This window comes from Coturnix japonica, chromosome 3 (assembly GCF_001577835.2).
Source record: "Coturnix japonica isolate 7356 chromosome 3, Coturnix japonica 2.1, whole genome shotgun sequence".
Classification (NCBI taxonomy): Eukaryota; Metazoa; Chordata; class Aves; order Galliformes; family Phasianidae; genus Coturnix; species Coturnix japonica.
This window is the reverse complement of record NC_029518.1, coordinates 72,352,465-72,411,225: the sequence shown is the minus strand read 5'-3', so window position 1 is coordinate 72,411,225 and position 58,761 is coordinate 72,352,465. Positions and strand designations below refer to the sequence as shown.

General features: G+C 41.1%; 1 protein-coding gene across 1 annotated transcript; it reads left to right on the top strand.

The window, feature by feature from the left end:
• Nucleotides 1–16,877: 16,877 nt before the first annotated feature.
• Nucleotides 16,878–56,093, top strand: SH3BGRL2 (SH3 domain binding glutamate rich protein like 2; the record flags this gene model as incomplete). Its single annotated transcript, XM_032443489.1, has 4 exons — nt 16,878–17,240; nt 36,540–36,725; nt 50,444–50,524; nt 51,394–56,093. Coding segments are annotated over 4 exons (639 nt in total), but the record flags the coding sequence as incomplete, so codon positions are not given.
• Between the last annotated feature and the right edge of the window lie 2,668 nt (nt 56,094–58,761).

The following is a 58,761-nucleotide window of genomic DNA, read 5'->3' as shown; positions in this document are numbered from 1 at the left end:
AGAGGGAAAGATTTAGGTTGGATGTTTGGGGGAAGTTCTTCACTAGAGAGTGGTGAGGCCTGGAACAGGCTTGCCCAGGGAGGTTGTGGATGCCCGTCCTTGGACGGTGTTACAAGACAGGTTGGACGGGGGCCCTGGGCAACCTGATCTAGTAAATGTGTATGTTTGGTGGCCCTGCCAGGCAGGGGGGTTGGAACTACATGATCCTTGAGGTCCCTTCCAACCCAGGTGATTCTGTGTGATTCTGTGATTCTGTGTTTGCAAAGGCACCAAAGCACTGGGGAGGTGTAGACCTGACACACAGCCTCCCAAACTCAATAGAGCTTTTGACTTCTTGACAGCAGAATCACAGCTGGCAGGCAAGCAAAAAGAAAACCACCAACAACTGGTCTTAATTTCCTAATGTTGATTATCTTCCTAATTGCACTTACTATTTTTGCTGTATTTGCATCGCTATTATGAAATTGATTTGAAATAAACAATAAAACCTACTCTGGATCATTTTTTCAGCTCAGCCCCCCGTGGCTTTGTATAGCTCACCCTTGTGCTAAACAGCTAAAGCGTATAATTCATCACAGAGACGCTGGCAGAGATTCATTCCTGTCCTTCAAAAAGATCCAGGGAAATGCGGAATAACAAAGACGGAATAATTTTATTGCTTGCAACTGGAGGAAATGTATTGCCTGTATCTGGCAGCAGGCCAGAGTCTGAAATGCTGTTGCTGCTGTAAATGGGATGAAAGAGATTCATAATCCATCTCCATGCCTACTCTAGCTAAGAAAATTATAAGCAGAGAAAGCAATTTAAAAAAATAAAAAGAAGGAGAAAAGGGGAAAAAGGGGGAAAAAACCAAGAAGAAATACAGAAGATTTTGTGTGTGTGTGTATTAATAATTCATAGTCTAATTATCACGACTAACCCCTTGGGCTTGGTTAACAACTAAGTAATCATTAGTTATTGAATGTAAATAATAAAGGAATTGAATTTGGGCATTATGTATCTTCAGTACCTGTACTGAATATAGGATTTTTGTTCAGAACGATCTAATCAGGCTTCTCCATCAGCTGCTCCAGCCAAAATAATGTTAACATTCCTAAATCAGCTGCCCAACTGGAGTGAACTCAGATATTGTGCAATATTGGCATAGGGATTAATCAATAGACGTTTTGAACCTGTTAATGTAAAACCTACAAATACTGTGTTCTCTACACTGCATTTGATACGGTACAGATATATGGTATGACATTTCGGATGCCCTTGGATGAGGCAAACATGTGAATCACCTGAGCAGAAAGTAATGTTTTGCAGTTTTCTTCTGTCTTTGTAAAGCCAGACTGATGCCATAACTGCCTGCTTGGATGGAGATGTTGTTGGAACAGAGTGTTTCATTCTGGAGCTAGAGAGGGAAGCAGAAGCATATGTTTTCCTATGCTTGAAAGCAAAAATGCCACTGCCTCACGGCTTAAGGGAGAGGAAGGCTGCTTTAAAGAGGGGGATGGAAACCTTCAGAAACTAAACCAGATCACAGTGTCACAATGTTTGATATTCCCAGAGGTATCAACAGTGGTGGAGCCCCTGTGATTATTGGAGCCCTTGCTCTTTTAATCATTGCATGTAAATATTGATGGGAAATCCCTGATGCACAGAAAAATGCTATTGATTTCAACTACACTGTGGGATGGCTGTGGCATACTGGGTGGGAGCTGTTATACTGACTGTATCTAATGTGGCAAATAAAACAGATTCCCTCAAGTACCAGAACAAAGATGATGTGTGAATTTGGAAGGGGAAAATCTTCTTGGTATTGCTTTGAAAGCCATAACTTGGCTGTGTACTGGGGACCTGATGATATACATGATACATGATGATTTAAACAAGGCAGCCAAAGAGGTATATGTAGATAGTATAGGTATTAGGAGGAAAACTTTTACTAAGAGGGCTGTGAGGCACTGGCCTGGACTGCCCAGAGAGCTGTGGGTGCCCCATCTATGCAAGTGCTTAAGGCCAGGTTGGATGGGAACTTGGGCAGCATGATTTAATTTGTGGCAGCCCTGCCCATGGCAGGGGGTTAGAACTGGGTCAGTTTAAAGGATGTATATAGGGTCCAGCTGAAGTTCTTTAACATATGCTGAAGTATTCTCCTGCATGAATGATACATGGTGTGTTAGTGCGTACGTCCCCCTGCTCTTAATTATCTGCAATCCTACCATCAAAATATTTCAAATACAAATAATTGTCAGTCTCTTTTGATGCTATTTTATAGCATGGTCTATTTTATTCATGGTCTCCTTATACTTCTTCATGCATTTGTCAAAATAAGCTGTGTCTTCATGGGAATCTGCCTGCTTTCCTTACTGTGTGCTCACCTATCCTGAGACACACAAAGCCGGAGAACTAATTCAGAACTTGTCTCCCATGCCCCAGACTCCAAGGTGACACAAAGTCTGTCCACTGTTTCTTTCCTCAAGTGCTCTTGAGTCATCTACTGAAAAGTCACCGCTCACCTTCTATGTTTTACTTGTACAATTCTTATAAAGGATTTCTATTGGTGTCAGTTCATGTCCTGTGACTGGTTGCAACCCCCTTCAACAGCGTTTTTTTGAGCGTTCTCAGCCTGCAATGGCATTAGAGCTGCTGCAGCATTCCTGACATCCCTTTTGTGTCCCTGACAGCCAACAGAGAATGGGCTCCTGTGAACTGAGCTGAACTTGAAGATGTATGAAAGAAGCACTTTCGGCGATGTTCATGGTGAATTATTTTTAACAATACAATTTCCCAAGCCTGTGAAATATTGAAATATTAACGAAAGAAATACAGTGCAATTAGAGAAACGTTTCTGTATGCTTCACAGCACTAGCTAGATATTTCATTCATCAACCGTTTTCTTTTAGTACACTTCCTTTTATTTTCAATTCACAACTTCCCTGTTGAGAAATATTAGGTGAAAGACAAAACTGGTTCATTGTAAGTTTTGGGAAGATAACTTACAATCTGAGGAACTAACATGTCTATGTAATAGAAGAAGGTAGTCCATTTCTTCTATAAGAAGCTGTCACTGCTCATGTTGCAGGTATTGGTCCCAAAATAAAGCCAAGCAAAGCATTTCTTTTTTTTGCTTGTGGGATAGCAGCAAACACTTTATAAGCCATTTAAATAAGAAAACAATCCTGGGAAGGTGGAATGGATGGTGAAAAAACAACTGGTGACTGTTGGACTGGAAAAAAAATGTGTGAAGGAGACATCCAAGAGGATTTCACACAGATTGTTCAGAATCTGGTAGTTTTATATTAAATGCTGCTTTTGTTCTTAGTTGGCTTTAGTAAAGCTTTTCTAGACAACCTCATTTTGAAGTACAAACGTGGTATTTGTGAATGTGTTTCTGCTGCTTTGTACAACCTACGGTTTCGTATTCACAAGATGCTTATTAGTCTTTGAGAAAAAAGAAATGAAAATGCAGAGACCAAATAATTTTGACGTGTTCTTTAATCAAAAGCAATGCATGTTGCTTCTGAACATTTGTCTCTTTTGACTTCAAATTTCCTTCCTATTGCTAGGATAGCAAATGAATTTTGTTCTGACACTGTAGAGTTTAGTGATACAAATTATCTTGTAGAAGAATAAGGTCAAATGGATCTTCCAAGCAACTAAAGAGAATGGCTGCTTTATCAAAACAATTTGGCCTCAGTGTTGAATGTGGCTGCTTTGAAGACTATTTTATTGTCAAAGTTACCCAAGCACAGTACTGGGACTGAGAAGAAAAAGAAAAGCTTTAAGAACATGCAAAATGTGAAGATATCTTGATTTTTTTTATGAGTGTCTGGTAGTCACAAGGGATTAACTCACACCACTTTGAACCATCTGACCGTATCAGCAACCTTGCATTAAATTTTAATGCAAAATGGAACATGTCCAATGAGCATGTAGAGTCTTTGGGTAAGTGGAAGGTGGGGATCTCTACCCTCTTTCATTTAGAGGATAAAACTGAAATTTGGGAAACCTGGGTGTACCTCTGAAATCTGGTTTGTTACAGGGTGTGAACAGGCAGATGACTTGTCCTCAAGATACCTCTCAAGCTGCCCACTGCTGTGAAGTTTGAGGTACTTCTTAGTGAACGCACGCCTTGGGGACTTTGGGCATCACTGGATTAGGGCAGCAGTTTGGAAGCATCATTCTTAACTTAATTACCTGAATTTGTTAAAATCCTATTTAGGGCAAATCTGAGCCTTTACAGCTTGAAACAAATTAAATATTGTGATGTTTGCATCAGCTTAGTGGAATTCTCTTTAGTGAGATTAAATACCAGTAAGCCAACAACATCATTTTCATATTTGCAGTAGCATATTTGTAGTAACTTTGGTGGGGCTGGATAATTAGACCTTAAGTATTCTGTTATTCATTCTGTGCCTCCATATTGTTTTTCAGGGATGATTTCTTTGATTAAAACTGCTTTGAGGATGGTATTTTCCCTTTTCATTTTTATAACTGAAACCATCAGTCCTCTTCTAAGACCTAGTAAATCATGTGATCACTCACTGTGCACTCAGAGTCAGCCACACTCACCTGCCCACACTGGTGGTTGAAGCTGTTGACCCAGGGAAATGGGACTGGTATCGTGCTAAATCACCACAGCAGTGTTTGCCTCATTGCGCTGTAAGAACAACCTGTAAGTCCTGGTTGACTAAGTGTCACTTGGTGAAAGAATGCTGATGAAACAAACTGGAGTAGTTCTCAAAGAAACAGGATACTGAAAGTAGCTAACCTTGTGGTTTTAACTGGATGGCAGCTCAAAGGTCGTATCCAGCTTCTGACAAGCACAGCTGCATACCTACACCAGGATGATCATTAGATACAAACATGATGAAGAGACTGGAGCTCAGGAGAGACTGAGGGTGCTGGAGCTGCTCAGCCTGGAGAAGGGGATCTTATCAATCTGTAAAGAGCTGATGGAGTAAAGGAAATGGAGCCAGGAGCTCAGCAGTGCCCAGTGACAGTGGGTGTACTTTGAAAAAGAAAAAGGAAATTCCACTTAAACAGAAAATGCATTCTACTGTGAAGGTGGCCTAACAAAGGATATTTGCCTGGGGAGGCTGTGGAGGCTCCATCCTTGGAGACACTTGAAACCTAATTGGATCCAGTACCACACAGCCTACTCTGCCTGAGCCTGCTTTAGCAAGGGGGTAGGACAAGATGATCTTCTGAGGTGCCTTCTTATGTTAGCCATGCTGTTTGACTCCATAGAGCAGAATGCATTTGATGTATGAGGAGTGCTGGGGCTGACAATTGCCTTCCTGTGATGTGGGTTGGCTGGCAATTAGCAATATTTTACTCCTTGCCATTCTGTGTGATAGAAGAGATCTATGGGTTGTTGTTAATCTTGTTTACAGGGGACAGGATGAGGTGCTTGTACAGAAGAGAAGCAAGCTTTGAAAAGAGTGCTCCTAAGAAGGTTCACTATAATTGGAATGCGTGCAGTGTTTGGACTAGGACTTTTCACCTAAACGCTGTTGATTAACTTGCTGGCCTTTCTTCTGATGGGGTTCCATGCTTTACTGCATTTCAGCACTCAGCCCTGTAACTAGAAATCTGATTATGTTTTTTCTTCTTAGGTGCATTACATTTGTGTTAAAATTTTCATTAGCAAACCAGACATTTTTTTATCTCAGCGAATGACTGATCAGCTTAGATAATAAAACGGTTGCCTTTGTTGTTTCCCACATTATCATGGAAATGTATGTGGTATCGCGAATTTTATGTGCAGTAATGCAGTGTTTCCACCAAGGTCACCGATAAATGTATTGAAAAGACTCATGCTAAAACAGTTCCCTCCAGGAACTAATAAAATATGCAGTCCCCAGGAATGAAAGCGCTTCACTTAGAGCATATTTTTGTGGCAGAGTAGTTAATAGCTTTAAAAAACTAAAATAACAGTATATGTTACATTTATTTTGTTTACAGCTATTTATTTATTTGTTTATGTATTTTAATTGTGAGATTCTGTCGTATGATTGGTAAAATCACTGTTTCAGCCGCTATCATCATGAGCAGTCTAACGCTTAGTCTCATTAAAGTGGTACCAAATTCATTTGACAATCTGATTTCCTGGGAAACTATATCAACTGATGCTAATAAATCCATAATCCGTTAATTCTTTCATTAGCATCCCACTTCTAATAGTTTGCTTGGTGCTGTTTGCTAGCTAAAGCTGCTTGTAAAGCTGCCTGTAGCTGCCCAAGCAATTATGTTTACTATATTAAGATACTGGTTCCATGTTAACTTTGCTGAGTGGCCTGCCAACAGAAGCGCAGAATTCCCACCCAGAATGCCTTGGTTGCAGTTTCCCAACCAGTTTTCCATTTCCTTAATGCCAAAGAAAACATTTCTGCTGAAGACATTGCCGATGGACGTGCTTCCCACACCAAGAAGGTGCAGCCCCTCCAACTCAAATGCCGGCACATGTCGTAGCAGCGGGAGCTTAAGCCTCCCATCCCCACTCATGCAGGTTGTGCACCTGGTGCTCCTGGTGTCTCTCAGGTCTCCCCACCGCGCTATTCCTCCTAGGGAGACCGAGAGATGGGAAAGAGAAGGCAGGCACAGCGAGCAGCAGTAGCGCACAGATGCTCTAGGTGGAGCTTCAGCACTGGCAGAACCCTCCCTCCTTTTCCTCTTCCTTCTCCTCCTCACGTTCTTGTAGTTTTCGTCTAATTCCACTTTAAATCTGGCTTTATTGCTGGGCTGTTTCCTTTGCGTTTTGCTTAATGAGGAAAAGCTTGTGTCCGGCATCATTTATCTTCCTTTAAAATTCATGTGCTAATGTAATGGCAGCCAGCCAGTAGGCATGGAACAGGTTTCTACAACAGTACTTCTCAGAGAAAGATCATAGAATCATAGAATCATTCGACTTGGAAGGGACCTTTAAAGGTCATCTTGTCCAAATTGCCTTCAACGAGCAGGGACGTCTACGGAAGATAGGTATAAAAGCCTCTAAATTATTCTGAGTACCTCAACCATCCATCTCACAAGTATGCCCTGACCTGTGCTAGCAGGGAACTTCATCTTGGCACAACACAAGAGGTCTCTGCAGGCAGCAGGAGAGCTGGCCCTGCATGACATTTGGGACGTGGGCTCTGCACCTGCAGCCCTGAACAACTGAACTGCACTGGGAGACTCTTAGTGGCACTGGTGGCTGCTGTGACTCAAGGCCAGAACCATGACAGAGAACTTCCTCACTATTCCTGATGGTGTTTCCAAGTCCTTTGTGGATATACTGCGGACAGGGCTGGTCCCTGCCGATAGGATCTGCTTTTACAGTGAATTTTGGCCCATACATTGCACTTCTTGGCTCAGCCATGGCTGGCCCTGTGGCTTTATATCCTGGTAGCTGCAGGGTCTGAGCTGGCCCCATGACCACCCCAGCCCTGTTCTACTGGCCTTTCAGGGGTTGCGGGGCTGAACTCAGCCATCAAAACCCTGCTGGCCCCACTGTCACCCTCAGGGGCAGAGTAACCATGTGGCAATGCATGTGGAGCAAATGCAAGCCAGAGGGTCATGGTGGAGAGCAGGTTGAACAGAAGTCAGTGATGGGACTGCCCTGAGAAGCTGTGGGATCTTTGTCCTTGGAGATATTCCAGTCTTTACTAGAAGCAGCCCTGGGCATCTCAATCCAGCTGGCCATACTTGAAACGTATATTTCCCTTCCAAATTGTTTTACTCTGTGAGTCTGTGATTGTAAAATCATGTGGCTGTTTCCAGACTGCCAGAGCTTCTTAACTATTGCTGTCTCCCATCACATGCATGGAGGTTATTCAGCAGAGTGCCAGATGACTAAGGGGAGAGCTATGTCACTAGCCATGGCCACATTTTCACAGTGAAGGAGGATGAGATGCTAGACTCTTGAATAGTTTAATATTCCTTGTATTAAGACTTTTAAAACAAAATGACAATAAAGTTTGCCCAATTTTCTGCATTCAGAAGAAAGTATTTACTTCATACATTCTTTTAAGCAGGTTTATTGAAAACCTTCGGGGAAAAAAAGAACATTTTCTGTACCTTCCAGGTTCACAGTGACATTCCTAGAGGGGGAATATAATCCAAAACAACTAAAAATGCCCTGAGATCAGGCTTTCTCTGTTTAATCTATTAGCCACTCAGCTGCATAATGTATTATCTGACACACAGTGATAATCAGCTTAGCTGTCCGCAATCATATTAAATACGTTCAGTACAGCCTAATTCTGCACTGTGAGGAGACACCCTGATGTCCATCTGGAACCCTTTTGAAATCAGTGCAGCTCTGCACAGGGGTGGACATACCACCATGAGCCTCATGGCTTTGGTAGAGAATATATTGTCCAGTTTTTTCTTTGTTTTAATCCCTTTCTTCAGCTCCTGTTCACGCACTTAAAAAATGCATCATTTGAGTGAGCTCATGCCCTAGAAAACACAAATATCCCCTTAGCAAATCATCCAGAAGTTTGTAGGTTATAATGGAAGTGCCTCGAAATATCTTGTTTAATGAGATCTGCTGGAAAAACACATTTCAGAAAGATTTCCCACCCCGTAATTTTCCATACGTTAAAAGCACCTTCATTTTAGTATTTTGTTACTAGTTCACTGGAATCTGACAATCACATCCACTCCCTGTAATCTCTCTTTAATGACTGGTAAAATTAACAGCACCGCGAATAATCAGATTTCTCTTCAGTCTGTTGAAAGCCTCAACACTTTACTCGACACTCACGATACACAGGTGAGGAAGCAGTCGCTTTCTGATACCTCTCTGAGGTCAAAGAGATCAAGACTCCATAAGGACGGATCTTCTAAGTCACCTCTCCACTGAGGCTCCATTACTGGAATGGATGTGTCAACTCATTTTGCTGTATGGGGAGTTCCACTTGCAGCTCAGAAATCAGAAGCTGAATTTTAATCAGTAGATATAAATAGGCTTTATATGGACAGTAAACGTGGTTGTCATCCTTAGGCAGTCACATTCAAGAAAACAGCGAAGTTATTTTAAAAAATCCAAAATATTTGGCTTTTACTTTTTCACTGTGAAATGGGGACAAACTGTGTTGAAAAGGAACAGCTAAGGCAAACATGTAACTCGAATGTAGCTTTATATATCAGCATCAATATCACCATCTGCTAATGCAATGAATACAAGTGCAGGTCTATCAGTACTGGTGGGTGATTCTGCTATAAGAATTGGTATGTGTTGCTTGCGATAAGAAAAGAAGAACAAGCAAAATGCTCTACGCTTTTGGCTTGACTTTCCATTCTATTCTTGTTTTTTCATATTTTTTAAGCACAATTGCAGTCTTCAGCTCATCAGCTTCAAAACAGCTTCTCCTTAACAATGTCACAACAGTGTTGTAATAAATGTCACAGAAGTCTCTCTGAAGGGGATTTCTTGTGCTCTGTCTGATGGCAAATTACATTTGCCACTGGAGCTGAAGTTCGTATGACCTCTAACAATACAGGTACCAGTGCTGAGAAAACTGAATAGACTTGTAACATTTCCACAGGGTTTAAATTTAACCTCGTTGCATGATTGGCTTACATTTCTAATCCGATATATAGGCTAAATATATCCTTTGAAGACAATTTCTTTCCATGCAAATAAACACTGCAGGCTAAAAATGAGTAAAAATGTAGATTAAGAATAATGTTAGATTTAATTATAGAGAAACTCATCTTGCTGGAATATTGACCTGAAATTGCACAAACAGAAGGCACCTGCAAGAGAGAGAAGGCAGAAGAGAAAGAAAGAAATGCAGAAATTAGAATGTTTGAATATATATTTATAGAGGAAGATTTTCAGAGGCTGTCAGTAATTTCTATCAGTGTTTTACCTTCAGAGGCATCACTGCTGGCTTTCAAACCTTTCATGTTTTATTACTGCATTTTAATCAGCATCTATAAATGGAGTCCCTGGATGATCCCCAGGAGCTATGAATCATTCATTATAACTAAAAAACTCTTCTCCTCCTCCCACTGAAACAAATAAATATTAAATATTTTCCAAAAAAAAATCAGGACAGCAAAACCTTTAGGAAAAAACATATATTTTGGGAAATGCTGTAAATCAATACTCCAAAAATCTACAGGGTCAGAGAAGGAACCAACAAGCAGGGAGCTGAGATTAAGACTGCATGGAGTTTGTTTTTGTTTTCTCAAGTCTCCTAAAGTCCTGGAGAATGTGAATATCATAAAACTTATTTTGTAGGCAGACATAATTTCAGTTTAATAAGCCCATGCTTGTATTTTGTCTATAATAGAGCTGCTCAGAGCTCCACAGCACTATAAACATATTAGTGAAAGACATAAATTTCCACGTGAAATGCAAAAAAGATTTTCTTCACTTAACAAAAGTTCCTACCACCGCTGGAATTCAGTGAGGTCTAAACATAGAAGAAACATTATAACCCAGATCACTTGGTTTTATTTATTATATCAAAAAGTATAAATAGCCCTTACTTCCTGGGGAAGTTCATGGCACTGTTTTTGATCAGCCTCGCAATAAATCTGCTCTGTATCCCTAAGGGATTCATTCCTAATACTCCAGCTTACAAGAGAAACAAAATCTTCAGGCATGGTACTCATTGAATACAAGTCCCGTAGAAATGAGTCTCAAGGGTACAACATCTAAATCAGCTTTCAGATAAGCAGATGAGACAGCCCAGGTTTGGAAGTGAGAGCAACACTGGTAAAATGAAGTATGAGCAAGGTGGAGGTGTCTGTAGGTGTGAAAACTGTGATTAACAATTATCTACTGCTTGTCATGCTTGATGGCTTCATCCCAGTAAATGGCAAAATGGAAAGATTCCCCCCCAAAATACTGAGATACTATCAGTTAAAAATGCCTTTGATAAAGTACTGCTGCTATACTCTAGGTTGGTTGCAGAACTCTGAACCACCACAGGCTTCTTGTCTCATAGGTTTGTAAGGCACTCATCAGTCATGCACTGAAGAAATCTGAAATCTGCTGTTTGAGTTCTATAAGGCCTTTGTTGGACCTTGTTGATCTCTGACTCAGTAGTGATCTAATGGATCCCTGACCCTTGCCTCCAATACAGCCTGTTTGGAAGTCCAAAAACTCTAAGAAAAGGTTTACTTCACACATTTTATTTATACTCCAGCGAGAAATGCTGCATCTGATTAGGATACCACCATATCCACAGTGGTGAGAAGAACATTCCTTAGACCTTCCCACATTGCAGACTTCAAGGTTAGAAAATGAATACCAAATCAAAGTTATATCTGGTATTTTACATGTAACTTCTACTTTATTTATTTATTTAAGACCATAGAGTATACTGGGCATCATAACTATTAACCCACTTAGGGTCTGAAATACCTTTGGTGATTTATGTGCCCACTTGTAGGTAAAAAAGAACTTTTTTTATACAACTAAGAAAACCATTTATAATGAGTCTTTTAAAGTGTCAGTCCCCTTTCAGGAGTTACTTAGAGGCAGCCTATGCTGACTGGTTAATGGCTAAAACAGGTCATGATTCCAACAGTTATGCTGTCTAAAACAAGCTTGTTTGAAAGCATTTGTCTTTTAAGCTTTAAGGTCTGGGATGTATTTCTGCCTGTTGTCCAACTCCCTTAATCATTTTCTCTCTTAAATTTTAGTCCAATCTTTAGCATTTTTACTTGTCCGGGGTCAGATTTTGCTCTCAGACTCATCACTGAAAGCACCTGAGAGCAAAATGTTGCTATTGAGTTTAGTAACATCACTGCTTGGCCATAGTTTTACAATTTATTTCTATCTGATAATCTGAAAGTGATTTTAGTTCAGTCAGTCCAGCTGCATTTAGAAAAAATGAGTTATGGCTTTGATGTTCTCACTTTTCCCATGTCATTACTGCTTCAATAGGCCTGACCCTGCTGGCTGCATGAGGAGTTTGTAGTTTAGTGAGACAGAAAGAGCATGTATCCTGACAAAGCCTGTGTGCTTTAATGAATCAAGCAAATAATGTTGCTCACACTGAGATTTATTCAGCTAACCTCTCATAACTTCTCATTTGGCTTGCTGTGTTTACTTTACAGTTTTCCAATGAAGACAAGTTGTGTTCCTTTCACCATCCTTTTCCAATTAATTAAAAAAGAGAAAAAAAGAGTTGAATTAGTTTTTGTTCTTGCTATCCAACTCATGCTCTGAATAGCCTGGAAGCTGTCCTAAGCTGTGCCTTCACTGACAAAAGTAATACATGCTCATTGTGTCGAGTGGCAGCTCTCCCACTGGAACAAGCATGGACACAAAGATGTCAATTTTCCTGTGAAGAAGAGCAGGTAAGGTCAAATGTGACTGGAGGTAACAGCACTGGTTTGGTAGATGTCTTGTGGGAAATGCTAGAAATGCCACTTCTCATTTTCACCACTTTAGATTTTAGAACTGAACAACGATTACAGGTTAATTATTCCTCTATGGAAAGTATTACTACCCATCCACTGAATCCCCAGCATATTTGTAGCAGCAGAAAATACATCTCAGATAGCTCAGAGACCAAACAACAGCTGCACTGGTGTTCTGATCTCGTAAAATGTGGTTCAAGATCAGGGCATGGATAGAGCAGTAAGGAAATGTAGAATATCACAAACATATGCTTTAAAGACACACAGATCTGGAAGGAATAAATAAATATTAGAAAATTCTGCAGGGTTACTTTACCAAAGGATCCCAAAGTATATCTGCTTTGACAGGTGGGTGCACAGTCAGATCAGTAGAGCCTGAGTTGAGATGAACAAGATGCACGGAAGGGCAATGATTTTTGTATGTAGCTTTTAAGAGCTGTATGTTTCTTGCTTGAATGCAGTGCACAAATAATCTTGATCCTTAAATTTACAAGGGCTGCTCTGAAAGTAATACGTCCTATTTCATTATGCTGGCCTAGAATGTCAGAGGTGGATGGTGGTTGTATGTTAATAGAATCATAGAATCATAGAATTACCCAGGTTGGAAAAGACTTTGGAGATCATCAAGTCCAACTGCAGCCTAACCAGTAATAACTCTAAAAACCCTCCACTAAATCATATCCCTGAGCACCACATCCAAATGGCGATTCAACCATCCCCCTGGGGAGCCTATTCCAGTACCTAACCACCCTTTCTGGTAGTAGACACTGAACCTTCTCACAGTTTTGTTGCCATGTGACAAATGGTAGCAGAGTTATCTTGTGACTGTGTTTAGTTCTGTTGATGTTATCTCTAAAATTTGCCTGTGGAAAAAGCTGTGAAGTGCTCTGAAAGTAGAACTCCAGCCACAGTCAAGGTTTTGGAAAGCAAGGCATCCTGTGTGAAACTGAATTTGCTTTTGGGAGAATTTGGTGTGATTTACAAAGCCTGTAAAGATATTTCTGCAGGGGACAGAGTAAACTTGGACTGCCTGACCTGTTGTGGAGTCAGAATAGTACATGCAATCCACCTCTGCAGACATTAATGCACCACTTAGAAACTGTACTCCGGAGATTTTTTTCTGTGATTAAATCAACCCTTTAAAAATCCAGTGATTTCTAGGAAATACATGTAGAATCTGGCTCCACACTGTCTTATCTTGCATATTTGGAGTTGTGTCTAACCACCAAAGTGCTGTTTCTCCCCTAATGGAACAGTCCTATACTCTTATTACCTTGGCCGTTTTGTGTCTCTTATAGCCTTTAAGCTACCTACCTTCTCTTTGGGTTGGCAGTGGGAGATCAGCTGAAGATACTCTGGATCCCTGTCACAGCTGGAGTGCTCTGTTTTCTCTAATATTTCCCTTCTCTTGCTGCTTACTGCCATGACGGGCACGTTTCTACCAAGGAAAATTATTCAGGATTATCAAAGATTTAATGACACTCTAAAGCAGATGTTCTTTTTTTCTTTCTCTCAATATTATCTGATAACCTGGATTTTCTTCTAAAATGTCCTAGGCAAAGAATCTGCCTTCTTATCCCTTTATTCTGGCCTAAATATAATGTTCAGTTTCTCCAGAATTTTTTTTCTGTGCCCGTTGCATCTTACTAAATAAATCATCTTTTGTCGTATTTTTCATACATCTGCAATCTTTGGTTTGTGTTTTCCTTGTTACCTTAGTAGCAGTAAAGTTCTGTATAATCTTCCATGAACATCTGGCATGACAATGAATCATTCTTACAATTAAAGTTTAGAAACAGCATCTCTCCACCATAAACTCAGGTTTTCAACTAGCCTTCAAATGCAGTGTGTGTGCGCCTCCTATGAACGTGGAAAATTGCTTATAAATCATTTTAATGTTGTTTTCATTTAGTAAAGTTTTTATACTTACCTAAAGGTTTGTACAACTTTGTCTTCAAGCCTTTAGAATTGCCTAATAGAAATGAAGTTAAAAATATGGCCTTAGGGCATTTACCATTGTCAGCTGTAGAATCCTCATGGTCAGCTTTAACCTATACATCTCTTGAAAGTGCAGAATGTCATGCAGCAAAATCTAATGGCTTTTACTCTCCACAAAATAGTAGTTCTCTGCTTAAGACCTATGTAAAGGAAGAGGCTGCTCTACAAGCTTAGGAATCTTTACCTTAGAAGTGAACTTTGAAGTTTTCCCTAACTTTCTGTGTTATTTCCATGGCAGAACTATCTTCTTAGCATATACGATCTATAATGAAACACTAACAAAAATGAAAATGAAAAATTGTCTGGATACTAGAAAATGACTTAGAAAAAATATGAGAATTATGTGAAAATTCACTGAAATACAAGAAAGATGTGGAGCTGTTGGGGCAGGTCTAGAGGAGGGCCATGGAGATGATCAGAGGGCTAGAGCATCTCTCTTATGAAGTAAGGTTGAGGGAGCTGGGCTTATTCAGCCTGGAGAAGAGATGGCTCCAGAGAAACCTCAGCGCTGCCTTTCAGTACTTAAAAGGAGCTTATAAAGAGGAGACAAACCAACTTTTTACACAGGCAGATAGTAACAGAACAAGGGGGAATTGTTTTCAAGGAGAAGAGGGAAGATTTAGATGAGATATTAGGAAGATTTTTTTTCTCTCAGGTGATGTGATGCTGGCAGAGGTTGTCCAGGGAAGCTGAGGATGCCCCAACCCTGCAGGTGGTCAAGGCCAGGTTGGATGTACCTTGGGAGTGTGGTCCAGTGTGTGGCAACCCATAGCAGAGCATCTGGAATGATATACACTTTAATATCCTTTCTAACTCAAGCCATTCTACAACTCTATGAAAATCTGTTCCAAATGACACTTTGATAAAGCCGATCCATTCATGGTGAGGTAGTGTGGAAGCAGGCAGGATGCCCCCTTCTCTGTCTTAGGTAGAGCCTATAAGTGTGGAATAAGGAAGATTTAAGTGTAGGCTAAGTGGGTCAAGTATGATGGATGGATGATCTTCATTAGCTCTGACACTTTAGCTCAACTTGGAATATAATACGTGGCCTTGAGTTTGACAGCTTAGATTCCATCTCTAGGGACCTACTGACCTGAGAGCCACAGGGAAAGAAGGGAGACTGCAGAACAATGAGAAGCATTTATTCTGGCTTGGTTGGCTGAGGATCAGCTTGGGGCATTTGAAATAGAGTGGTGGGTTTGGATTTTTCTAACAGGTGTTTGTTTTCCTTTTTCCATAGCTTTTGAGAATTTATGCAGCTCAGCCATAGACTCGAGTGCACTGAAATGAAAGTTGTTTGCTTTCTAGGTGGGAAAGAAGACTATAGTTTATCCAGTTCCCAACAAGCATTCTCATGAAAGTAATGCACAATTATAAACGATCATTTTCAATGGTGGCACCTGAATTCTTGTTACACAGCTGCTCCAGAGAACAGTGAGGCCAGTAGAAAGCTTTCCTAATGACATCTACAGGGCATAAATTAAGCTCAAAATGAGCAACTGAGTGTCCTGATTATTCTTTATTGCTCTTGATAGGCACATCCCACAAAATATGTCATATTTTGAAAAATGTATAGAAATATTAATAATATATGTATGTAAGTAATTTATATATATATAAATAAAATGTAAAGAAAGGTTTAGGAGCATAGCTGGCACTTGGAGTTGTTTGACTATGAAGAAAAAAGCCAAGTCATAGTCTGTGCTGAGCTCGGACAGTGGAAATTTACTGAGGCTGGTGACAGGGCAAAGGTCTGGAAGAGCTCCACCATAGGGGTAAAATGGTGGAAAGAGAGAGTTTAATCACAGGAAATGAGTAACCATCTGGCTGCATGTAGAGAATTAAGAGGATGAAGGTTACAACCATACTAAGGCATTTAAGTCTAGTAACTATGTAGGTCCGAGTCCTTAAATAAAACCCTCACAGACCCTAAAGCTTAGGAGTGCCTCAGGGTTTTCTCTGTCACTTACTGATGAACTGACTGATAAAGAGTGATTTGGGTTATCCTGTTGATTAACAACATCTGTTCTGTCCCTGCCAGTACGTGACACCCATCCGCCTACAGCAGTGCATGAAAAGAGAAGATGGTGTTTAACTCCTCTGGGATGTGCAGGAGTGCCCCATGTCCCACCACTCACCCTGACACGAGTGCAGTGCTGAGGTCTGCTCACAAAATCATAGAATCACAGAACGACCCGGGTTGGAAGGGACCTCAAGGATCATGTAGTTCCAACCCCCCTGCCTAGCACATAGCACATCTTTCTTCACCACTTCGCTGTTACAAATGGCAGACTGCAGAGCCAGACCTGGGCCTGCCAGGGCACTGCAGTGAGGGCAGGAGGATCAGGAGCAGCCAGCTGGGATGGCCTGACATGAGGTGGCCCACACAGCAAAGCTTTGTGGTGTAGCCGTCAGTGTAAACACTCTATACATTGGAGCTGACCCCTGCATCCACGTGGAGCCACACCAAGCGGGCAGGGCGCTGAGGCACGGCAGCCTTCATACACAGACCGTAGCACTGACCACTGCCGGGCGTTAGGGACTGGGTCAGCCCGTTTCCCCCTCACAGCCCAGCAAACACGGGGCGTTCCAGCAGCCCCGGAGAACTACATTGCCCGTCGGGCGCTGCGCTCCGCCCCTACCTTTCCCTCCTCCCTCCGTTATCGCCTCTGAGCGCCGAGCTGAGGTCTGCGGGCTGCGGGCCGGGGAGGCGCTGCCGGCCGGGGCTGCACGCGGGTGGGCGGCGGTGGAGCGGCGCGCCCGGTCCCAGGAGCGGCGGAGCGGTGTCCCCGCTGCCCGTCGCCTTGTCCCGTGGCCGCGGTGCGGCTCATGAGGTGAAGATGGTGATCCGCGTCTTCGTCGCCTCCTCCTCTGGCTCGGTGGCGGTGAGTGGGAGCGCGGCTCAGCCCGCGGGGCCGGGGCGGTGCGGGGGTCGGGCGGAGCTGTCCCAGCCGCGGCACCCGGCAGGTGCGGGCGGTCGGATGGGGAGCTGCGGGCAGGGAGCGCATCTCCGAGTGAGCAGCACTCTGCTTGACCGAAGCTCCGAGAGCTTTAATGATGTCCGTGACCGTATTTTCGTGTAAACTGACAGCTCTGGCTTCTGTGAAGGCAGTATGAATTGAAGCTTTCAATTAAATTCGTTTTCCAGTGAGAGCCATGGGAAGGACTCGGATGTAGGTGCTGTTCTCTGTGCCTCAGCAGTGAAGGCAGGAGTGTTTTTACATGTTTGCCCATCCGAAGGCTCAGTGTGCGCTCCCTTCCTTGTGCCTTTCGCTGTGTGCTGTTTGCTTTCGTTTCAGTGGCACCGTGACAGGTCTGTGTCCTGATATGTGTTGGCAGGAAAGGTTCTGAATGCTGAGTAACTGCATTACAGCTAATGACAACTCATTATCCATTTCAGTGACCAAACGAGTCAATACGGAGCGTTTTCAGAACTCCAAGTCATGCTTGTGAGGCACCAGTAGCAGGAACATCTCCTGTGTACATGTAGGTGGTCCAGCACTGCAAGCATTACTTTTATGCTCCTGTCTCAAACAACACTGCATGGTGTTATCATTTGATTTTGCTGGGGGTGGGGTCTGGGACACATAATTAACTCGCCCATATCTCCTGATCTGACCTCTCTGCAAATAGGTTATTCCTGGGAGTTTTTGGCTTTGCCCTCCCTTTCCACAACCTGCTAACAGGATGCATATGCTGTTGGTAGCAGCACTGTAGCCCATCTTTGAAAAGAAATGCACATCAGTGCTGACTTTTTTTCCCCTGTGTTTTACAACAGAACAACATATAATGACAGTTTGCATGTTGGTGATAATCAGCTTATTTTTGTATAGTCACAGTATGTCTGAGTGCAACCCAGAGAATAGGTAACGGAGGTCTGGAAGGTACTGTTAGCCAGGAGCAGAGCTGTGACATCTACTTTCTGTCTCTTCTGTTTTCCTTTTCATCATTGTTTCCACAACATCAGGAACCTTCACCATGGGTTAAGGTCCTGCTGTGCTCAGTGTTGCATCTCAAGGCCTTTATTTCTGTGGGTTTTGTGGCTGTGTCTATAGACTGTGGCTTGCTGACTGAGAAAAGTGACAAAGGAAAAGCTGTTATCAGTGGGTTGAGCAGGAAACCACACCTGGAGAAAGGGGCAGTTGCTGTATTTGTGCATCTTTAATCAGGGAAATTTTAAATATACTTTTATCCTCTAGAGCAAGCTTTCGGATTCCCTTGCTACTGCAGTGTGCTGTTGAACCAGGGATGTTTTTCTGTCCTTTTTCCTCTTCATGCCGGGCATAGGTCTGCTTTGAATGTATTTGCAAAAAGGGAGGGGTGAAGATGTTTATTTTAATAAAAGTAATATACAGCCATTTCCTCATGCTACTGGAGAAAGGGTTGATGTGAAGCAGTAAATATATTAACTCTTCTAGTCTTTTGAATACTCAGGTTGGATGTTACGTGTCAAACTGTGGTGTTTGTGAGAAATATACTGGTCCTGGAGTCAGCAAACACTCCTGTTAACATAAGTATGACCTTTCCTGGCAACTTTGATGTGTTTATTGATACAGTTGCTTGCTGCAGTTTGTTTTGAGCTAAAGGTAAACATAAGTGATAGATATACCTAGTTCTGAGAGTACAGTGCATGAAGTGGTTTGTGAGTGATTATGGAGAATGAGGAAGAGAAGTTATCAAAGTGGATGGGGAGAGACTGAGAACAGTGTGAACTTTTCCTCCCTTTGGTCATGGCCTTCTCCCTGCAGCATCTTCCTTGCATCTGAAAGTTGTTAGATCACTGAGAGGTTATTACTACTAGTATTGCTTTACAAGAAAACTTGTGAGTGTAAATTTGTTATGAGCTTGAAAGAACCCATGGTTCACAAAACCTAGTTATCTAGTTATTGTTTGAATGGAAACATTCCTGCTTTCTGAGGGCAGACTGTGGGTTTACGCTGTGTGGATGCTAAAGGAAGGTCCCTGGGTTCTCACTGTGGAGAGAGGCATGAGGCATTGTGTGTACGTGTACTCTTGTAAATAGCACCATGTTGTTTTAAGCATGCATTAGAAGGATCCAGCTGAATCACAGTGGGAAGCCTGTGCTTAGGCAGACAGGCATGTTTTTACAAGCTTTACCATCTTCTGCTTTTTCTGACCTGAATTTCTATTTGTTTCTAGACATCTGGGTCTCAAATTCCAGGCACACTGCAGGCTCTGGTGGCAGGCTTTGCTGCTCCTCTTTACTGAAAGTAATGAGTGTTATTTTGTGTTTTGGAGAAAAGCCACTTTAAAATTAGTCTTTACTTTTCTCTCCTAAAAGTGCTTCAATATTTTGAGGAAATAGTTTGTCCTTGTTTTTCACCAAATAACTCCGAGGTGACTGTAATTTAATCCACTTCACATTTTCCATTTACCAATAGAAATCCACAGTGCAGTATGTATTGACTCGGCTAAATGGTTTTCAGTGTTTTAAAGCTAGGTCCACCTTTGACAGGAAGCAAATTACTAAACTCTGCCTGGAATCCCTGCAGCTGTCTGGAAATACTAAACTGGAGGGGACTTCTTGCAGTCAGAGGACTGCAAGTTCAGGTAAAAAAGAGTGTTGTCGAAGAGCTTTCAATGGAGAAACCTCAAAAAACTGTCTCTCTTGTACTTTCTTCTCTCTAGTAATAATGTATTACCTTAGATCTTCCTTTAAGCTGAACATATATTGTAGGGGAGTTACCAGTATAGCAGAAGAGAGTAGAATCTACTCTGACTAGCTGCAAAACACTTTCCCATCAAAATATCTTCATGTTCTTGAGATGTGAAAAACAATTGAAATCAATTCTATTTAGTATACAAGAGCAAGCACTGCTCAGATATGTTCTTCATGAGAATATGTTTAAGGGAACAGCATGATACAATGAAAAAAATGGGCTTTAAAGAATGATAGAAGACTGAACTTTGATTCTAGTTATTAAAGAGAATTATGGAGATATATATATATATATATATATATATATATATAAACTAGGAAGGTTGATAAGTGTAGCTGTAGTTACTTTGTTTCTATAGTAAATATTAGTTTTATGAGATTACAACTCTCCTTTTGTTTAGGCATATTATGTAGATCAATGCATAAATGCAAACAAATTGGAGTTTTTGCTTTCTGGAATGATTTTAAACTACAGTATAAAGCATCAGAGTGCCAAAGCAATCACAGTCATATTTGGTTGGCTGGATAATGTAATTGGAGACAAATCAAAAGCTAACATTCTTAAAGTGAAGCTTATCTCCTACCGATAATAAGGACTTTCATCTCCACCCTTATTTGTACAGTCCTTGTAACTCCACATCTTTCATTATGCTTCACAGGAAGATTGTGCTTCTTGTTTAGTGGCATGCACTGTTAATGTAGAATATGTCACTTCTAGACTATTTACCATCTTATTGGCTTTGTTTTTGCCCCTCTGCATCCCCCAAAAATGCAAATGGATTTACTGGTTTCTGTCACTCTTGACCACACATTGCTGTGGCAGAGGGAGCCTGAGAGCTCATGACTGACTTCTGCCAGGTGGGGAGGTCAGTGCTGAATCATAGAATGGCCTGAGTTGAGAAGAACCACAATGACCATCTAGTTTCAACCCCCTGCTATGTGCAGGGTTACCAGCCAGCAGACCAGGCTGCCCAGAGCCACATCCAGCCTGGCCTTGAATGCCTCCAGGGATGTGGCATCCACAACCTCCTTGGGCAACCTGTTCCAGTGTGTCATCACCCTCTGTGTGAAAAACTCCCTGCTAATATCTAACCCAAACCTCCCCTGTCTCAGTTTAAAACCATCCCCCCTTGTCATATCACTGTCCACCCTCTTAAACAGCCATTTCTATTTATATGCTCCCTTCAAGTACTGGAAGGCCACAATGAGGTCCTCCTGGAGCCTTCTCTTCTCCAAGTTAAACAAGTACAGTTCCCTCGAGCTTTCCTCATAGGAGAAGTGCTCCAGCCCTCTTAGTGTCCCTTCAAGACCCTCACCAAGAGCTCCACATCCCTCCTGTAGTCGGGGCCCCAGGCTGCGATGCAGTACTGCAAGTGGGGCCTCACGAGAACCAAGCAGAGGGTGACAATCACCTCCCTCTCCCTGCTGGCCACTCCCCTTTTAATGCAGGCCAGAACACAGTTGGCCTTCCAGGCTGCAAGCACACACTGCTGGCTCATGTCCAGCTTCTCGTTCACCAGGACTGAAGGCTCTGTCTGGTCTTCACCTTAAGGACCTTCTGTGGATCTCTCTCAAGTCTGTATTCCAGAGAAGCCCAATTTCCAGGTGCATCCTCCTTCCCTATAATAGAGCACCAAGAACTTCCATACAGTGGTTCAGAGACCTGGAGGAATGTGTATAGCAGGGAGCCCAGCAAGAGCCCTGGACACAAGAATACACACGGAATTCAGACCCTTTGAATGTGGTATTCATTGCCCATCTGTTGCACCATTCTGTGGTGCTCCAGTGCTTTTCAAATATTTACCTTTCTTCTTGGCAGGTAGATTATGTCAGAAACAATGTTACCTCGTAGGAATTCTTGAGACTAACTACATATTAACATGGGCAGTGGGACTGTTAGTGACCTTTGTTTGCAATTGTAGCTGTAATGTAACTTCAAAGGAGGTATTGTTCTGGTGAGGTTTCCGAGGACTGGAGTGTGTGCTTTGGCTCTCCATATACTGATCTGCTTTGTATAGACATATGGTTAAATGCCTTTAACTGCTGTATAATGCCATTCTCGTCAAAGACTTAGCCCACTGTTTTAAATATATTCTAATTGTCAGGAAGAAAAGAAAAAGTATTACATAGTAACTTGCTTATTTTAAGAAGTTCCTCTCCCCTGCTCCCCTTCATTCATTTATTTTAATTCTTAATAGAGTATAGCAGTGTGAAAGTGATAGTGAGCTGTTCTCCTTAATCTTCTATCTGTACCATCAAAGCCTGGAAAAGCTTTCTTATAACTCTGGTCATAGTACCGGTGATCACAGGAGATTGCATACAGCAGAATATGGTTATGTTAATTAAGTTGAAGTAATTGAATTTACTAAAGTAATAACTAGCTTGTGTGCAGTTTAATGGTATGAATGACTTTTGGAATATTTTATATTCCACGTTGTTTTGGGAACTGAAAATCAATTGGTGCCCCCGACTCACCTGCCTGTTCTCCATAGAGCACAGCCCAAGGGGAGAGGCAGAGAATGAAGTACATGCCACTCTTCAGGTATCCTTGTTTTGTTATCTGGTGCTAAGGCACCAGCATATAAACTGCCACACTTACAACTGTCATCATCACATAATTCTCTGCCAGCACTGCTCCTGCAGAGTCAAGCTCCAAGAGAGGGACAGGCAGCTCTCATGCTGTGAACGCATTGGATCACTGTAACTGCTTGCTTCAGTGAAGCTGAACTGGAGCTCTTAGTACTGAATAACCTCATCTGGTGAATTCAGATTGAAGGCAGTGAGCTTTCCATGTGCAGTTTGCTACAGGCTCAGTGTTTTTCTTCTTGTTGCTACAAAGACCACTCAGCCAGGGGACTCTCAACTCAATTCTGCTACTTTTATACACTGCTGTTGGCTCCAGCTTTGATTTGCTCTAATACCATTTGCAAACAATGTAGTGTTCTCACTAGCAGAATGGAGACATGAACTTTGGGATGTAATCTTTTGTTTAAAATGAAAGAATTGGAGTGTTGGTGGTAAGGCTGTGTTGGGCTACTGAGGCTCTATCTATGTGCAAAGCATTGCGAGGGAGGGAGGGCTGGCTGCGTGATTTACAGGGCTCCTTCTGGAGGAGACCTTAATTTCCTGTAAAGTGCATGTTCTGGTGGACTAGAAACAAATAACTGCAATTCTTGTGAAAACACATATTTTCTGCATTCCTGAATACTTCCCTGCTTTTATTATTTAAAGATTTATAGGTAAACTTCAAGAGACGAGGAGGGCTTACTAGTAAAGATAAAAGTGTACAGCTGAAGTTAATAGTAGTACCAAAGATCAGAAAACAAATCTACACATGGCAAGAGGATAAATTTATTCAAAGTATCAAAGTATTCAAACCTTTCTTAGTACTTGTAACTACTTGTAGTTACTAAGAAAGTACTACTTAGCGTGTATATATATATATATATATATATATATATATATATGTATTAATGTATGCATTGAATATTCTGGTTCTTGTCAGAGGTAAATATGTGTATGCTATATATGCTCACTGTTATATAAATCCATTTCACTTGTTAAATGAATGCTATTGATTTAAATGAATATCAAAGCGGAAATCAATTCTAAGATGCATCCTGTCACTTGCCCTCTCTTAGATTCTCTCTTCTACTTTTTCAGTTTATTTATTTCAGATGGTTTGTACTCATATGAACCTGAAGAGCAATTAGGATTTGTGGAGAAATGATCAGCATTTCAGGACACTCTTTGCTGCAGACAGTCAAGACCTCTTTTGTCTTTAGCTAGCAGCCTGAGTCAAGTTGGAGGTATAGAGCTGTTACTAAGCTGGTAACCTAGGCTGTATCATTTTACCAGCAAATTCACTGCAGGGCAATGATTTCCTCAGCTGCAGCCTCCAGTGCTGGCTCCTAAGGGGATCTGTCTCAAATGAAATACTATGATCTTTGTTTTGCATGAGGTGTGTAAGTTTGATAAGAAAAGTAATGAGCGCAGAAATGTTGTAGCGCTCGGAAACTATCCCTAGTTAAAATCTACTGTGTGTGTCCAAAACCACCGTCAAGTTTCAGCAGGTCAGTGTTTTCTACCAGCTTAACATTTAGATAGTTAACATTTAGCAAGTCCCCGAAGCTGGCACATTTCATACTTGGTAAGATGAAGGGAAACGTAGAGATGGTGGTGCTGTTTTCTCCCTGTCAATGAAAGCAGTTTGCACTTGCTTTTGATTCTAACGTTTGGAAATGAAAATCAGATTAATTTCAGTGGGACTTATGAAGATGAGCAGTATGACCTGATTTTTCTCAAAATGCTGGCCAACTTCAAGTGCTTTGAGTGGAGGAGGGGATAACTGAGGTATAAGAGCAGCATGCGAACTCACTGAACATGGTATTCCTCCCAGAGAGAGGTACCATGTGTGCAAAGCTCTTTGTCTTTTGGACCAACATATTGGGGGTGAAATCTTTTGGGTTCTATTCTTGCAAGGCTATGGCAGTCCTTCCATTTGGAGGTGCTGCTCCAAGACCTATTCATCACCAGTCAGACTGGGTTGAGTATAAAACTTGTAGATCATAGAATCATAGAATTACTCAGGTTAGAAAAGACCTTGAAGATCATCAAGTCCAACCGCAGTCTAACCAGTACCCTAACTCTAAAGACCCTCTGCTAAATCATATCCCTGAGCACCACATCCAAATGTCTCTTAAACACAACCAGGGATGGCGATTCAACCACCTCCCTGGGGAGCCTATTCCAGAACCTAACCACCCTTTCTGTAAAGAAGTTCTTCCTAATATCCAACCTAAACTTGCCCTGGCACAACTTGAGGCCATTTTCCCTCGTCCTGTCACTTGTCACTAGTGAGAAGATGTCATACTTCTCAGGTGATTGGTGCTGTAGTGATGAGGAACTTTCCAAAAATGAGTTATCTCTATCTTCCTGTTAGTGGTGGAAGAGGGAAACAACTGGATTTTAGATCAGTGAACAAGCATGTTTCACTTGCATTTAATACTGTATGACACTGCGAAGTAATTGAGTTTGGCAGAGAAAAGAGTAGCTGTGTTGCTGGCTAATTTATGAAGAGAAACTCTTTGGAGGCACAGGTTGTTCAGTGACTCATGTTAATAATCAGTAACAGCATGCCCTTTTGTTTCTGCCCATCTCCCCTGGGTAGCACAGAGCTTGTCCTGGCAGTTAATAGTTCCAGGAATCCTCGGTACTTTAGTTATCCTGCGGTAAAAGAACAAATCTCCATCACTCCTGCTAAGAGAGTTTGGAGAACTGTAGGATGTTTCTCCTTTCAGTATGAGGAGTAGACTTGTAGAAGCTAATGCCTAAGAAAAACCTCTGCAAATCTATTGATCTACCTTTGGAGTATTTATGTAAGTGTGGATTTCTGCATGGAGACTAACTTATCTTGGTGTATATGTATGATAGATGCTAACTTAGTGAAATCTAAACACTGTTTTTTACGTCCACAGAAGAGTGAAAACAACAATGTTGCTGTGTCTCACGCTGGCTGCCCCAAAATGCACCAGTATCTGCCTGGGTACTGCCAAAAATTTATTTGAATGGGTAAACCTTGTAACATTGTAAATGGAAGTATGTCTGTTGTGTTAAATACAGTGCTAAAGCTGTGATGCTAACTCGGCTCTATTATTCTGAGTGTCTGGCCTGTGCTTAAGAGCTTTTCTTATGTAACTCATTCAGAAAATGAGACATCTTCAAGACGTCACATAAGTTACACAAGTTTAAGTATTCACCAACGTAATTGTCGTAGCTGACAGGGACAAATGGTGGCATAACTGTTTCCTTTCCTCTGGATGAGGAAATGAAATGAAAGGATATCTCAGGGTTCTGAAGAGCTCTGACAGGGCTGGCAGGGGCACTTTCAGACCTCACTGCTGTAACTTCAAGGTTGCTTTTTTTCCTGTTGTAAAGCCTCTGGAGAGACAAAAATGTCTCTTTGCTTGCAGCCCTGTGTGTCTGCCTTTGTGGCTGTTGAAAATGGGCTGGTAACAGTTGGAGCTGTGAAACTGAGCATCCGAGTACAAAGACATGTCCGGCTTTGCCACTGCTGCAGGGTGATAGCTGTTGGCAAGAGGGGAGCAGCAAGCTTCTGCTTGCAACAAAGCCATCAACAACCACAGCATCTGGCTTTCTGAACATCCTATTTTGTGGACTGTTCTGTCACAAACTCTGCTGGCAGAGTTTCTGTTGGAGTTTTTGTTTGTAAGCAGAGCTCTGAAACCGCAAACATGTACTATGTGTCAAATCCAAATCAAAGCACGTGATTGTGTATGTGTCCCTCACACATGATGATAAATTCTTCCTGCTTGCTTTTGTCTTTTCAAGCTTTTACAGAGAGACAAAGCTTTGTTTGCCTTTGCATGCCAGGACGTATAGCCCACTGGGATCCTTTTTACCAACCTTTTAACACAAATCCCTTGAATTAACCAGGTGGATCCCTCTGGGAGCAAGAGAACATGACAGCAAAAATATCTGCAATGTTTCATTGATGGAAGTTCCATCACAACACTCATGAATTAGTTTATTTCTTGATGTTTCCATACGCTGCCGAGTATGATATTTGGTATCATCTGTGCTCTCAAAATTTCTGAGTGAATATCTGGAACGCTTTCAAACTCAGTGCTTACAAATTAATAAAAGACTGGCTTCTTAATAGTTGAATTGGGTCTTTGCTTTTCAGATAAAGGCAAATGAGTTTTCATATGCCAATTTGAAAGAAAGCTTTCTTTGATCTGATAAACAGTGAAGTATTATCAACCAAAACCTGTTTTTCTGTAACTTTGGGGCTAGTGAAATTTTCACCCATCTGACCTAAACACACAATTATGCATGAAACATTTGATCTGGATCTGCATCTCCTATGGTCAGACAATCTTCTGAACCATCTCTGTCTGAGTGACCTGATATGTCCATATGGAAGCAGGGGCAGGAGCAGCATTTGAAGGAGTTAGATAGCATCAAATTGTTCAGGAGGAGCCTTGTAGGAAGCCAGCACTTGTTAGAAAGGAGAAGCAGAACTAGTCTCTGATCAGAGAAGGCAGCTGCCTAATGGCCCTGCTCTGCAGGAAGTCCTTCCTGCTCAGTGAGGCTGATTTGCCTGTGGCAAGGACTGGTTTCTAGCAAAGATGCCATGCATCAGGCCCTGTGGAATCTGAAACTATTTGGGTTGTACTGATTGATACCTTGTGTGGAGGAGACTCCAGCTGGCTTCACAGGCCTGCAGTGTACCTGCAGTTTGTGGGATAGCAATCAGGTGGCTGCTTTGCTGGGGGGATCAAGAAAGGGATCTGCAGGCATATAAAAGAGAAAGCGGTGTGTACATCCAGGAGCTGTAAGAAGATGTAAGCTATGTGGGCATAGTTGAGTTTGTTGATAGAGAAAAAGCACTGATGTTTGTTAATAAAGTTATAAGCCTCATTCTGCTCTCAGTTGAAGCAGAGGTAATTTTGTTATTGATCTGAATAATAGCAGTGGCAATCAGGTCTTGTTTAGAGACTGATATCAACAAAATCCATCATCCTAGCCTCACGAAAGCATATTTCTAGAACTTTTCTGTAATGCCACCCTATTTTATCTAAAACCTGACATTCATCTGGAGCCACTAATGTATTTTTTTGTTGCTATTCCGTATACTGCTGGGAAAACCTTTAAATATTCTTAAAAACTTCGCTCAACCAATTACAAATGACTGGTGCTGCTGTTGCTGCTGTCACTTCAAAGTGCATTATCAGGGGCATGTTTATCTAGCTGGCAATGGCGTGCCTGTGCTGTGCGGATAGTGTCTTTCAGAAGAGAAGGGTGGACATAGACAACTTCATTGCACAATCTTGTTTTTGACATTCTTGGGAGCATTTTGGGATCCTGATGTCTCTGATCTCTCAGGATCAGAAAGCAAATAAACGCAAGCATTGTCTTTCAGAGGGAAAGGCAAGATGTCTTTTCTAAGTGTTTGAGGTGAATTAGGCCCTCAAATGGACAGAGGATCGGTGTCTGTGTGAGAAAAGTGCAGATACAAGTTGGTATTGATGTGGGAGCAGGGTTCTCCATAAAACCCAGCATGTCCTTTTGGGCTAGACAGTACTTTAAACTGGTCTTGCAGCCTGCCTTAATGTCTCTTTGAAACTCTAGGAGACTGTGAGGATGCTTCTGTCTATGGCATCATGTGGCTCCACATTCTGAGACAACAGTGAGCTGATGAGCAACAGTGAGAGCTCCAGCTGGGTGCTGCACTGCAGGTCCTGAGTGGTGACATTCAGAGACCCCACCCTGACAAACAAAGCTAATTTAATTACTTGCTCCACCTTGGGTGCTGCTAGGTGCCTTTTTGTGTTCTAATAGATAAATATTCCTGCACCACTGGGTTTTGATGAGAAGGAAGAAATGTGACCTACTTTTTGTTCTTTTCCAAAGAGTTTGCTTTTATATCTCATCTGCAGTACATACAGAAAATACAGCTGGGAGTGCTTTCTTCATTGTTACAAAACAATGTGGCTGATAAATACATTGAACTTGTTGTGAACTGGTTCTGTGCTCTGCTGACTCACCATGTCACACACACATACACACACAAAAAAAAGGGGGGTGGGAGGGAAAGGCAATTGTTTGTTTTCATCTTAAAAGTCTGGGTGATAAACATATTACATAACAGGGAGAGTCTATGAATTTGTTAAGGGACTCTTTTGTGTTTTTTAAAGTAAAAACTTTAATTTTTCTTTGTAGAATTTGAGCATTACAACACTTGCATACCTTCCAAAACACGCTTATGAAATGGCTCTCTTCTGTTTTTTTTATCACTCTAAGCAACTACCAGATATTTAGTTCATTCTAAGAAAATAAACTAGACATAGCTATCATGCTTTATTTTCCACCAAAAAAAGATCATAATTCTACCAAGCAAACATGATTCACATTAAGTGACACCTCTAAGACTCTACAGATTTTCAGCCACAGCAGTATTGAACTTATGTATACCAAGCCTCTCCCTGCTGTACCAACTGGGGGAGACCCTGTGAGATTCAAAGATAGTTTTTCTGCTCTGCGCTATAAGGCTGAGAATTGAGTTTACAATAGTTCTAAACTTGGCAGTTCTCAACTACTTTACTAAACTAGGACTTTACTGGGAAGAAAGGATAACCTCCAGAATCTACCTACGGAAATCAAAAGAAATAAGCATGTGAATGAACATGATGTAATGTGAAGGTCAAAGAACAGCTTGCATTTTCTAAGGAGGCAAACTCTCCTATAGTTTGAGAGAGGTGAATGACTAAGGATTTCAGTTGTCATACTTGTGTTTATGCTTATGTGGCCTCAAGTTGTGCCAGGGCAAGTTTAGGTTGGATATTAGGAAGAACTTGTTTACAGAAAGGGTGGTTAGGTACTGGAATAGGCTCCCCAGGGAGGTGGTTGAATCGCCATCCCTGGTTGTGTTTAAGAGCCGTTTGGATGTGGTGCTCAGGGATATGATTTAGTGGAGGGTTTTTAGAGTTAGGGTACTGGTTAGGCTGCGGTTGGACTTGATGATCTTCAAGGTCTTTTCCAACCTGGGTAATTCTATGATTCTATGATTTTGAAAAGGAAGATGGATGTTTCTTGTTGGAAGAGTTTCTTTCACAGTGCTAAAAAACTTGCTATAAACATGCCAATTTGACAAAAGAGAACAAGTTTAATGTAGAATACTAAACAGGAGTTCTGAATTATTCTCTGGCATGTTTGCGAGATGTCTGTTGGAAGAATGCATGAAAATAGAACCTTCATTTTAACCAGTCTCTTGAATCACTGAAACATATGGTAAATCACGAACAAAAACATCTATCTCTTGAACAAAGTCAGCTGCCAGCCATGGTTTGGAGTGTTAGTATTTCGAAATGAGTTATTCTAGTCCTGCAGGATGGTTTCTTTTGGAAGACAGAGCTGAAAACATGCTTTATGAATCCCTAACATCTTGCAGGCTGCTCATAGATCCATAGAATCATTGAGATTGGAAAGGCTGCTAAGACCATCACCGTCTAACAGTCAGCCCATGCCTACTGTGCTCACTAACAACTGATGCTGTCTTCTGTTCTGTGCTGGCCACCAGGACCCCAGAGTCACTGGGACTTCCAAGGTCTGGCTCAGCTCCTGTTGCAAAGTCTCCAGGTCTTGCTTTGTATTAGCCAGCTTTGATTTCCACAATCAGTGGTATTTTCTGGTTTTACATTGATGGAGCAGAATACAAGTTCATGTCATTGACTGGAAGATAGATCCAGATGATGAGCAGTAATGAGCCAAGATTTGGGTCTCATAGCATCTAGTTTCGTCGTCTCTGTCACAGATTTACATGTATGTAGATTTTCAACACTACAGGAATACATTGCTCCTACTGTGAGAAGAAATGATAGAATCAATTATTTCATTCATGTACACCACTGATAGGTCTTGTTTCCTCAGAAGAAATCAAAAGAAGTAAACCCGAGACTGACTTGAAAGGCTTTCTCAGTTACATGCAGCTGAAAGTTACTCTGCATGGCGGTGCTGATAGTTGGTAATTCTGTAGAACCTTGTGGTGTCTGGATGAGGAGCTACAAGATATGGCTTAGTAGCTTGTAGTAGCAATGGTAATGGAAGGATGGTTGGACTGGATGATCTTGCAGGTCCTTTCCAACCTTGTGATTCTATGATTTTATGATTCTCTTTTTTTTCTTCTTGGTCTTTCCCCTTTCTGTCTGGTCTCTGTCTATCTCTGCTTCTCTACTGTGTGTGTTTTAAATAACAAACTTTCGCCTTCAACTTTCAGTAGAAACATGTCTATACAAAGCCAGGCTGGATGTGGCTCTGGGCAACCTGGTCTAGTACTTGGCAACCCTGCACATAAATGGGGGTTGAAACTAGATGATCATTGTGGTCCTTTTCAACCCAGGCTATTCTACAATTTAAATGCATTTTATCACAGTTCCACATCTAACAATATGAAGGTGAGGCTAGTAGTCTTAAAACCCAAACCTGGCTCAAACTGTAACTGCATTTTGGAAATGCTGGACTCTTGCAGAGGCAGCCTACTGTGTATTGCGCACAGGTGAAGGTGTGCAGATTGCCTGGCAAAGCAGCCTCTCAGCAGCTCCCAGGGATCTGCAGACTAATTTTGCATTAAGCTGAGCAGATTGCCCTCCCAGCTTCATAAGTATTTCATATGGTATGTCCTTAATTATGTCTCTGTATGCAAGCGGCTGATTGCTGCTAGTGTAGCCCTGGGCACTGCAGGCTGCATGTGGCTGCTGCTCAGGGGCTGCTCTATTTATTTTCAGGCTGAAATATTCTGGGGTCAATATTTAGGATTTTGAAATATGAATATATATAGCTTTTCTTCAGGGTGAAATGTTGTGCTGTGTGTGGGTCTGTTCTGAGGAGACTCCTCTATCATGTGTAATGCAGTAGCTGCTATGGCTGTTAGCCATTTATGTAAGTATTCCCACCAGCAAAGAATGCTGACTTACTTTTTTTTTTTCCCCCTGTCCTCCTCCATCAAGCCACAGTTGCTCTGCACCTTTTTCCCCAGGTATATGGTTGTGCTCTGTTTTCCTGTGCCAAGAACAATGAATTAATCATATGAATTTTTGTGTCGCAGCCCTGCCGTCTCTCTGCAATAAAAAATTGCCAGGGCCACTTGTGCTCTCCAGCCAGGCAGAGAGAGATGTTCAGCAGAAGGTCAGCTGCTACATGCTGCAAACATAGTGGAACTGAGAGTATCTGTGTGTTAGTCTGTCAGAGTGTGCAAGATGACGCTGGAAATTCTCAGTGCAACAATCCCTTTGGGTATACTTTTGTGACTTAAAAAGGCAAAGGCTCCAGATCTGGTGTTTTCAGCTATGGCAGGGAGCTGGGTTGTGTTAAAAAATGCTGCTTTTTCAGTTTATATTTCAGAGACATGTTGCTTGTTGTGCTTCTGCTGAGCCATATTCTTGGGGTGTGGTTTTGCTACTGATAAAGACTGAGCAGATGGTGGTATGGACCTGACTGCTTCTCTCTCCCTTGTCCAACTGGTTCCTGCATTACGCTGCTGCAGGGGAAGCTATAGGAGCTGCAGGATAGGAGGGAGCAATATTGCACCACCTCCGTGACAGCCAACAGTGAGATCTGCTTAGCTGTGTCATCGTGCTGCATACTGAAGGTGCCCCTGCCCAATGCATTGCATTCCAGTCTCAGCTGAGTCAGTGAGGGCACAGCATGGCTGCTGCAGCACTGGGGTAGGGGAGTGGATCAGGAGAGACTGATGGGCTTCAAGGAGAAGGAAAGGAGCAGCAGGACCACCTCTGTCTTGAGATACCCAGGTCTCAATGGACTTGCTTTAACTTTCAGACTTCCAAAGTGCGTTTGTGGTCTCCTGTCTAATTTTGCTGAATTTCTAGACCATTCTGGGCATGATTTGTGATGATAACATCCTCATTTTGTTATTCTGCTGTTAAGGGAAAAATAGGTATTTTGTTTTTACTGGATGTCACTGTTCAGGTTATCTGTGAGATAGTTAAGCATTGACTTGAGCTCATTTAAGTTGTATGGAAAACAGTAATCTTATGGTAGAAGAGTTTTTTCATTCTAACAGAAAAAAAAACATGGAAGTGGCTGAAATCTGCAGGTGAGGTGAATTCTGAATTGAAGCAGGCAGGAATTTTAAGCAAATGCAATCAATGAACTTTAAGAACAACTTAAAGAATGTGGTAGGTTCTCTGTCATTTGCAGTTCAGGAATGGAGCTTAGGGGAAAACAATTTACAAGAAACTTCCTGCTTCTAAGAGAAATTAATTCTTGGATGCTAAAGGTCAGACTGGATAATCCCAATGGTCTGGCCTGAGAATGCCTTTGAGGCATTTCTGCACAGCAGACTGTGGTGCAGTCTCCTGTACCTGCTTTACATCAGCACAAAGAAATAAAAGCTAGGGGAGAAGGCCCGTGTACATTAGCTGAGGTAGGCTTCCTTTGTAGACTGAGCTACTGAATTAGTGATTAACTGATTCCATCAGTTATGTATATAAGAACACACAGATGATTATTGCTGTTTTTTAATCCACCTAAGCAAACTGTTCTCCAATGCAGGGATAAATGGAGATGTCTTTGGGTGTTTCTTTCCTGCCTTGTGTTCCTGAATAGAAATGTAAATTGAAAGCAAGACTAAATCCATGAAAACAGTTCAGAAAACAATCATCCTGCTTAGAACACTGAAGACAGCTGCTGGATTATCATTGCAGACTTATAACTTAGAATTTTCTCCATCGTGATAGAGAGAGAGCATCATGCAAAGAGACACTGATTTTGTTTCACAATCAATGTTGCTGCTTAATAAAAAGAGATGATAGAGCCTGTTCCTGTTTGTACTTATGGATAATATTAATTTTATGACTACAAGGGAATTTAAAAAACAAATCTATGTTGAATTTTGCACTCTGAGATGTGGTGCATAGGATGCATATGGAAGCTGGAGTCTCATGGAATACAGAATGAAGTGTGGAGGAGTTTGAGATTTCACAGGGGGTGTTTATTTTGGTGGCTTATCTTTCAGCATCTTCTGCTACTTTAAGATGTATTAAAAGCAAAATGTTTTGGTGTTAAGGTGGACTGTTGTATAAGAATACAAATGCTTTCACAAATTGTTGTATAAATAGCCATAAGCTGAGGTTTTGTGATCGTGGTATTTCTGATTGTATGAACACTTTTTTCGCTTTAAGTTGCATTGAGCTCTGGAAAGCCAGGAAGAAGCAATATGCAAAGCTTAGTTGTATGAAGAGGACTAAAGCACACACCTAGACAGTTTGTTATATGAGGCTGCATTGATCTTCCCTGAGCTCTGGGCAGGAGCTCAGGTCCTCTGTGTAGGCTAGTGAGGAAGGAGGAATTACCATTGGCCTCTGGGGCGTGTTGGCCTGCTGAAGGCTTCGTACTGTTGAATGCTGGAGGCTTTTTTAGCTTGGAGTAATCACAAACAAGAACTACAGGCAGGATTGTGAGGCTGACGCATGCCTGGGGCACAGATCCAGTTGTATGGGAAGACAAAGATCCTGTGGTTTTCTTGGGGAACAATCAGCTGGCTTCTGTTGTGGCAGATACTCTGAGCATCAATCTTAAACAACAAGGCATAATTTAATAGGATTTCTGATGCTTTCTCTTGCTCCAGTTTACAAACTTCAATCAAATCACTTGGGGTAGGAGATGATGTTGCTTCTCTGCCTAAAATTTTTCAAGGCATTTTGTTTCAATTTATACAGCTGGCACATCCACAGCTGATAACTCCTGCAGATGTCGTGTGCAGAATTGCAAAGCCTCTGGCTCAAAAAACCCCCAACGATTTATTTCCCTTCAACATCTTAATTAGTTTTATAAAAATAAAAGGGAGAGATTAGGAAGTGTGTGATTGTGGGGGAAATCTTATGGTGTGAAGGGTAAAATGTGAGGTAACTGCTTAAAACTAAGCTGCAGTTTACTTTATAGTGTACTGGAAGACAGCAGATGAAATGGTAACATATACAGCAGAATGTGGCCTGGGTATGGAGAGCTTTGCCAAGGCTGATTTAGCCTCACAAACAGCTTATGGGAGTGATTTCCATGTCACAGTGTGCCAGGGATTGTCCCTACAACCTCCATGAGAAGTGCAGGTCCAAAAGCCTTGGTTAGGGCATGCTGTTGTGCACTGGGATTCTGCTATGTCAGCTGGACCAGCCTGTGGAGCTGATGGATTCCATAGGGGCAGAATTCAGGTTGGTTTAAGCAGTGCATCATTGCAAACAAATGACATCTCCACATGTTGCTTTAGGTGTCTAAATTCTTTTAAAATAAATGCTTCATAATCACAATTAAAATAAAATAAATTCTACTTTGGTCCCCTCTTGAAGCTTTGCTTCTACATTGGCCATAGATTTCCTTATCACAGTTAAGGATAAGGAGGGAGGCAATAGAAGCTGTGTTTTGGTGCCAGCAGTGATGACGATGCAGTAATTTACCTGTTGTTGATGCAGTATTACTTTCATACTAGTTTTGGAGCTGTCTCCTGTATGAAAAAGCAATTCTTTTTACCGTATGCCAAAAAACAAAAACAGCTTATGTAAGAAATGGAGAAAAAAACATCAACCAAAAAAAAACAAGTATAAACCCACTTAGAAAGGCAGTAATCATTTAAGACTTGGTTTATTGAGATGGCTACTCTCTTTGATCAAGTGAGCCATGATACCATCACTGTTACCTCCAAAAGCTGTGTGTTTTTGTGCTGCGTTTAGATGGATGCAGTGGGCAGTGTGACAAGAGCAGCTAGCATGTGCACTTTAAAAATCCTGATTTCCAAATAGTATTTGGGTCATATGATGCCCGCAGGCATGATTCATCCACCTGGGCTTTATGCCAATCACCAACTGTGTGGATACAACACTCCAGGAATACCGTAAAATTATTAAAGTGATGGTTTTTTTTCTTCAAATAATGCTGTTGTTTATAGCTGTAAAAGCAGAGCATATAGCTTCCTTCTGAAGGAAATAGTTTCATTAAGCAGATGCAGAAAATACAAAATGAACTGAAGAGAATGCAGGGCAGGTTGAGACAAATGAGCATAGCTAGTTTTCCTCAGCCTGCAGACTTCCTTTTCAAAGCTTGCTGTCTTGCTATCAAATCCTGTTGGAGGCAGAGGTAGTCTTCACCTGATGGATCTTCTTGAAGCCCTACAAGCTGCTAAGAGCTGACCTTAGTTAGATGCAATGAGCTAAAAACTGTTGGTGTTTTGCTTCTTTTAGGCTTTTGTATAAAGATGATAATCTCTTTGGAAGAAATAAACCCCATACTTCTTTGGAAGGAATAAACCCCAATCTGTACCTAATGCATTTTTTTGTGTGATAAAATTAATTTTCAAGAGGTGAAATCATGCTTATTTTTAGACACGTGCATTATGCTGACAGACGCTGTTAATTAAAGATTCAACAAGACATGGTTCAGGGAACCATGGAGCTGCATTTTTAAAAGATATCTTGGTGTCTAGGAAAACAAATATGCACAACCAATGGTTTTTTTCTTCATGTGTGCCAACATATCTATCTCAGTGGTCCCCTATAGGAGTGGACTCCTCTCAGACTTGCCAAAGTTGCTTACCTTACATTCTGTCTGCCTTTATGTTTCAAAAACATAGCCCCCAGTGGTTTTGAAAACTTAACTATACCTTTTAACTTCTACTTGTTAGTCTCACACAGTTCATTTATTTATCTTTTTAAAGATTCATCTTGAGAGTAAGGGCTGAAAATTCCACAGTGGAACTGGAGAGACAGCCTGATAAAAATGGAATGAGGAGGTATAACCTCCATCAACTTGTAGAGAAACAGCAGTGTTTAATGCTTAAAAACTTAAAGCTGAAAAATAAAAATTCCCCTCTTTGTTCCTGAGTTCTTGACTTTCTGTCATGTGGAAGTACTCAGGTTTGTAAGCATATCTGGGTTATGGTTGACTTGCTCTGATGTATTTTTTTTCTTTCGTCTAGATAAAGAAGAGGCAACAAGATGTGGTGAGGTTTCTGGAAGCCAATCGCATAGAGTTTGAAGAAGTGGATATCACAATGTCAGAGGAGAAAAGACAGTGGATGTATAAAAATATTCCTGAGGACAGGCAGCCTGCGCAAGGCAATCCATTGCCACCACAGATATTCAGTGATGATCGGTACTGTGGAGTAAGTAGTGCTTACTGTTGTCAGCGGGTAGCGTGGTTGCATACCTTAGTATGTTGGAACTGCAGGATTGTTGATTGGCTTGAGTTGGAAGGGACCTTAAAGATGATCTAGTTCCAACCTTGCTGCTATGGGCAAGATTGCTGACCACTAAATCAGGCACTAGAACATCTTGCCCAAGGCCCCTTCACATGGACATAGGGCAGCTGACTATAACCCTCTGGCTTCAACCATCCAAGCAATTCTTTATCCACTTAATAGTAAACCTTCAAATGCATACTTATCTGATTTAGAAATTAGAACGTAATGTGGGACCACATCAAAGGCACTGTTTATCCTTGGCCTTTTAAATAGGCAAAATTTGCTGTTGAGCTTCTTCAGTAGCACTGGACTAATGCACAACCTGTTGGTGGTACTCTTCTTTGTAAGACCACCAGAATCTGGTGAGTTCTTGTTTTGCTACTTGAGGCTAGAAAAAAATTCAGAAGGAAATCTTTGGTACAGCAAAAGAGAACACTGACTATATTGAGTCATATTGTCATTATAATTAAGCTCACTCTGTGTTGATGTTGTAGTGTAAATTTTCATTTATGCCCAGAGAGCCTTTGTAGTCTGAGTCTCGAGGAAAAATGAATACCATTTGCTACTCAATTTGTGAAATAGTTTTATTTCTTCCCTTAAGAAAAGCAGCTTGACACTTTTTCTGCTGAAAAGCTAATAAGCTTGAGCACTTGTGAATCTGACAACAGACTGATGGGTGGACTTATTTCTCTGATGGTGTGAGCTGCAATAACATCTCCATCAGCTAGTGCAAGCTGAAGTGGTAACCTTGGACTGATACATAAAGAATGGCTCCATATGGATGTTTTACTTCCCCACTTAGCCTGCAGCCCTGAGTCTTAGGTGCTTTTGTATTCTGTGAAAACCTTCCCAGAACTTAGAACAAAGGGTAAAAAGATCATAGTTGTGTCCTCTCTGCCTTTCTTCATTCATTTGTACTTAAACTGTATGCTTTGTATGTCCTTCTGGAGGCAGGTTTTAAGGTACTTAACTGTCTGGTGGGACACAGGGAGGTTTGGTGTGTCAAACTATATATGTCAAGAAGTGATTTTGTAAGGTTTGTATGTGAATTCAACAGGAGGATGAAACCAGAAAGTTTGTGTCCGGGTTGTAGTAGATGAACCAGGGTAAATGTGGATACAATGAGATGAAGAAACATCCAAGATGGTTCTAACTCACTCCTGTCTGACTCTACTGTAGTGCAAGTAAGCTGCTGCTGACTGATGGATCATTCAGATCTGCTGAGAACCTGTCAGCTGCACTGTGATGGCTAGCTTAATGCAGGAAGAGCACAAAAACTGATTCAGGATCGTCTGCAATAAACAAATTACACAGAATTGCAGGGGTTGGAAGGGACCTCAGGAGATCACTGAGTCCAACAACACTCCTGCTAAAGCTGGTCCCCTACAGTAGGTCACACAGGTAGGCACCTAGATGTGTCTTAAATATTGCATGTTTGTATGGAACTTCCTATGCTCAAATTTTAGGCCATTCCTTTTGATAACACACCTCTGAGAAGAGCCTGGCCTCATCCATTTTCCCCCCACCTCCCTTTAGATATTTATAAGCATTAACCAAATCCCCTCTCACCAAATTGTATACAATTAACAGCTAATTGGCTTTTTTGAAGCAAGATATTTAACATCTGTCTGATAGGTGAACAAGGCCAATGCAGGACCTCCTACCTCAGCTATTTGACTCATACCTTCCTGCTTCCGGATATAAAATATCCATTGAAGAAAGTTATCTGGGACATGGATGAGATTTTTATATTCTTGTAGCAGTTCCTCACTTGTGGAAATCAGCATTCATGTTGTTCAGTGTGATTTTTCAGTGTGATATATTACCTGGGTAATATAGTGTTCTAAGCAGTTGTTTCATATAAATTCTTCATCTTTGCAGATTTCTTTATAGTGTGTTTTAAACAAGTCTTAGAAATTGCAGTTTGGAATTAGCAAGGCTGAAGATGGCATGCAACGTGTGAGATGATCTTGTTTATCTGCTCAGCTGATAGCTCCTTTGGTTGAGCAGAGTTAATCCTATTACTAGACCTCACTGGCTACATGAACCCCTTCAAGGAGCAAACATACTTTGAAAAACAAACAAACAAACATATATGTTTTCTGGGATGAAGGAAAAAGCATGTGTTGGATCTCCAAAGTTCATCAGTTATCCTGCCGGCTTTATTTAATGAAGTTCTCAGGTAACAGGGGAAGCCGAACATTAGGTAGGAGACAAAGGAGGTCAGTGTTAGAAAGAAGCTCGTAATATCGTAGAAGTTAGGTGAAACCAACATGCACTGCACATCATGTCTCCTTTTCAATTTCCACAGTGTGGATTTTCATTGGTTAATCTTTACATAATGAGAAACAACAGCAACAAAATGCTGTTATATAACTTAAAAACTAAATTAAAAAATAACCACAAAAATTTTGTTAAATTTAATCTTAATTCCTGATTTGTATTCAGCCAGTTTCTAATCCAATATGCTCTATTAACTTCTACAGTCTCAGCATGCTACCTGGAGCTACCCATGTACTCATTCTGACTTACACTTATCACTGACTTATCACTGACAATACAGATTTAGAATGCAGACTGGCCAGATCCTTTGCTGTTTCCATAAAAATATGAAGGCTAGACACAGAAAAGCAAAATATACCATTATTCACAGTTTCAAGAGAGACTCCTGAGAGTTTGACATAGGAGCCTTGAGTACATGATGACTCTCCCCCAAACAAACGCACAGAATACAGGCAGAGGGATCTTTCTGACATTAACAGACAAATTCCATGTTTTGAAGCATAAGTGAGACAGTGATGTAATTGCAGATATGATCATTAATCTCTCTTGTCTTTTTCTTAATCTTCTAACAATTCTAACTCTCCATTTTTTTGGTAAATAGCTTTGCTAATAGGACATTGAAATAGGAACATTTTAAGTGTGAATCATTTTTTTATTTCCTATGAGCAAGCTTGATAAGAGCTGAGAGCACACAATAACGCAAATCATTTTACTGATAATCCAGTACTATGTCATAGCAGTGACACTATGATAATTTGCATGTTTTTGTGACTTCACAATCGGTTGTTTCATCTTAGTGACATTGCTGTAACATTGTATGTCTGTGGGAGAAGTCTGTATCTCAGACACTGTACACACAAACCTCATTTAATTTACAGTGGTATAAATCTGAGATGACTACAGTTACCTTGCTATAGCTAGTATAATGGAAGGGTTAGGAAATGTCAGTGCTTGAGTGCACGCTCCTTATATACTTTGCATATGGAAAAGTAAAATTAAGGTGCTTTGGAAAAGCTATAAAAACTGTACTTTTTTTTCCTTGGAAGGCACCATGTGGCCTTTTGGAGGCATGATTCTAGTTCTCTCCATTGCTAGAGTGTAGATTGCCATTATAATTTTATATTAAACATCCCTCTCTACTATTTTTCAAATGAGTTTTTACTGGAGTCCTTGTGTACGATAATGGAGGACAGAACAATGACTTCCTCCTTCTCCACTAGCATCTAAGAACCTATATATATTCTTTCTCACTCACCTCCCCTTCTCCCACCACCCTCTCCTAGCTTTCTGCCCAGGGCAAGTGAGTGTGGAATGGGAGGAACAAGAGTAAAAGAACTCATGGGTTGAGATAGAGAAAGTTTAATAGGTGAAGGAAAAGGGAGAGGATGGAGCAAAAAACTAGTGGTGCAAAGGCAATCACAACTTTGAAAAGGGAATAAATGTCAACCTAGTCTGAAAGCAATCTATCTCGAAAGAAAAGCACTCCCTCCCCAGTTTTACTGCTTAGCACAATGTTGTATGGCATTCAGTATCTATTTGGGCATCTGTCCTAGCTGTGTATGCTCCCAACCTGTTGCCCACTCATTGTGGGAGTTAAGAAGGGAGCACAATGAGAAATGGAAAAGGCTTGGCTGCTGTGCAAACACTGTGGAGAAATAGCAAAACATTGGTGTGTTATCAATGCTATTTCAGTCACAGACCCAAAACAAAGCATCATAGTATGAAGACAACCCCATGCCAGCCAGATTATTCCTTATTCCGTACTATTTGTTGCCTATATCCAATACATCCTCAACACCCTCCTCCCCCCTAGTCTTTTTATGTATATATCATAAGTATCATTCAGTTACTCTATGGGCCATCCCCATCAGATGTCCATTCAGTTCATTTTTCTATGACTTGGAATCCATCTGTTATGGTGGGCATTCAGGAGAGGTGTAGGGTTGGATTGTGGGGCACCAAAACTAGATCAGGTTTGGTCACTGGCACACTTACCCATTCCTTTACAAGGCTCACACACCTTGACACTCAATAATTGATTTTCTCAGGTCATGTTCCTGGACAGCATTTCCAACTGACTTCAAAATTTTATGTCAAGTCATGGCTTCAGTGCATACAATAATAATCAGCAATCTGGTTACATAGGGGTATTCAAGAAACTGGGAGGCCACTGTGACGTGGGTGGGAACATCTGCCCTGGAGAAGCAGAAGATTTCATTCTCCCTTCTTTCACAAAGTGGCTTCTGGAGTAGAGGAGAAAGAACTATTTGCCAATTGTCTCTACAAAATGGTTCCCAGAGTACTGGGATGGCAGCAGTGCAGGAGCCATATACTAGATTAGGCTGGAGGCCAATGCTTTTATCATAACTTTCCCAGGCATAGCAAAATTAAGTGATAACACAGCAAAAGCTGAAAGCAGCCATTAACAACCCTTTGCATTTGATGTACAGAAAGAAAAAGGAAAAAGCAATGGAGCAAGCAAGGGAAAAAAACAATGCTGAGAACAGACAAGTCAGCACTGTGAACAGCAGCAGCAATAGCCTGACAAGTAACAGCTACATAAAGAGCTTTAAGTTTATTCTAGCACACTGTTATCAAGTCTCTTGCTGTCTTGAACTGTCTTGAGTACCTGTTCAGGAGCCAAAGCAGACTGCTATGGGTTGACATGTGAGTGCCAAGCAATAGCACACCTGCTTGCTCATCTCACACTCCAAGCAGGTCAGGGGAGAGAACAGGAAGACCTTAATGCTATGCAAGCACTGCTGGACAATAGCCAGAACACTGGTGCATAATCAAGGCCAGACCCAAAGAAAACAAGAAATTAAAGACTGTAGTTCATTTTCTAAGTTTTCCTAACTAAGTTATTTGCTTTCAAAGTATAAGAAAAATTCTAATGCTCTGCCTCTCATTGTGTATTTCTCTAACAGCCAGATTAGTGAATTTGCACCTGAGTTATTCAGATTCTTATCTAAAGAACTGCTGATAGCATAGACTGGCACTAACAAGTTGGTGTCTTGTAGGTTAAAAACACTATTTAAAAAATGAATGGATAAATAATTACCCTGCTTAGTGCTATCTCTCTTATACAGACACAGGAAAGTCCAGACGAGTGGTGAGGTCATTGCAAAACTGGTACATCTGGGGCAAAGTCATGGGGGGACTATAATATGATGTCAGGAACTGAAATGTCTTAATTTTGGGTATGTGGCTTCTGGAGTGAAATTTGTAGATCCTGAGCAGGACTTCAGCTTATTTGTCTGGTTGGTGAGGAGCCACAGCTACACAAATCCAACCAGGATCAGCTAGAACATTGGGCGTGGAGGGTTCTTAAAGTTGCAAGCAAGAAATACTGAAAAAGTGGTGTCTGAATTTAGTCCTGTGTGTCACACCTCCCTCTTCTGTTCTCTGATATCTCCACAATTGAATTCGCAACCTGCTTAGGCAGGTTAGAAGAGAATCCTGGATCCGTATAGGAGATTAGAAATCACCCCTTTCCCAGTGATGCTGCTCTCTGATTTTAACCTTATAAAGCTTCAAGTTAGCACTTAGAAACAGTGATAGTTTTCAACACAGAAAATCTGCCACTGATGTGAAAGTCTGAAATTTAGGCTAATCAAACTTAAAAGTAAATCTGTTTCCAGGTGGTAGTTGAAGGGAAAATATTTACACAGCAGACTGACTCTTCTTTCTCTTTTTTTTCCCCCTCTTGGAAGCTGTCCAGATGGTTTAGAGTGTTCGGGTAAGCACTGATAGACTGTCTAGTGGGCACAGCAATAGAGACAGAGATATTTGATATTTATTGTCCTTCCCTGAAATGCAATATGTGACTATCAGCTCCATCAAAACAGTGAGGGCCTATAAACAAGAAAGAAATAAAATAGGCTGCTGAAAGGGGGACAGTGTTCTCAAGAAACTATTCAGTGTGCAGGCAAATACTGTTGCAGTGATTTCTTTGTACTGTTAAATTTATGTCTTTTACTTTTTAAGATGTTCTTTTTTTATGTGTGTAAAATGACAAACTGGTAACTACTCTCTAATAAGAGAAAAATAGAGGATTTGAAAAAACTGGCTAGAAATCATTCCAGAGTTTCTGCCCTGGTCTGTCACTGTGGAATTTGTTATGCAGAGCTTGAACGCTGTTTCTTTGGATCCTCAAGCAAAGTGACATAATGCCCTTCCAGCATGACTGCTGTAGGGTTTTCAGTTCAGGAGCCAGGGTGGTTGTAAGCCTAATGTGGTATCTGGCAAGGCTACATACGGTTCCTTGCACCCTTGCATGGAGCTTATCCAACTCAGTAACTGTGGTCCAGTTTAGCCTTCAGAAGGGTGATACTCTAGATAAAAATTCAAGTGAACTGCTCAGAGATCATAAAATGTCTGAAACTTTCTTTACTGTAGTGGAGAGAGTAAATTTCTGCTGAGCACTGCAGTTTTCTAAATATTATGAATTTCTAAATATTATGTATAGCTTTCTAAATATTATGCTTTCTAAATATTATGTATAGCTGTTTCATGGTAAAGTAGCAGGTATGTACCTGTGAATTATCCCACCATATAAAGTTAATATCTGTCAAAGACTGGATACATTTTGGAGATGGATAGGACAAGTAATTCACTACACCATTGTACCACCTGTAATCATGATAATATAATAAATAAAATTCTAAGAAACACTTTGAAAGCAGTTGTAGTTCATCTATAAGTAAACATTACATAAATTCATTGCAGTTCCATTATAATTTTTGTGGCTTTCTTGTTTCTTTAATACCTTGCCATTTCTGTTCTTCCGAAGACCAAAGAAAACAAAGAAAAGGCTGAAAGATGTTTCTGACAGTCTCATTCCCAAAAGAAACAAATGGAAGAGGGGAATCCATTATTTTTCTTTCAGTGCTCTGAGATGTCACCTAATCTCAGTACAAGTAAAATGTTCTAAGAGGAAAATCAACAAATATAGTTGGCATGTTCATTGTAAAGTTATAGGTTACATGGCCAACTTGAAATATGTGCATGCGGAGTTCCTGTGTAGGATGGTTAATTTATATCATTTAGCTGTGGTTTCTTGTGATAGGACGACTACTACAGTTCACTCCCTGGTGTTTCAGCCTCTCTCTCCTTTCAAACTCCTGTCATTGTCAGATTGTATAATATTCAGATTGCCCAAACAGCTTAACAACATGATGAATCACAGAATCATTAAGGTTGGAAAGACCTCTAAGGTAACGATTGTCTAAGTCTGATTGTCCACTTGCCAATATTGTCTACTATCCCATATCCCATTCCTTAGTATCCCTTCTACACATTTCTTGAACACCTCCAGGTTGTTCAACCACTTCCCTGTCCATCTCATTCCATTACCTGACCACTCTTTCAGAGAAGTATTTCTTAATATCCAACTTGAACTTCCCCTGGTGCAACTTGAAGTCAACCACCACCTAGCCACAACCTCCCTTCAGGAAGTTATAGAGGGCAATAAGGTCTCCCCTGAGCCTCCTCTTCTCCAGGCTAAACAATCCCAGTTCTCTCAGCCACTCCTCATAAAACTTGTGCTCCAGACACCTCACCATCTTCATTACTTTTCTCTGGACCCACTGCAGGGCCTGAATGTCTTTCTTGTTGTAAGGGGCCCAAAACATGGTTTTTTTTGAGTTTTTTTTTTGACACTTTGATAACTTAATTTTGAGAAGCCCTTCTGGACTTGGACTTGCCGTGCAGAGGTGAGGGATGTTTGTTCCTGGGTATCTGATGACTATGTATCCTTTTGTGGTTGTTGAATGAATGGCAAACATAACAACAGCCTGACTTTAGCATGTAACTATCCAAATAATAGAGCTGTAGCTGACATGGGCCTTCTTTTTATAAAAGCCTTTGTTTTTGGAAGCCTACAACTAGAGAGATTACTGAAATAAGTATTTAGCCCATGGGAGAGGACTAACAAATTACTTTGCAGAATCAGTTATATAAGCTCTTCAAAAATCCTGTCCAGATATCTTAGGAGAAAGTTAGCTAATGGAAAACTAATGTTTAGACTGTTCTGTGTGTAATTTTTCTTGTTTTCTTATTTTTGTTTATTTATATAATACTGGGAATACACATGCACATATGTTCATTCTCCTGGGAGAGCTGTGCTGAGTAAGGCTTTCTATTGTAATCCTAATCAGATCAGTGAATGAATGTCATCTGTCCCAGAGAACTGAGCTGCCCTTTTTAGGAAGGATGCTAACGGCTTATTCTCAATGGCCCACAGTATTCACTTGGTCAGTAGCAGAGTGCTCATTCAATGCATTTAAATTATGAGTTGTCCATTATTTCTTGTAAGAGTACCTTGCCTCTTTTATAAGAATAGAAAGGTCATGGTCATATGTAAAAGAACTGATTGCTAAAGAGAAACAAGTTAAAAAAGCTTGGCAATAGAGATCTGTTTATATGCTGTCCAATGAACGATTACATTCAAAAAAATCTGCTTCAAAAAGCATTGCAGGCTACATTTGGGTAGGCTGCTTGTTTTTCTACTTCTTTGTGTGGTGAACACCTGATAAACAATAAGAATCTGTCTGAAATGCTTAACAAGTTCCCTCCTTCACTTCTTGCAAATTTAAAGCAAAGGTGAACAAAACTAAGTTGCTCCTTTAAAAGAACTTACTGGAAATGATTTTATTTACTGTCATTGAAACTGCAGTCGGTAAAATGTTTTCTATTCTCAGTTGCATTAACATATAGACAGTATCTGTATAATTGCTGACTGGTAGATGAAATTTGCTTTGTGCTAATATTTTACTTTGGCCCAATGCCATCACTCTTTTGTTATTGTCCTTGAAGGAAAATTATTTATGCTGATCTACAATATCATCAATTTTTACTTTGTTGTGCAGCAAATATTTTCTAGTAGCAATGACAGTGTTATTTAAACAAGTCTCAATCTACCTGCTTAACAAACCATCAGCCACATTGTTTGTGGCAGTGTCTGTAATCACATCTAGTCTCATAGCAATAGGAATACAGCACACATAAGGAGCCTGTATCATAGTCAAGATGCAGCTGCTCCTGCAGCCAGGAACGACTTGGTAGTTGTTGCTGAGAGAGTAAGAGCTGCCCTGTAAGTGGAACTTCTATAGAGCAAAGAATTCCTGAGGGCCAGCAGCTTTCCTACCAGGATAAGTTGGCATAAAACCCACATAAATGCCAGGAAGCTGTAAGGCATTTGTATCGTAATAAGGCATCAAATCCCAATTGCCAGAATTCCTGTCCACCAGGTAAAAAACTAAGCAGCTCTTGCTTTGTGGTAGCATTTGGGCAGTGAATGTGAGTTAACAGCTGGGGCAACTTTGCTTTTGAAGACCTTTTCAGCCACAGCCATTTTCAGCCATTTTTTATTCTGTCTAGCACTCCTCATTCTCTGTAACCTTTCATACCCTCATCTTCATGATTTATCACTGATATTTTTGTGTCTTTTCAACTTTTCCAGAGGGATTGTGCATCTCTGTCATTGATTATTCATGTCGTCTGTCCCCTTTGTTTTATTAGCTACTAAATTTGCCATGGTTTTATATGTTAATAAAGTGTAATTAGCAGCTCTGGGAAGCACAAGGGTTGTAATAAGTAATACAGTCACATTTCTGTCTGTGCACATAGCTGCCTTTTGCAGTGGGGCCATAGGTGCAACTTTGCCACATCTGTGCATATTTCAGTATATCAGCTGATTTCTGACTGCCTTTAGGGCATGGGTGTACCACAGTCAAGACAGCACTACTCTGCTGCCCCCAGCAAAGCCAATATGCCTGTGGGCTTGATGGTGAGGATATGGAAGTAACCTGCTACTGGTAGTGAAGCACAGTGCTGAGCAGGGAGCCATTGCATTGTTTCAGCTGTAGGAGGCAATGTGGGAATCCCTTAGATAGCAAATGTGTTGGGCTCCTGCCTGACATTGGCACCATTTTCCTTTCTCAGCCTCAGTCATGGTCTTTCTATTTTGCAGAAATATCCACAGACCTTCTCCTTATAAAGGTCAGGTGAAAGGTGGGGTGTGTTAAGAATATGTTATCTTTCATATATTACCAGGAAAGCCAGAGATATTCACTTTAAACTCCTGCCACATACAAGAGTAAAGCAAAACTGATGAGTCCTTGTGACTGTAGTATTTGAGATCACGTTTCTCAAAAATCACTTAAGAAACTGCCTTACCAAAGTGATTTCTGTCAAATTTTATAGAGCTATTATGCATTTTTATAACATTTTTTTTCCAAGTATTTTGAGGTAATATATTTTCATTACAGACATTAATAAGGAAACTCCTGTTTGAAATCTTAATGCTGCTTTATTTGCAAGTGTGGTGCTTTTTCTTCCTAACCCCCAATTAAGCACAGAAATGTTGATAGCATTATACTGAGCTTTGTAATGCAGATATTTCAAAACATGGAAGACATTTCTTCTAGCTGATCACCTTTTGGTTGTTCAATGTTCTGCTCATTTTAAAACAAATGAATGCATCGGGTTTTGTGCTCTTGCAATCATACGCTTAGTTCAGCTCATTAGTTAATCTTTAGGGTCCTTTCAGAGAGTGAATCCAGATTTCATAATCAGCAAAAATGTGGGATAAATGTAGGTGTTCTTCTAGAACAAAAGATTGATAATTAGCACTTGTAGAAAGCTTTTGATGATTGGTTTCTGAGGGTTAATGTTCATAGATACTGGTGCAAGAGCCAGTCACAAAGTCACTGTCAGATAGAGGAATGCAGCTCTAATCCTTATGGTTATTAATCCTAGTCTGTGACTATTTGCACACCCAGATTTTCTTTCATATTTCTTATGAAAATATGAAAAGAACATGGTCTTAGAGTGGTGATGGATTAAAAGCTAATTGAAACGTCAGGATTAGGGAAAATAAACGGCTTGAAAATGGTGATGCAAGATGATGACTCAACTGAGCAGTCTTCTCTTGGACACTGGTGATGCGAACAGGTCACTAGGGGCTCATGAAAACTGCCTGTACTCTTGAAAGGAAGGAAAACTCCTGGTGGGTGGTGAAAATGATGTTTGCCTTCAGCCACACAGCTGCAGAAATGCTTGCAGTAGCTGCCTGCCTGCAGGTTGATTGCTTATGGCCTACAGGTTTATAAAGAGTAGCTTAAGTCAATTTAAATCTGCCCAAAAGCCAAAAGGATGCCCTTATTTTTCTCACTGTGGGTTGTACTCATCCACTGCTTCTCTACCTTTGGCTCCAGAAACAGCATGACACCTGTGAGGATAAACCTAGGGTGAAAATAAAGGCTAGTTCTCAGATCAGATGCTATCTTCCCATGTTCTTGCTTATGCAGCTCATGTTCCTCATGGCTTTTCATCTGCTTTAGCAGAACCAGGCTGGATCCTTTTCAGATTTAACAGCATCTGTGCAATTTTCTGTTTTTATTCTTAGAGGTCAAGGGCTTAATTGATCATCTTTTGGCAGAGCTTCAGTATTGCTTATTACTCATCTAAGTATATAATGATTACATCGCTCTCTTTTCATCCGTGGCATTGCTGGGTTTGCTTCCAGTAACGTTTCAGCTCATGCCATGGCCTAGTTGTGAGATCTGTCAACTTTATCTGGATTTACTTTGTGCCTATTAATTTTAGATATATGTTAAATCAGAAATTAGCATCTGCTGATCACCCTCAAGGATTTTTTGTTGATGGAAATGTGTCTATTTCCTCTTTTTAATTGTATTTTTAATGCCAAAGTTAGGTAGAACAGACTGTCCATAAAAGTAACAAAGAAGGGACTTAGTACTGTCTCGAATATCTCTATATGTTAGCATTTTAAAATGTAACACTAATAGTTCTGTGTTCAAATAATAAGCAGGATCTGTCTGCAAAGTCTATTTTCCAATCCATGATGCTGATCAATACAGGAGACTGTACCTTCCTATGTTCTGGTGTGACTTTATTCATTCAGGCATTTAATTTCCCTGGCAGTGAAAGCAAATAAACTTAGCATTTCTCAAGGGGCCAAATAAGTAGGTGGTATTCATTGGAAATTATGTATCACACTTGGAGAAACTTTTTTTTTTTTTTTTTGCTTCCCACTTAGGAGCTGAGAAGGCTAAATGCAGACACAAGTTACTGTAGGGTAGGCTTTAGTAAACTTTGGTTGGAAGATAGAAGGTTCCTAATCTTACACACTGTTATGGCCTTCCACCAACAGCCAGGTCAAAGAATGATTTCTGCTTTTCAACTAGAGCTTCTTTTGCTTAACTTACATGGTTCCCTGTCACTGTGGGTGATTTGTGAGTATACAGCTTCAGGAGAAGGCAGAAGAAGTGGAGGGAAACAAGTGGGTAAAGCAGATATTACTGGGCAAAGATTGAGGTTGAATTTCAGGGAAAGCAGCACCTGTAACTGTTACAGTGAGAAATCAGTCTCAAAAACTAATAAGATCAGAGGATAAGGAGCACTAACGGTGAGGTCAGGAACATTGCAAACCGCCATCACACAGATGGCTAGTATGTGGAGGTCCAGACACTACCTGTTACTGTTCTGTATTGAAAGTGTATGTGTGTGCAGTCAATATTTAAAGGGATTTCTCTTACTGAATGCTTTTAAGTGTAACTGATTTTAGATGTTTAGAGATAGCTGCTATGTAATGATGGGTACAGAGCTGGAATTTCCTGACACTTACATAGTATTTTACATGTCATAAGCAGTTAAGTAGGGATTAATATTTCCACTTTACAGTAATGTGGAGGAGGAAAGGAACCTGAACTGGGTGCTTTTATTGTTTGCCAGTGGCCATGGAGGAAGTCTTTACTAAACTGCTAAGAGAACCTGAAACTTCCTGGCATCTTGCTATTTGCCAAAACAGTTCACTAAGTTGCTCTTTGTTCTTCACTGTTTCGCTTAAAAACTGAAGTTTATCAGCTTATCTGATGATAGAAGAGTAGTAGTTTTACAAGAGTGATAGTGAAGTCTGTTCCACCATAGAAGAAGTGAGGAGGTCAGCTGGAGTTTTCCACGCTTGTATTTTGTTTGCCGAAATGCGTGTTGGAAACCTCATCAGAAGCTCGTTTGCATTGTTAGGCACCTAATTACTTTTAAATATATCTGCCATGGATTTCCTGTTCATGCAAATCCATGCTTATATTTCTCTACCAAATAAAGTAGTGAAAGGTGTTTCAGCTAGAGAACGTATGCGTTTGTTTCATTTCTTTTGAAGCTGGTGACATCATTACCTTAAAGAATAAGTCTGCATAGGTGAAAATGGGTAAGTATCAGTATTTTCCTGAGCGTTATTACATATCACCCTTTGCTCTGATACAGAGCGTGGGAAGATCAAACAGGAACACATGAATACAGATGCTGACTCTCTTTTTCTTTTTTTCTTCTAGGATTATGATGGCTTTTTTGAATCAAAGGAGAGCAACACCGTCTTCTCCTTTCTTGGACTGAAACCTAGTTTGGCATCGAAGGTCAGTGTAATATGGCAGACTTTTCATGGAATTCTTGAAATATTGAGACTGAACTTTCCTTAAACTGAATGAATTTTGCATCTAGATGCACAGCTACCATGGTAGCTATTCATGTTAGAGAGGTAATTGAAATAGTCGCAATGAAAAGTCAAGCATTTAAAATAAAAAATAAGCATACACATATGAGGTAATTTAAGTCCACACATAAATGAAGTTTGAGAAGTATGTTTTTGTGTCACATTATCAATGTAAATTGAAAGCAACTGGCTTTTTTAGTTAGTGTAATAAATGAGATTTTGTTGCCACCTGAAAGCCTGAATGATACTTTCAAATGGCTTTATAGAGCACCTTTGGGCATTAGATTAGAAACGTAGGAGAGGATTTTCTTCCCTTTGCTGCTGTAATGTAGCTGTGGTTGGTAGTAGTGCTGCTTCAGGCCTGGATGGTAGCTGTTGGGTATGTACAGAGTTACACTTCTGTCAGGAGTTTATTTCTGGACTGCCTGGAGGAGAGGAGTAGGAGGGAACTTCATCAGGGAACTACAAAAGCAGGTTATTTTGGCAGCCTGCCTTGCTTTGGAGCTTGAAGAATTAGTCTTAGGAAAAAGATGCTCTACTGCAATCAGAAATAGCAGCTTGTATGCAGTTATATTCCTGGGAAGGAGCCTGCTATAAACCTGGAGGACTGTCATTAGAAGCTTGGCTGGATCACTCTATCAGTCTGGTATTGTTTCAGAGGGATGTCCCCTTAGCTGTTCTGTGTACCAGGGGTAGGAACATCCTATCTGTGAGAGTCACAGACAGAGAAAATGTTATGTATTCATAGCATTAATTATCTCTTTTTCCCTCTCTCTCTTTACTTTTAAATAGGAATCATAATCCTAGAAAACCTCTCTGAAGTATCAACAACTGCATCTTCTGGATGAATGACCCTGTTCTTTAGCACATGACAGCTTCACTTATGGATCACTGTGATAGAGCAAACATGTATCCTTAGTAGTAGTCTGCTTGCTATAAGACGGTGCTCTCCCACCAATGTGGAGTTAATAAGATGTTTGTGAAATAGGATTAAGGCTGGGCTACACATCTTCCTTCTTAAAAATACTCATTGATAGTATCACATTTGTCTTGAGATTGCTTTTGCAGCTAGCACTGATATTCTAATAGACACATAGGTTTAAAGGTAAGAAGTGGAAGTGCAGGGCTTCTGTCATGAATAAATTCATACAGACATGTTCCTTATGTTTTTAATTCTACCAACTACTGTTTTTGAAATCACTTCATCAGCACAGCTAAAATGCTGGTGGTTATTAGAATGTTTGTGCTAACTACTATCCAGAAACTACAAACTGTTGGTCTTAACATCTTAAGATCTCAGTTCAAGCCAAGAACTGCTGTATTTTTATTCTACATTTATTTATTATTATGTTTATGCTAGATCATTTTTATTGTAAGAAACATGAGTTGCTAACATTTGTCATGGAAACTTGATTTTCCTCATGATACCGGTTCTTTAAAAGTAGTTGTTATCATGAATGGGGTGCCAAAGTAAAATATTTTGACATGGGAAATGAAGGTGAAATGCATGTGCAATCATGTGGTGAAACTGTACTGGTTAGTTCAAAAGAAGAGGTCTCATAGCAAAAGATGACATGTTAACTCTTCTCTGAGAAAGATTTAACACCTAAAATTGGAGCTATATTGTTGGACTGTCTAAAAATGAATTTTTGCCAAACTTTGAGTTGCCCTGTAATCAAACACAGCTCCACCATTAGTCACGTAAGGGTCAAAGAGATACTTTCAGAGAGCACTCAGTCCCCTGTATTGGTAAACACTCTGCCATTGTCTGACAGCATACCTAACTTGCACAGCTGTCGTCCTACTTATGTCCCCACTAATGGAAATGTGGAAGTGCCTCAAAGACAGTGAGAAAGCTGAGCATGTACTTTGCTGGACAAGGCCACGACAGTCAGCTCAATGGAGGAACAGGAGCCAGGTGGAGATTGTTTCAGTAGAACTGTACTGACAAACATAGCAGATGCAAGGCCTGTGACTTGCCAATAACCATCACAAAACATGTTCTGGAAAGAAGTCAAATTGCTTTCTGTGTTTTGAATCAAGTCTGGCTGTTAAAATAAGAGCTATGTTGTAAGCTGTCTGATTCTCAAGTGACTTCATAATGACTGGATAGTGCTACTCAAATACACATCCTCATATCTTTGTATAAATGAAGGACAACCAATCATGTAGGAAAGCCTTTCTGCAACCACAAAATCTCTGAAGCCCAACTTCTAAAAGGTGTCGGAAATGAACCCTGTCTGTGTAACAAATCTCACGCTGTATTGAAGTCGATAACAATGCCATCCTATATGAGTTAGTTGGAAAGGACAACTAGCAATCATCTTATCCAGCTTTCTATAAACCAGGACTAACACCAACACTAGCTCAGGTCAGATATGGGTTTGTTTAGCAGTGTTAAAAAGATCCAGAGATGGAGATCTCATAACCCTGTATTTATCCAGTGCTGATGCTGCGGTAATCTCCTAGCATCCAGCCTGTGTTCCCAGGTAGTAACTTGCAGCTATTCCTTTGCTTCCTTTTCCAGTTCTCACAGGAAGAGTTTGGCACTGCCTTTTTGTACCCCCAAGATAGTTATAGGATACTATTAGATAACCTCTTAGTCTCCTTGCTAGACTAAACAAACACAGCTTTGTTAATCTCTCCTCATAGACTGTGCTTCAGGTCCCTGGCTGCTTTGGTTTGATGGAGGGCTACTCTCTCCAGTTTCTTGAGCTAGAGAAAAAGTGGATAAAGTGTTTTAGAAGTAGCACTCATCAGTACCAAGTAGTGCACTGCTGGCTTATGCCCAACCTGACTTTTACCAAATCCTCCAGTCTCTTTCAGTGGATGTATTACTCAGTCAGATGTTCCCAGCCTGTGCTGATGCCTCACCACCAGAGACAGAACTTCACTTTTGTCCTTTTCAGAATTCAGGAGGTTTCTGTTAGCCCAGTCTTCATGGCTACTGAGATCCCCCAGGACTTAAGCTCTGCCAGCTGTTAACAGCCTCTGAAGTTCTATGTTGTTTGCAGTTTTACTGAGGGTAGACACTAGATATTTCTCCAATATCTCCCTGCCAAAGATGCTGACTGATAGAACTTTAGCCTCTCGGGTTTAGGACAAGAGCCTACTGAAGACTATAGAGGTATGACTTGAACAGTGTTCATGACTACCAGTTTCTGAAGTAAAGAACAGGTTACCTTCCTTTTGGTGTTGTATCAGCTACAAGCTGCTTATGGCTTTGTGACTTTTCCCTTTAGCACAAAGGCAAGAAAGCTTTATAAAAGGAGACGTTAAGCTTTAAAATGATATCCATCCATTAACATTTGGACCCTCTTTGGTCCCTCCTTGGACCCTTGGGTGCTTCCTCAGCTCAGCTAGAGGGGCTAGATGGAACAAGAACACACAGATTTTGTGTCCATGGCTGTATTTACTAGTCAAAGTCTTGGTTAGAGCTAGAGCACCTTCTCTAGATGACCCCTTAATGGGGATTGATAACAAATGCATGTGTATGCATTTGTGTATACAAGTATGTGTACATGCATTTTTAGGATTTATGTTGTGTGTAGTAAGTTATTTCACTCTTGTCACCAATCCCATATTTTCATGAGACTTGAGCTTTACAATAAGAAGGGAGTGTGACACGAGGTAGAGCTGTACGTTAGCAAGTTCTATGTAATATATATATTTTTTTAAGTTGAAGATTCTTTAACTTTGAAAAAGAATACAGATAGAAATTCAGATAATTACACAAATTCAGTTAATTACAGAGAAGCCATCCTGGATTTATCATGTACTTGATATATTGTAAACTTAGAAAACTGCCTGAAGTCCCGCTCTTGAAAAGTTCACACAAGTGAGTAAATCCACTTGAGTAATCTTAGGGGAAATCCCTGGCTGTCTGTTGCAACAGGCAAAATCTCACTGAATTCTCCAGGGATGAAATTAGTTTTACAGAATTTCTCTTGAATTTTGGTAATTGTAGAATAGAAATCTCCAGCTAAATGGAGAGCGAGTTCTGTTGCAGTCAAAAGGTGAAAGTAGCTTACTTCAGAGCATTCCTGTGGGTATCATCAGTTGTATGGAGGACAACGCTAGCTTCAAAGATATCCTGCTTGTTTGCATGGATTGGCAGTGTAAGTCCCTTAGAATGTTTTCTTTTGGATTACAAGTGGCTAGCTAAAAGCCAGGAAGTATATATGTAGCTTGAATGTGATTTTTGCCTGTTGTGCAACAGCCTTATTTTTGTAATTAAAGTAAGTAGAGTTCTAGTTTGTTACACAAGATGATCTGGAATTTTTTAAACCAGTTTTGTAATAATGAGATGTAGCTGTCAGATAATGGAACAGTTCTGTGGAAATGAGCCGTTTATTGAAAGAAATAGGAAATTCCTAGTTTTGTTGAAAATATTTTGCATACAAAGGTATGAGATGATCCCAATTTTTAGCTAATATTTGTAATCACCCCCACTTTTTAAAGGAGAGAGTAGTGTGAGCTACACTTTAAGTCTTTGTACCTAGCTGAAGTTGTTGTGTGGGCTTATGTGCACATACACATTCACTGTATCAGTGGCTTTATAGAGATGTTTTTGCTTGAGCCACACACTGCTGGATAGTGCCTTGCCAGAGAGGGGACTGTTACTGTCAGGTCTTCTCAGATGTGCTCAGCTTTGAACTCACAAAGGGGTAGTTTCTATTATCACTATTTTTTTAATCATTCAGTATGTTGATTTTGTGGCCTGAGTCAAGAGGCCACGTGCTTTGGCTGTTTAGAATCAAACCTCCCAAGGAAGCGGGTGTGGAATAAAGCCCCTAAATCCATCTCTATGCTTTAAAATAACTCTCTTATGGAAGCATTGAGCAGCCCGAGTGTTATCACTGAAATGGAAAGAGGCTGCCAGCTCTTTGCGGGCTTCTTGGTTGTCCCTCCCAGTCCCCACACCCCACTCAGGCCTTTCATTAAGGGAGTCCAGTTCCTGTTGGAATCCCGTGGTAGCAAAGTGGGAGCCTGAGACTTTAGGCAGTGACTTGTGGCAAGAGAACTGCCTTCACAGGAGCACAAGACTGCGATCTTCACCAGGTTGTGCCAAATCCCATCAGTTTTAAGCAACTTCCCCACTGGTTTCACCAGAGCTTTGTGTGCGCGGTGCAGGGAGAAGTAAGCAAGGGCTGCTCGCCCCTTCACCCTGAGGAATTTGGGAGGGGAAATGGAGAGCAGCTTCTTGAGGGCATTCCTTCAGCCAGGGCAGATCCACCTCACTCCCTTCTTCCTGTTCTTTGCCTCATCCTCTTATGCTTCATCCCATCCCGCGCAGACCTGCGTGCAAAGCTCCTGCTCCCCACCGCTTGTAACACTGCAATAGCAGAGCTGGTGCTCCCCTCGACACGCCTCGGTGTTGTGTATCTCGGTGCGGGAGGGAGCATGTTGCATCCTAGACTGTGTACACGTGGAGTTTTAAATTATGTATTAAAACTGTGCTCGTCTAATAAAAAAAAATGTAATTCGGAAAAGGCGTTTGGGCTGTGTTGTGTGCGCCGATGGAAACGATGGAGAAACGCCGCTCTTTGTCCTTGCTGCAGCTCCCTCTGGTGACAGCCTGGTGCTGTGGCTTGGGTTCATAGAATCACAGAATCACAGAATTGTAGGGGTTGGAAGGGACCTCTAGAGATCATCGAGTCCAACCCCCCTGCCAAAGCAGGCTCCCTACATCACATCACACAGGTAGGCGTCCAGGCAGGTCTTGAATATCTTCAGAGAAGGAGACTCCACCACCTCCCTGGGCAGCCTGTTCCAGTGCTCCGTCACCTTCACTGTAAAGAAGTTCTTGCGCACATTTGTGTGGAACTTCCTATGCTGAAGTTTCATCCCATTACCCCTAATAATTAATTATAATAATTAATTGTACGGCGTACTATGGAAATGTGGGGTGGCTTGGGCCAGCAGCTGTACTGGGAGTGCCTGTGGCACCTCTCTGTGCCACAGTGCCCAGAGGAGGTATAGCTGAAGGCTTGTTTTCTTTTTGCTGCTCTTAATTTGTGTGCTAATGAGAAGAGGAGGGAAGAATGCGGTTGTGAAGAGGCAGAGGTGGATGATGTACTGATGGGCTTTTTGGCTGTGGGAGCTAATATAGCTCAGTCGCTTTTAAGCATGATATGAGCAGCATACTAATATGTTCATATATACATTTTTTATCGTTTAATTATAAACTTTCTAATTAAAATTATATCTGGAGAGGATATAACTTTATGATAGGATCATAAAATCGTTTGAATTGGAAGGGACCCTTAAAGGTCATCTAGTCCATTTCCTCTGCAACAAACAGGGAAACCTACAGCTGGATCAGGTGCTTAGAGCCCCTCCAGCCTGAGCTTGGATGTCTCCAGGGATGCCCCATCCACTGCCTCTCTGGGCAACCTGTCCCAGTGCCTCACCACCTTCATCATAAAAATCTTCTTCCTTATATCCAAACTAAATCTTCCCACCTTTAAGTCTGAAATCATTTCCCCTTGTCCTATCAGTACTTTCTGCCTCAGCTTCCTTTCCCAATACACCCACAGTGCCCTTTCTTTACCCACTGCAATTCTCTCTGTTTGGATGGGCATTGCAGAGGATGCACAGCTCTTTCCTGATCACTATGTTTCTTTCTCTGTGTGGGGAAAGCCCAGGCTCACACAAGCCGAGATGTGAAACAAGTCTGACAGAACCAACCTGCTGGTGTACGCTTCTCACAGAGTGATTTAGAGAGTGGTTGTGGCAGCAGGAGAAGCCTTCAGAATTATTTTTGGCACCCAGATGGCACAGCAAAGCTGCTCAGGGAGCCGGTGTGGGCAGGCTTGGAGGCTGCTTGGTGTTAGGACTTTCCCTGTGGCTTATTGCTGGTTCCTTGCTATGCTGAAGGCTCTCAGATGCCCCTTGGTGTCTGCTGTCTCCAGTGATGTGACCCATTGGTATGGACTGCACATTATGATCATAGAATCACTGAATGGCTTGGATTAAAAGGGACCTTAAAATCCACCCAGTTCCAACCCCCTGCCTAGAGCAGGTCACCAGCTCAGCTGCCCAGGGCCCATTCAACCTGGCCTTGAGTGTCCCCAGATATGGGGCACCCACAGCTCTCTAGGCAGCTGTGCCAGGGTGTCATCACAGCCTGAATGAAAAATTTCTTCCTACCACCTAACTTAAATCTCTCTTCTTCTAGTTTAAAGCCTTTCCCCCTTGTTCTGTCACAACCAGATGGTGTAAAAAGTGATTCCCCTTCCTGCTTATAAGCTCCCTACAAGTACTTCCACTACTTGCTGTTCCAAGTAGCAATGAGGTCTCCCCGGAACCTTCTCCAAGCTGAACAAGCCCAGCTCCCTCAGTCTGTCTTCATAAGAGAGATGTTCCAGCCCACCTTTATAATCACTAGCACCAGCGATATAAATTTCCTTCACCATGCTTTCTCTTCAGGGTTTTCGTATCCTTTAAATTTTTTCCATTTTCCTCCTTATTTTCTTGGCTGTGCCTTCCCTTTTAGGTGTTCTCTGTGAGCGGCACACATTTTGGTTCAAGCTGTGAAGAGTCTTTCAGTCAGATTTGTTGCGCAGCATTTCTGTGAAGTGCATTCCCAAGTCACAAAGACACTTTACTGCACCACCAGTGCTGCTCCAGTAAGTCTGAAACACTTTGGCCCTCAGAGGTGATTTCCAGTCCTTTGGACCTCTGAGCAGTTTGGGGACCATCATATACCTACAGACGTCTGCAGAACTGACTATGTTTCAGGGAACCAACATTTCACAGCCTATGCTAAGAAGCCCACCTGAAGGCATTTGTCAATGCTTCTGGTGGCTCAGCCCACTACAGATGTCACATACACTTGCCTGGGTGCAAGAAAATATGTGTGCACTACCAAAAATCACTGGTGGTTCCGTAGGAAAAAAAACAGGAAAGCGGGTGCTTTAATTCCTGCAGAGAGCAGAATTCATGATTTAGAGATGAAACAAAGACAGGGACGGTGTTGGTATTTGCTTTCAGTGTTTGGCAGAAGCCTTGTCACTTAACAGTTTCTCATTTTAGCTCTGCCTGAGCTAATGCTCCAGTTTAGCATATTTCCAGGGCATGTTGTGTGGGCAGATGAAAGAGCTGCACTTGCTAAATACATGAATTAATCATTCTCTTGACACGCTTTAACCTTTGATT